This window comes from Hyaena hyaena, unplaced genomic scaffold, assembly GCF_003009895.1.
Source record: "Hyaena hyaena isolate Hyena2069 unplaced genomic scaffold, ASM300989v1 scaffold_275, whole genome shotgun sequence".
Taxonomy (NCBI): Eukaryota; Metazoa; Chordata; class Mammalia; order Carnivora; family Hyaenidae; genus Hyaena; species Hyaena hyaena.
In genome coordinates, this window is record NW_024080908.1 from 403,071 (window position 1) to 473,181 (window position 70,111).

At 54.7% G+C, this 70,111-nt stretch overlaps 1 protein-coding gene across 2 annotated transcripts; it reads right to left on the reverse strand.

Moving 5' to 3' along the window:
* Positions 1-3,589: 3,589 nt before the first annotated feature.
* Positions 3,590-39,160, reverse strand: OLFML2B (olfactomedin like 2B). Of its 2 annotated transcripts, none has more exons than XM_039245990.1 (8): positions 38,740-39,160; positions 36,156-36,419; positions 34,032-34,139; positions 22,499-22,672; positions 16,244-16,469; positions 14,033-14,542; positions 5,085-5,261; positions 3,590-4,617 (listed from the first exon to the last, which is right to left on the reverse strand). In XM_039245990.1, exons 1-8 carry the CDS (start codon positions 38,914-38,916, stop codon positions 4,016-4,018), a joined length of 2,238 nt encoding a protein of 745 aa, XP_039101921.1. In that variant the 5' UTR covers positions 38,917-39,160; the 3' UTR covers positions 3,590-4,015. The 2 variants fall into 2 exon arrangements, with proteins under 2 accessions (XP_039101921.1, XP_039101920.1); XM_039245989.1 differs by having other exon boundaries at positions 14,033-14,545; positions 38,740-39,159.
* Positions 39,161-70,111: the final 30,951 nt, after the last annotated feature.

Genomic DNA, 70,111 nt, shown 5'->3' on the forward strand with positions numbered 1-70,111 from the left:
CAGCATGGAGATGCTTTCCTCCGGTCAAGGGCAAAAAAAAAAAAAAAAAAAAAGTTGCTTAATGATTATAGCCCCCTGAGGCATTCCTGATCAGCCTGACGGTCACAGGGACATCATCAACGCAAGATCCATCTGTCAGCAGTGGGCTCGACAGACTTGTGGGAGGGGACCCAGGAGGCAGGTGGGCTGATATAGGGTGTGAAACTCCATCGAAGGGTGGGGAGGCTGGAGAAGGTCAACAGCAATCGTAGGGCAAATACAGAAAATACCAAGTACCCACTGCACGGCATCACCATTGAAGGCCTTTTTGCCAAAAATACTGAACCTGGAGGTCAAACTCACAGCTCTAACTTCTTGTTTAAAGGAAAAACAGGAGAGAGAGGAACAAAGGAAATAGTTGAAGGAAGCAATCAGGTGATGTCAGCAAGGGATATTCTGCCAAAAAACCAGCATTGTTTCTTCAGCAAATCAATGGCATGAATGAAAAGGGGCAGAGCAGCAGGGAACTATTCTAGACTCAAAGAGATTTAACAATAGTTCACAGCGGGGCAGCTCAGGTCATGATCTCAGGGTTTGTGAGTTCAAGCCCCCGTGTTGGGCTCTGTGCAGACAGCTCAGAGCCTGCTGGGGATTCTTTCTCTCCACCTCTCCCCTGCTCCTGCTCACTCTCGATCTAAAAATAAACATTTTTTTTTTAAAAAAAGGGTCCTCAAGGTATGTCCCAGGGGGCCAGGGGACCATCAAGGGAAGCCCAAAGGAAGAGCAGACTTGAGGAATCAAGGATGTTAGCTTTGGGGGGTGATAATGGCCAGTATTTTTCATGTATGCTCCTTGCACTGCCTTACCTGAATCTTCCGTGAACGTACTCCCCATGTGCGCAGAATGTGCTCCTTTTGACAGATGCCAGCCAGGCTCCGAGAGCCTGACTCCAGGTCACACGAGTGCCAAACCCGGGAGTCAGGACTCACGCCAGGCACGGGGCACGGTTCCCTCTGGCCTCACTGCGCGCAGTAGCAGGTGGGAAACAGGCCACCGTCACCCAATTACGCTCAGGGGTGTTGGCGCATGAGGTGGCGGCACAAGGAAGCTCCCACCCGCGGTGCTGGGGAGGCTGCAGGTGCGGTGGCTTCACTGAGTGCCTGGGGACCCTGGGGACCCCGCCCCCTCCCCCGCTCCCCTCCGCCCTCCCCCGCGCTGCCAGCCTCCGGAGGTCTGCAGGCTGGGCACCCCCCATCTCCTGCTTCTGCCCAAACGTCCCCTCATCGCACAGACTTTCTCTGAGCCGCCACGCCCTCCCCTTCTCCCATTTTTCTCTGGATCCTTTCCCTGCTAGAGACTATGGCCATCACCTCCCACAGAAACGCATTTCCTCTCTCTTCTGCTCTAGAACAGAAGCACCCTGAAGTCAGGACTTCGCCCTGGGCCTCGGGACCTCCAACGGAGGCTCCGTGAACATTTGTTGAAGGAAAACATGCACATACATGAATAAGTGAATGTAAAAACAGGGATGGTCATTTCTTTCTCTACTTTAGAAAATTACGCTGTTCGGAAGTACTGTAATAGGGAGAAAAGTACACTTGACCCTCAAACAACACGGGTTTGAACTCAGCGAGTGTATTTTTTTCCGCTACAGTCCAGCACCGTCAGTCTACTTTCCCTACGTTTCCTTAACGTGTTCTCTTCTCTGGCTTCCGTGACTGTAACAACATAATACACACAACACAGCAAATAGGTGTTAATCAACTGCTTGTGTTACTGGTAGGCTATTAATAGCTACGTTTTGAGGGAGTCAATAGTTACGCGTGGACTCTCAACTGTATGGGGGTGGGGGGGTCCGTGCTGTTGGAGGGTCAAGTGTAAATCTGTCTTTGTCACTGTAAGGGGTTGCAGAGCTCAGAGGAGACTAGTCAGCAGGTCTGAAGGCCGAGGGCCCCCCTCTCCTGCAGCTGAGGGCAAGCCCAAGGTCGGAACTTACCAGCCGTTCCTCGGCCTCCTGAACTGTCTGAGAAACTCACCCTCTGATTCTTCGTATTTCCGAAGTTGGATCTTGGGATGAGGAAGTGGCCTGGGGAGTCCTGCCTGCGCTCAGGGAAGCGGCTTCCGACCACCGGCCTCGGAGCTGCGGTCACTCCGCCCACGGCCCACCGCCCCTTCCCCTTCTCCCTCCCTGCGGCCTGTGGGCAGCGGCTCACCTGGCCCGAGTGGGCGGCTGGCCCGAGGGTGATGAGCTCACACACATGAGCTGCAGCTGGTGTCCCAGGGGCCGGTGTCCTGGAAGCTCAGCGGGTGGGGACGCCCCACTGAGGGGTCGGGACGGGGCTCTCAGGAGCCCCGGCTGGGGGGACCCTAGGGTGCGTGGCCAGGTGTTTCCCAGAGTCAGCGAGGGGATGGGGACCGGCCCTTCCCCCCCCTCAGCTGACCACCTCCCCCCGGGGCCCCCAGACCCAGCGTGGCCAGTCAGGGCAGCCACCCCCTGCCCAGGCGGGGCCGCCGCCCACTGCCACCCGGAGGCCTCTTGGGCTGGCCCGGCTTTGCCAGGGCGCGACCTGTGTCCCGAGACCCTGCGCCCACACCTTGTGAGCTGGGCCCCTCAGAGCTACTGCTTCTGCACCACAGCTGGGCCCCGACTGAGCCCCGACCACTTCCGACTGCCCCTGGGTGCTGGTCCCCGCGCTCAGCCCCGGAGGCCACCCTGGCCAGGAAGCGGGGACCAGGGCGGGCCAGCGTTCAGGTTAGCACCGAGGCCCGGGGAGGAGGCCGTCCCGGAAGCCCTGGCGCCTGAGGACGCAGCAAGGAGCCGAGGGCGAGGCACAGCTGGGGGGGGGCAAATGTCCCGCTGTGGCCCGGCCACCAGAGGCGTGGGCGGTGGGAGGAGTGGCCGCCGGGAGGAGTGGGAGGTGGGACAAGTCCTGGTCCAGCAGGCCCGCAGCTGTCACCACATCACTTTACCTGGACGGACGGATAAGAGTTTCCGCCACCCTGAGCCCCCAGGGCCGCCCTGCTGGGGCTTCAGTCTCTGGGGCGGTCTCACCTGTCCCCCTCCCCTGGCCGAGTGGGCGTGGCCAGACACCTGTCCCCTCCCCTGGCCAAATGGGGCTGTGGACACGGGCACCATCCGCCATCTGTTCGAGCCCTGGCCACCCCACCTATCTCTCTCTGACCCTCCTGCTGCCCCCAGACCTGACGATCACTTACACTTGCTGAGGGAACTTGACCCAGACGGCCCAGGACAGAGAGAAGTCACTCTGGAAAGGGTGGAAGTGGAGGGCGCTGAGGGCGGGTGGGGGCGATGGCAGTGCAGGGCTGGGGCCCGGGCCGCATGTGGGTGCGGAGGAGGTGCCGGAGGTCTCTGGGAAGGACCCTCCAGGCCGCTGCTCCCCCAACAGGGGCCTGGCCCCCCCCACTTCCCTGCAGGGGTGCTGCTTTCAGAGCCGGCTGTCTCCCGAGGGGAAGGGTGAACCTTCACCACGAGGATGAGGAGGGGGAGGCGGACTGAGCAGGGGAGGGGGCTCTGTTCCCAGCGACAGGATCCACCCTGCAGGGCACAGCCATGCTGAACAAAAACACGTTGGGGGGCAGGGGGTGGTTTTACGTTTCCTCTTTATTTAAAAAAAAAGCATTTTTCTGGGTTTTTAAAACTTCTCCAATACATAAAAATTTTCCCGCCCCTTAACACTTCTTTCTCGCCTCCTTCACCCCTGCTCCGGGAGGGCCGTCGGCCGGCAAGACCCCGATGGCTACCATCCCGGAGCCGGAGGGGCTGAGGGCTGGAAGGAAGGTGGTTCCTGGTCAGGAGAAGTTCATTTGCGCGAAAATCTAAACGGTGGAGGGTGAGACCAGCACATACACGTGTGGATTGCTCTACAATCCACTTTAAACAAAACAAAACAAAAAAATAGACCCAAACTGTCCTTTTACACCCGCAACATCATACAAAATAATATAGATTTCTTAAACCACACGCAGCCATCCACACACGCGCGCGCACGCACACACTCCGCACGCGGGCCGGGCGTCAGTAGGCAAAGATGACGTGGTAGGTGACCTGGTGGCCGTTGTCCCAGGCGTACAGCTGGCGGTCCTTGGGGTTGTAGTCGATCTGGGTGGTGTACGAGTACTCGTTCTCGAACAGCAGCCGCGGCACGATCTGCGTGTTGGTGTGCGTGTCGAAGGCGTACGAGATGTTGGCGTTGCGCTGGTCGTGGCTGTCCACGGCGTACAGCACCCCGCAGATGACGAAGCAGTTGCCGTACAGGTTCCGCCGCAGCCCCGTGCGCCACGTGGTCTCCTTCTGCGTGCTCAGGTCCACGGCATTGAGCTTGCTCAGGACGATCACCTCCTGGCTGAAGCCCTCCTCATCCAGGGCCGGGTAGATGAGCCACAGGCCGTTCTCGTCCACGGCGAAGTCCACGTCCGAGTGGCCCTGCCACCGCCAGGGCGTGGCCTCCTCGTAGGCCACGTCGTGGAGCATGGCCCAGGCGGCCACGAAGCGCTGCTTCAGGTCGTACTTGATGATGTTGCGGGTGAAGGCGCGGTTGTAGTAGAAGGCGCCGTCGTACACCACGTGGCCCGTGCCAATCCAGCTGTAGGGCAGCTTGTAGGAATTGCTCCAGCGACCTGCAGGGGGGCGGGGGGCGGGCAGTGTGACGGGACCGGCTAGGGGTGCGGACCCTGGGGCTGTGTCTCCGCTCTGCCGCTTTCTGGTTTCGTGGAGCAAACGGCTTCACCTTCCTGAGCCTCCGCCCGCCCGGAGAGGACGCCCACTCCCCTCGCCCGGCGGTGTCCAGACCCAGGGCGCCAACCCACGGGAGCCCAGCCCCCGCACTGTCCCCTGCTCGGGGAGGAGGAGGGCCTGTCACCGCTGGCCTCCTGCCACCGCCCCACCCCCAGTCCACGACCCAGGAGCCGGGGGCAGGGAACGCAGGGCGCACAGAAGTGGACCCTCCCGCGACCAGGAAGGACCTCTCACCATCGCAAGGTGGTGTGGCCCTTCTCGTCTGCCACCCCCCCTTCCCGAGGAGGCGATCTGGCCGCGACGGAAGCCGGGGCGGGGAAGGCACCGCGAGGGGCCCCACGACCCCTACCTTGTTTGAAGTTCTCCAGGTTCCGGAACTCCACCAGGGTGTTGCCGTAGTAATAGTTGGTGACGTAAATCCGCTCGTCTTTGGCCAGCGGGTCCTTCATCCAGGCCCCTTCGTTCCGCCCGTATGTGTTCTGGGTGGTCGGCCCCGTGATGGTGGACAGGGTGTCCTTGCACCTTCCTGACGGGGGACAGAGGGACGAGGGGCAGGGATGAAGGAGGACCTGACGCCGGTGGCCCCTGCCACCCGGGTGTGACCCCGTGCGGGCCTCAGCGGCCTGGCTGCCTGGAGTCTGGACGCCTGGACATCGTCCACACCTCCGCCCGTTGGTCCGGCGCTCTACTCACTCCTCACACGGAGCCACCGGCTGCGGCTGCGTGTCCCCCCCGCCCCCCCCCGGCTGCAGGCGGCAGCCCTACACACCCCTCCCTCAAGGATCCAGGCTCCAGCGCTCCCTTCTGACACCACACCCTCCTGGGGAAACCTCTCTACTTCCACCGCATTCCATCTGTTCCCACCGTGCCGTGAACGAGCCCCTCCCGGGACCCTGGTGCCTCCCCCTCCGCTCTCCAGGTCACCCCCACGTGGAACCCGTGCTCGGAGGGAGGCGGGCTGGGGCGCACTCCTCCTCCGCGGTCCTTGGGGTGCAGCGTCTGGGCGGACACCCGGCGGCCGGGGAAGCCGGACCAGAGCTGAGCCCCTGCCGTCTGTGACAGGAACTCAGGGCCCACCGGCCGCTGCGCTGCCCGAGGGGTTTGGCCCCGGCTGTCTGGGGCCAGGCCGGTCCCCCTGAGGCCCACCCGCTGGGGCCTGGAGAGCTGTCCTCAAGCCCATGCCCCTGTCGCCATGGTGGGCAAGATGTCAGGGTCCCCTTGTGGCGAAGTGGGAGGACAGGGGACCAAGCTCCATGTAAGGAGCTGCTCTGGGCATCGGCGCCCCTTCTAAGCCAAGTCTGCCTTCGTGGGACAGGAGCTCAGCACGTACTCCTGACGGGCTCTTTGGAGCCACCTCGTGCCCAGGAGGGGCCCTAGAAGGTCACCGGAGCCACGCTGTTCTAGACCGAGTAGGGAGCCTGCCATGCTTACTAGGTACATCGTGCGGTGAGTGTGGCCTCCCAGACACCATGACGACGGGCGGCCGCTGAGGACACGTGCCCTTTCTGCCCCGCCCCGGCGGGTTGGGGAGGGGGTGGGAGGGGGAACCCAGCCCTCACACCACCCCCACCCTGCTCCTCCCCGCAGCTGGGACCAGAACACCCCCACCTTCCATCAAGACTGGCGTGCGCGGCGACGGTGATAGGAATAATCGGTCCCTGACGTTCGCCTGCGACCAAAACCAAGTCCTCTCGGTTCCAGGCCGCCCCCATTTCCAAACTGTTCGGGTCCGTCCCACCCGGTGCCTCCCTGAGAGAGGAAGGCGCTCAGGCTGGCAGGCCCCAGCAGGCATGGTGCCCTTGGCTCTGGGCCTGGGGCGGCGGGAGGCAGGCTTCAGGCTGCCCCGTGTGGGGTTCGTTAGGTCCTGATCTGACAGAGCGGGGAGGGACTCGGTCTCCGTCGGCCACGCGTCACCCCCCCCCCCCCGTCTGAGCTCGGTCTGTTCGAGACAATAAACCAGAAAGCTCTGGCCGAGTGTCCGATGGAAAACATCTCCTCCCCTGGCGCTGAGCAGGCTGATAGGTGGGGAGGCCGCCTTCCTCTGTGCGGGGGCACGTCCTCGGGGGCCATCCCCCGGGAGGGGCGTTCCATGTGCCCCCTTCCCCCTGGCAAAGCCCGGCGAGGACTCTGACTCCCTGTCTCAGAGGCAGGGCAGCCCCTCCCCCATCCCAGAACCCACTGATTGGGCTGCAGGGGGCCGGGGGGTCAGGGGTTTCTGTCAAGGGGCTGCCGGGGCTGTGACGCCTCTCTGAAACTGCCCATGAGCCCCCAGGAGCCAGGACTCCTCTGAGTCTTGAAACACTAGGTGCCCTGGGCAGCCCCCTAAATCCCTACAGGCCCTGTCTCAGTCGGGAGGCTCGGCAGCAGCTCCCGGGGCAGGGGTGGGGCTGGGGCTGGGGGTGGGGGGCTTAGAATCTGCCCCAGGTTTGGAGCCAGAGGTCTGGCCTTGGTCTTGGCCCTGCTCCTGACCCCAAAGTCTGTGTTACCTCCAGAATGTCACAGCTTTAATGTCTTCTGCAGAATAGCGAGCATCACACATGCTCTGCCTACTTCACAAAGGTGCTCGGAGAATCCACTCCGATGGTGGCCCCAGAGATGCCCGGGTCCTAGTCCCCGGAACCAGTGAAGGAGACCCAATATGGCAAAAGGGACAGTGCAGGTGTGATTACATCAAAGATCCGGAGATGGCGGATGCCGGGGCGAGCCCTCAATGGGCACAGCAAGTCCCCTTATAACAGGGAGGTGGGAGATTTGCCGAGAGGAAGCAAGAGGGATGCGGCCGCAAGGCGGGGAACTCCAGCAGCTTCCCGGACCCGGAAAGGAGAGATGTGGGTCCTCCCTGAAGCCTCCCAGCGCTCCGTTACCTTGATTTTAGCCCTGGTAAGACTCATGTCAGACTTCTTGCCTCTAGAACGGCCAGAGAGTACACTTTCGTTGTTTAAGCCGCTGGGTTTGTGGTAATTTGTTAGAGGAGACGAGGGACACTGAGGCACATGGAGTTGGCTCTGGAGGCCAGCCTCCCTCGTGGATAGTTAGACGGGGGTTAGACCTCAGAGAGATAGTTAGACCTCAGAGAGAGCGACCCTGGGCAGCAGGAGGGCAGAAACAGCGGGCAGACGTGCGTGGTTTCAGAGTCCTTGAAAACAGGTTCAAGGTCAGTAAAACCACGAGCCCGGACCCATGACCGCGGCCCGAGAGTCGGGGCCGTTCAGACGCGCCTGCCCTTGGCGGCCCCTGTCGGCCTTGGAGATAAGACACTCGTGTTCACTCTCTTCAAGGACGAGGAGAGAAAGCTGGGAGGTAGTTCAGGGGAGCCACAGAGAAGGCGGGCTGTCCGTGACTCACGTCACAAGGGTCCCCCGCGCTCAGGGACAGCGAACGTGTCCGAAGCACTCCGCAGGCGTCAGCCCTTGAACCTCTGCCAGTCCGCTGGCTCTACTGCTCGGGGCCCAGGGTCTGAAAAGGAGGCGCTTCTCCCCCTCAGCACGGAAACCCGCCCGTAACCTCTCCATCCTGAATCTGCAGAGAACCCCCTCCCCCCCGCCAGGCTCTCAGCCCTGGTGCTCACGGGGCAGGGTCCCCACAGGGGCGTGGGGGCATCCCCGACACCCCGGACCCCGGTGGCCAGCGCCCTCCCTGCTGGCTCTCCCCGTGCTCTCTCCTGCCCCCCCCCGTCCTGCTTCCCCGGCTCCCGGGCTGGCCGCCCCCACACCCCTGCCCCGGTCCTGCACCCCCAGCTCCCAGGCTGGCCTCCCCCTGCCCCCCACCCCTACCCCGGTCCAACCTCCCCAGCTCCCAGGCTGGCCTCCCCCTGCCCGCCCTGCACTTTTATCCTCAGTGTGGCACTCTGAGCCCCCCCCTGCACGTCCTGCGGCCCCCGGGCAAACCTCAGCTCCGCCCGGGGACCCGGCCCGGGGCTCGTTTCTGAGCACATCCAAATGCGCACTGGACATCCGCCCCCTGTGCCTCTTCCCAGCTCCACAGGCCTCACCAGACTGACGGGAATCCATCTGCGTCAGGGGACAGCCTGCGGCGCTCGCACTTCGCACCCCACAGGAAGGCACGGACACACCACCAGGTCGCACACCAGGGTCTCTGGTCCCTGCTGTCCCCCCTCCCCCAGCCGCAGGTGGCTGTCTCCCACCTCTCCTGTCCCCGCCTTCCCCTCCCCGCCTCCCCCCCCCACCCCGGCTGAGTTCAGACCTCACTGCCTCTTTCTGGAGTCACTCCAGTTACCCCGCAGGCCTCTCTGCCCCCTTCCACCTCCCCCTGCCCTGTGGTCATGAGCTGTTTTCTGCTTAAACCCAAAACTCCGCCATCACCAGCCACCGTGGGAAGCAGGTCAGCCCCTGTCCTGGCACATGGGTCCTCCTGCGGCCCACCCCACCCCCCACTCGGAGTTCCTAAACTCAGGTGGCTCCAGGGACCAGGCGGGGACGGAAACAGGTGACGCAGGGGCTGTGGGACGACAGGCAGCAACAGAGGCCGTGGCGGCTGACCTGACGCAACTATGAAAACAGCCTGATGAACTCGGCCTGCAGGCCGCCGGTTCGAGGGCTCTGGCCCATACTAGCGGCCTGTGTGCCCGGGTGCCTGCCCGGGGCGCCTTCGGGGCCTGTGACCTCTGTGCCATCACCGAGGGCCCTCACTAGGAAGGGGCTGCCCGGGGTTTAATGCTCTGCCGGCCCCATCCTGACGCTCTCAATGATGTGACCCATGACCCGGTGTTCTAGAAGCGAGGTCTGACAGGACCGGGGAGTGCATGAGTGTGCACAGGAGCACGCGACAAACATGTGTCTGCCTGCCTCGTCACCTGTTTGCATACGGCATTGGCGAGGCCTGACGGACACAGGGTTCTGGGGGGACCCACTGTGCCCGGCAGGGGGGGGAGTTCAGCCAGACTCAGGGGAGCGTGTTGCCTCGCAGCGGAGCAAAGGGGACCCACGGCCCCAGAGGCCACACTTTCTCCCAGAGCCACAACTTATCTGAACGTAGAAGAGAGTGGCGCTTTCAGAAACGTGAAAAACCGAGTGAAGAGCCCTGTATTACTGCTGTGTTACTTCCTGGGATCAGCCAACAACTAACAGCCTGTCTTTTTAGCCTTCCCCTCACTCCGCGGGCGGAAGGTAGTGTTGCCAACGCGTGCGCTTATCGAGAAGTAAGACAAAACAGCCGAGCTGGCTCCGTGGGGCCTCTCGCCGTTCTGCTAAGAACAGACTCCACGTGCACGAAGGAGCTGCGACGGAGGAACTGGGTCATTCTGGAGACTTCCACGAAGCACTTAAAAGATCTTACATTTGCATTTGAAACTGACGTTTCACAATGTAAATGTGAATGGTAAAACTCATGCGAATAATTTGGATTTTTAGTATTTCTTCACTTACACTGGCACGAAATAGCAAAAAAACAGCAAAATGAGAGAAAGAGAGAGAGAGAGAGGGAGAGAGGGAGACTGCGCACAGAAGACAGGGAAAAGCTTCCATTCACTGCCTCTCATGATGTCCCCCCCACGCTCTCGTTCGGGGCGGCCCGGTCCTGCTCGGCCTGGCTGGTTCCTCCTCCTCCAGGACGGCCGCGTCAGCTCTCCTTCCAGAAGAGAGTCCCTTGGACCCAAAGCGCCCCACGCATCCCTCTGCCAGACCTGGAATGACGATTATGGGCCTCAAACACGAGCGGGGACACTGCCTCGCCTGCCTGAGCCGCGAACGCCTCCTGCACCAGCCGCCGGCCCTCCGAGCACCTACCCCCCCCCCCCGGGGAGCCTCAGGTCCCGCCTCAACGCCGCCCTACCTCTTTCGGACTTGAGGCCCTTGTCCCTGGACCCCCCCCCCCCCCAGCATGTGCCCCTGCCTGGGGGTCGCTCTTCCCCACCTCCAGCCCCAGGAGCCCACACAGCCACACCCAGAGAGGGGGGTCCACAGTCAGAACTGCCGTTGGCCTTGGCTGGGCGGAGGACATCCGGCCTGCACGGCTCCCTCAGGCCCCGCTAGCCGCCTGTCCCCGCTTAGTCCCCTGGGAAGTGAAAACAGCTCCCTACTTTCTGGCTCCCAACGAGCCCTCTCCTTGCAGAGACGGGAGGGCCTGACCCGAGCCCCTTCCAAGGAAGCCTCCACCTGGCATTCCTGCTTCCAGGCCCAGACCCCCTGCTTATGACTGAAGTTCTTGGTGGCTTCAGGGGGCTGGTTAGGTGACTGGGGACAGAGTAACTCAGTGCAGAGTGCATGTGGGGGCGGGGACACCTGGGACAGCTCCCGCCAGCTCCGCACCTGCTTCATGCAGCTCCCCCTCCCCCAGCACCCTGACACGTGGCAGGCCGGGCTGGCCACCCCCACCCACAACCAGAGGGCCGCCAGGCCTTGGGGACTGGGTGGGGGGGGAGACCAGTCTTCACAGATCGGGTTTCCTGGATTCAACGAGGAGACCGGCTCTGTCCCCCACAGTCCCCGTGTCTGCTCCTCCCCCTCCATCCCTGCCCCAAACCAGCCCCGTGGAAAATCTCGAGAATCAGGAGCTGCAGCTGTTGAAGTCTGGGGCTGAGTGGAGCCTGGCCCACGTGGCGTAGGCTCTTCTTCCTCTGCAGGAGCCTGAGCAGCCTTCCCCGGGCCCCGGGACGGCGGCTGACCCTCCCTGGAAAGCTAGCCCCCCCATCACTGACAGCAACCTTCCTTTCCTGGCCCTACACTGGCTACCCTTTAGCCAAATGCCTGTTTCCATGACCCAAAGTTTAATTCTAATTTACTTGCTTTTGGAGTTTTTCTGAAAGGTTTACAATTCCCCTGAGGCTCACGGTAGACGTTTCAGGACAGCACAAAACCAGATTTGGCACAGATGGCACTGGACGTTCCTTTTAAAAGCAGCCCCGCTTAACGAAACCACATCTCAAACAGCTCAGGGCCCAAACTGCCAGACTCGTTAAACAGCCAACAGCCTCCGCGAGCAGCGAACCGGAGGCCTGTGTCGGTTTCAGCCCAATGCTGTGTATTTCCCTCCGCGTAGGACGCGCGGCGCAACCCTGTCTAACCCGGCCAGGCACAGATAATCAGGGGGCTGCAGAGAAGCTTCCGGAAAGGAAATCCCAACCACACTGACAGGAGCCACTTGAGAGCGCTAATCGATTAAAAATGGTTCCCCCAAACGAAGCCAGCCAAGGCCACGCCACCCGAGACACCGAGCACTCCTCTCTCTCTGCCACCCTCTCTCTTCACCCCTCGGAGTTTGAGGAAAACCCCGCATCCCTGGGTTTTCTCTGCAGCAGACCCCAGAGGCAAGGGGTTTCTTCTGAGAAACCCTCCGGGCTGGTCTTCAAGCAGAACCTTATTTCCTCTGATGGACGTAATCCGAGGTCACTTCGGTTACATAGCGCGCCCAACAGCGGGAGAAAATGGCTGCCCCCACCAGGTGAATGGCCACCAGTTTCTCCCGTCTGGGCCTCAGCCTCTCAGACAGGCTACTGGGGGCGGGGCAGAGTCCTAAGAGCCCCCGAAAGGCACATGTTGGCAGTCACACTGGGGCACAGCAGAGGGCCCCACTCCTGGCTAGGAAGGCACGGGTGGGGGGGGCACACACAGCATCGCTGAGGGCGTGCGGGTGTGAGGCCCACCTGCGGCCTGTCTTCACCTCCACTGTTTGAGCCACCTGTGGCGGGGCGACTCTACGTTTCCAGACGAACTGTCCGTCCCACCCCAGGGGGACGCGGTGGGGGCTCGGGGGCACCAGGGAGCTCACTCCCGTGGCGAGACAGCGCTGATCTCCCCCGAGCATGGTCAAGGCTGCCCCGAGCCAGTGTGGAAGCAAGAGAGTGGAGCTCACACCCCAGGACGATCCACAAAAATCGAGCAGGGCCTGCGGCTTGAGGAGGGAATTGCCGGGCAGGAAGGGGCCGCCGCCCACACTGTGGCCAGCTTGCTTCCACCATGGAAGGGAAAGGAAGTGAAAAAGCATTCTCTCCTCTCCCACCCAGCCTCTGTGGCCCAAGAACTGCCGCCCTCTCAAGGTTCACGAGATTTTGTCCTGGCGTCTGTTTCTCCTTTATTTCCCGGCTCCCACTCTACCATTATTCTGGGACTTTCCCCCAGTAAGAACCTCTCACCTATCATGGCCTGATAAACCTGCCACACAAACAAAAACAAAAAACCCACAGGATTTCATGGAGGAAACGGTCTTTAGCAAATTTCTAATTTCACTTGAGGCCTATAGCAAGGCAGGGATTTGGCCAAGGTCACACAGCGGTCAGCGGCCAAGCCGGCTGTGACCCAGGTGTCTGCTCCCAGCAGGTGCGCCGTCCACCTGGACTGAGGGTAGCCACGGGCACCTTGTTGTGAGGAGGAAGCCGGAAGAAGGAAGACACGGGCAGAAGGCAACCCACGTCTTCTGCAAAGCTCGTGCGGTTTTCAACAAGCATTTTGACGAAACTATGATTCAACAGTCCTTTCACTCACTACCAGTGGTGACTTAACTAGCGTCGGGTGTAGTTCTCTTTGGGAGAAACACCCGGAGCTCCCAGCTCCTTCTGTTGGTGACTTGCCCCCACCCCACGTTCCGTGGTTCCCGGAGTCCCCGTGTGGCCGCCGAGCCCCCAGAACGGGGCACAGAATAGAGCTGCCCTCTCCGTGCTTCTGGAACATCCTCTGCTCCTTCAGGCCCAACAGTCAGAACGCTTCCCTTCTCTGTCTAGGAAACTCCTGTTCATCCATCAAAACCCAGCTCAATGACACCTCCTCAGGGAAGCTTCCCCGGCCTTCCTGGCATCGGGCCACGCTGGTGCTCCCCTCTCCGTCCGCCTCTGTGAGAGCTTTTACCACATGGGGCGGCGACGTCCCTCTGTGTCCAGGGCCGCCGTTCATGAGACTGGGCCCTGGGGCCCGTGGTACTAGTTATTCCCCTGCCCCCTCGTTTCCGTTACTCTGGGGTCCCCCCCCCGGCCCCACAAATAAGAACCCCTTGATATTTCGTGGCCTGGTAAAGCTTCTGCAGAAAACTTCACTTGGTCCTTGCCAAGCACCCGGTCCCCACGCCAGGAGAGCACACCGCAGGGGTTCATGGGGCCGCCCGACGCCGTAGGGCCCCGGCTCCGCGGATCTCTATTTGCTTTGGAAACGAGCTTCCCACTCGGCTCGCCGGCTCACTTTGGGCCCACAAACCCGAGATGTTAACATTCATCACTGGCTGGAAGCCTAGCTCCACTCGCTTTCCTTTCCAGAGAGGTCTGACCACCTGGCTCCTCCCTCTCCGTTCAGCCCCCCAGGCTCGCTGCCACGGCGCCGGGCAGGACGCGGGGAGCCAGCAGAAGGCACTCACCTATGACATTCCGGATGTCATACTCCTCTTCCGGGCTCAGCGTGGGGCTGGCGGAGGCCCCGTTCCGCCCCGTGCTGGCATCTCTCCCCGGCGAGTCTGTGTGGACCGTGGTGGGAGGCACCAGGACTGCGTGTGGCGCCTCGGTGGATGCGTCCCCGGAGGCCCCTGGCACGGAGGCGGAGGTCGGGGGCTGCTGGGTGGCTGTGTGGGCCACGGTGGTGGCCGGTACCTGAGTGGAAGGTTCCAGACCTGCCTCCGCCGTGGCACCGGGGGGCACAGAGGAGGTCTGGAGTGGTTGTGGGAGCTGCCCCGCTGAGGGGGACAGGGTGGGCTCGGGGGTGCCGGGGTCTGAGGACAAGGCCGGGGCTGAGGTCTGCGTGTCGCTCATCCCAGTGGGGCCCCCGTGGGTGGCCAGCGGCCTCCGGGTGGCGCTGGTGGGCTGGTCGGTGTGTCTCAGAAGCTGATCTTCAATCAGCAGGTCCACTCCGTTTTCACCGCTGAAAAACTCATCTTCTGGGAAATAAGCACAGGGTCATCTGTGACTTGGGGACAAGAGCACCAAGGGCGGGTGGCATCCGGCGGGACTGGTACCCGGTTTCTTTCCTCAACACGACAGCCTGACTCAGGGACGGAGCGGCTGGGGTTTCAGAAGAGGAAGGTGGGGAGCAGCAAAGGCGGGGCCGGGGGGGGGGATCCGCGTCTCCCGCAGTCTCAGAACAGGCTGCCTCCAAGGTCCGCCCCGTCCCCAGGGCACTGGAAGGACATGCAGCCTCGACCGCGTGGGAGGAAGCCCCCCCTCCCGTCCCTTCCCCCTGCAGACACGTATGGGGCATATGCAACAAAGTGAGCAGCACAGACATCCTTCCCCTTCACGGGCTTCTGTCCAGCGGTGCAGGCACTCGGCAGACAGCACGCTCCACCAGCTTGGGGGAGAAAGGGGAGTGGGGCGTGGCACCTCCAGGCAGAGGGGAGGGGAGAGGAGACTGGCAGTAGTGGACAAGTGGTCGGATCAGACATGAGCAGAGTCCCAAAGGAGGTGACAGACTTGGCCAAGCAGCCAGCAGAGGAAGAGTATTCTGGGGAGAACAGCGGCAGTGCAAAGGCCCTGAGGCCAGAACCTGCCTGCGGAGGCTGGGGAGCAACAGAGGCCAGCGTGGGAGGGGTGGGGGTGTGTGGGGAGGGTAACAAGCGACCTCAGAGAGGACACAGGAGCCACGTCACATGGGGTTTGGGTGCCGTTTGGACTGGAGTTTTTGTGCATGACGGGACTGTGCGGGGTTCTGAGCAGACAACGAATATGAGGCAGCAAAGCTCTCTTAGGACACGGAGTCTAACCACAGATGAAATAAAGAGTGAACCGCATTCCATCTGTTTGTTAAAACCACCATTAAGGAACTGAAGCCACGGGCAGGGCAAAAACGCTTGCAGTGCGTACAATTAACAAACGACTTATTCCAGAGTATGTAAAACAAAAAAAATCCCATAAGTCACTAATTTAAAAAGACAACAAACATGGTTAAAAATGGGCAAGGGGCGCCTGGGTGGCTCAGTCAGTTGAGCGTCTGACTTCGGCTCCGGTCATGATCTCATGGTTCGTGGGTTCAAGCCCGACGTCGGGCTCTGTGCTGACAATTCAGAGCCTGGAGCCTCTTTGGGGTTCTCTGTTTCCCTGTCTCTCCTCTATTGTGCTCTGTCTCTCTCTCTCTCAGAAATAAACATTAAAAAAATTTTTTTTTAATGGGGAAAGTGACTACACCAACAGCTAGGTGGTCTTAAACTATGAGAAGGGACAAGGGAGAGGCCCAGGGGAGGCAGGGACAGGTAGAAGCCCCAGCACTGCAGGGGTGGGGGGTGCTGGTCTGAGTACATCATTCCACCTCCAAACCTCAGTGTCCTCATCTGCAAACTGGGAGAGCAGGCCTGGGGGGCACAGAAGTCCCTTACAGCTCTGCTGTGTGATCCTCTGCAAGCCCAGAGAGGTCAAGTGACTTGCCCAAAGCTGCTCAGCAAACCGTGAGACGGTGCGGCAGGAGCTCTGGGTGATTAGCAACTGCAGGCAATTGTCCCACCGCCCAGCTGGCCCCGAGAGGCCACCGTGGTACTCGGGCCCCAAAAGGGGCGTGCGGCTCAGAGTTCAGGCAGCTCCACGGGGTCCAACGGTGATGCCCTCCCCAGCCCGCCTCTGGGGTGGCCCTGCTGACCCCAACTCACGCTGCTCTTCGATGTCGTTCTCCTCCTCGGGGACCTTGGCCTTGTAGTAGGTGACGCCCCGGATGACGGTGGGCCGGGAGGCGGGCCGGCCCCGCACGTGGACCTGCCGGCGCAGGGGCTGCTGGGGCCTCCCCACCTCGGGCGGGGCCAGGGGCCGCGCGTGCAGCAGCTCGATGGAGTTGATCTGCCGGGACACGGTCTCCTCCTGCAGAAAGCGCTCCTCGTACTGCTCAGAGGGGACACAGGGGGAGGCCAGGTCACCGGTGAGCCGGGCGGCGGAGGCAACGCTGCGGCCCCGCACTGCCCTGCGCGCTCTGCCTACGCCAGGGGACCTTCCCCTGAGTCTCTTTATCACTCACAGATGAGGAATCTGAGGCACAGAGAGGTTATGGAAATTGCCCAAGGTCCCACAGCAGGTAAGTGGTACCAGCAAGATGTGAACCCTGACCGTGTGGCTCCAGAACGCGTCTCTGTAACCTCCACGCCTGTGTGTCCCTTGTGCACGACTAAGGTCCCGTCTCAGTTGTTTCCGGGGAGGTCCGTGCGGGGGCAACGTGCCCAGGCTGGACATGAGCCCCGAGAACCGAGATGCACCCCTCGGGGTGAAGCCTCACCTTCCTCCATCAGAAGGAACTGCCCCACGCCCTCCCTGGTGGCCCCAGAATAAAGTCCTAAGTGCCCGGCCGGGTTCACTCCTCCAACTCTCGGCTCTCCTGAGCTGCTGGGCCTGTGCTTCGGCCATTTTCTCCGTCTGGAAGGCCCCTCACTTCCCCCTCCAGCTACTTGTCATAATTTACCCATTTCTCAAGGCCTGGCTAACATCTCACATCCTCAGGAAAACAGTCCCAGCCCTTCTGTTCATAATTCACCTTTCTTTCCCAATTCTCACCCTGCACCTGGTGGCAGAGGCTTCTAGCTGACCCCGTAAATCCCGCCTCCTCGTTCCTTTCTGAGCGGAAGCTGGCTCTGTGGGAGCGGCCACGGGACGAAGCTCCGGCCGGTGGGGCGTAAGTGGAAGTCGACGGAAAGAGCTTTTGGAAAAAAGCTCCTTGAAAGGGAGGCTGGGCCGGCTGGAAGGCATCTTTCTGCTCCTCCTAACTGGTCTGGCTTGAAACCACCTTGTACCACGAGGGTTGTGGGGACAGGCATCACCGAGGGCCTCATGTCGTCAGCCGCCCGGCCAAGCTCTGCCTGCCTCCGGGACCCTCCTACGTGAACCAACAGCAGACGCAGGCCTTCTAATGGGCCCAAGTCTATACTTCGATCACAGCCCCTCTCCCAGCCTGCCTTCCGTGGGCATTAAGAATTTGTCTCTGTGGGGGCACCTGGGGGGCTCAGTCTGTTAAGCGTCCGACTTCGGCTCAGGTCATGGTCTCAAGGTTCATGAGTTTGAGCCCCGCATCGGGGTCTGTGCTGACAGCTCAGAGCCTGGAGCCTGCTTCAGAGTCTGTCTCCCTCTCTCTCTCTCTCTCTCTCTCTCTGCCCCTCCCTCTCACTCTCAAAAATGAATAACCATTAGGGGCGCCTGGGTGGCTCAGTCGGTTAAGCATCCGACTGCAGCTTAGGTCATGATCTCACGGTTCGGGATTCGAGCCCTGCGTCGGGGTCTGTGCTGACAGCTCAGAGCCTGGAGCTTGTCTTCGGATTCTGTGTCTCCCTCTCTCTTTGACCCTCCCCTGCTCACGCTGTCTCTCTCTCTCTCTCTCTCTCTCTCTCTCTCTCAGAAATAAACAAAACATTAAAAAAATATTTTAAAAAAAGAAGAAAAATGAATAACCATTAAAAATTAAAAAATAATAATTTGTCTCTGTAGACTATAAGGAACTAGAAAGATAGCAATCACCTCTTGCTCATTTTGGATTCTCCTGAGCGGGTGTTCCGTAATGTTTACTTTGAATTTCTTTTTTTTTTAAATGTTTTTTATTTATTTCTGAGAGAGAGAGAGCGAGCGAGCGAGCGAGCAGGGGAGGGTCAGAGAGAGAGGGAGACACAGAATCCGAAGCAGGCTCCAGGCTCTGAGATGTCAGCACAAAGCCCGACGCAGGGCTCGAACCCATGAACCATGAGATCATGACCTGAGCTGAAGTTGGACGCTTAATTGACTGAGCCATTCAGGCGCCCCAACTTTGAATTTCTTTTAAGTAATCTCTGTGCCCAACATGGGGCTCGAACCCACGACCCCCAAATCGAGAGTCGCTTGCTCTACTGATGGAACCACCCAGGCATCTGTTACGCTGGATTTTTTAATCAGAACAAATCTAAAGGAACGGCCTACATATGTGACTGGCACTGGGATGCTTTAAAGTAGTCAGCCCATGCCCCGGGCATCTTTTTTTTTTAAGTTCCATTTATTTAAGTAATCTCCACACCTAACGTGGGGCTTGGACTCATGACCCTGAGATCCCGAGTCGCACACTCCTCCGACTGAGCCAGCCGGGCACCCGGACCTGGGCATCCTGAGGGCATCACAAGGACACCGCCGTGACGGTTCTGGTCACACAGAAGAACCACCCTGTCCTCCACGGAGCCGCCCAGGGAATGCCCTCTGGTGTCCCCGGCGTGGCATGCTCTCTGGGTCCTGCCTTGGCCCATCTAGTCACGTGCCCGCCCCCAACCCAGGCTCACAATCACCCACCACTGAAAACAACGGACTTTGGGCACAGGTTCCTGGGAACTGAGTTCGAAGCCAGGACCACCCACAGTTCCCGAGGGCTGTGGCTCTGACCTGCCCCCGGGAGGACTCCAGGGGCTGAATACCGGAGGGGGGGCTTCCTGTCGCCCCCTAAGCCATGGGCAAGCTCCCCTAAACCTGCTCCTTTGTCCCCAGGGAACTCTACCCAGAGCAGCAGAGCCCACGGAGAAACAGAACCTCCATCCCCAGAGCCCCAGGGTCCCGAGAGGCCGGGCAGGGCCTTCAGGGTCACAGAACCGGAGCTGGAGGGAACCCAGGCGGAATGGCCAACTTTCTCACTCTGCGTAAGAAGCAGCAAACCAGGCGCTTGTTCTGACCTTAAAAATCTCGCCTGGAGAAAACCTGGAGTCCTTCCCGACCACGCCCCCCAGGGCCGCACTGGCTTTCCCGGGACAAAAGAGCCGAACCAGGTGACGGGCAGACACGGCAGCTCCGTGCTCCGGGCATCCTGTGGGGACCGACTTCCGCAAGGCACCTCTCTGCCAGCCGCCCCGGGCCGGGGCCAGGGAGCTCTCTAGAAAAGGGGCAGGCATGTGGCGGGGGGAGCCCCCACTCCTGCCACGTGGCCCCTCCCCCATTCCCGTTTCTTGCTGGTGAGCTGAGCTTGACAAGAGATGGAGGGATACGTGGCCCGTGGTGACGAATTTTAGCAGGCTCCCACTGTGACCAAACGCGTCCCTTTATGTTATTTTTTAGCCCTTACAACAATGAGGCAAGGGGGACAGCATGACCCACAGTCTACAAATAAGGAAACAGGAGCCCAGGGCCATCTAGCAATTCTGCTGACGGTCCATCCTGAAGCGGCTGAGGGGGGCGCTTCCGAACTAGGCCCAGGGCCGCTGTCTAGAGCCAACGCGCTTCCCGACACTGAGCCGCGCTGCCCACGGCACTGACCGTGGGACTGACTTCCCTGCGCTCCAAAAACTCGTCTACATCCCCGAACCCACAGGGCCGTGGTCTGGCTGGTGCCCAGCAGACTTGGGGATCCCTCACTTCCCACTGGGGAGGGAGGCTGGGGGGCTGAGAAGAGGCCCCAGGCGCTTGACTCAGCCGCTGTGGGCCGGCTAATTGCTGGCCCCTGGCCTCCCTCTGCATTGCAGAAGCAGGTTGTCATTTCTTCATGGTAAACCCCAGGAACTGCCTTTAATTCCAGGCTGTCCGGGACAGGCAGGAGCTGCAGAGCCCTCTCCCAGCCAAGGAGATGGAGCAAGGCCCCGGCAGCCGCTGCCAGAGAACATATAATTTCCTTGGATTCGCTGGCGACAGGCTGCGCTGGGTGGCAGCTGCCCCCACCATGCTTTGATTTCCTCTCTGTGAATCCAAGAGCCTGTCGGTATGACTTCAACTCCTGGCGTCCCTGTGTCCTCACTCCCAACCCGGCCCCCAGAGCCCCTTGCCAAGCCTCCAGGCAAGGACCTTCTTGGAGAGAGGCCTCCAACAAATGGCCCTTCAGCACTCGGAGAAACCCCAACCTCACCTACAAGAACCCTGAAAATAACAACCAAACCCGGCACCCCACTGGCCCCCTTTGGCAGCACGGGGCTCGCTACAGAGACAAAGATGAAGGGGGGGGCCGGAAGATCCTAGCCTTGGGCTCCCCCCTTCCTGCCCCTCCCTGGCCCCGGCTCTACCCCCACCTCCCTGGTATGGGCGGATTGTGCTCACTTCAGCAGCGTGCTGAATGGGGATTTCAGGAGGGGAAAGGGCTTTGCTGAGCAAGGAGAAAACGGGTTTGGTGTGTTTGATTTGGTTTAGTGTTTGCCCTCAGGAAATATGAGCCGAGTGGCTGAACATCCCACGTAATGTATCATCAAGACAACAGACGAGTTCTCAGGCTCAGCCGGCTGGGAGTCTGGGAGCCAGAGAGGGCAGGGGGTGCCCGACTCCGCCGGGCGCCAGGCTAGCGGGAGATGCCAGACGGGCCGAGACAGGGGCTGCAGGGTCCCAGGTGTGGGGAAAGGGCACCTCCATGTTCCCCTCCAGCCTACAAGTCCTCAGCTTTTTGGTTTATAATCAAAGATTTGGCGGCTCAGTCGGTTAAGCGTCCAACTTCAGATCAGTTCAAGCCCCGCGTCGGGCTCTGTGCTGACAGCTCAGAGCCTGGAGCCTGCCTCGGATTCTGTGTCTCCCTCTCTCTCTGCCCCTCCCCCACTTGTGCTTTGTCTCTCTCTTTCTCTCTCTCTCTCTCAAAAATAAACATTAAAAAAGTTTTATAAGCTCGGACTTGTTCAAGGATGACCCACGACGCTGACTAAATATATGCTCAGCAATTCGCGCGTTGGGGACAACTAAAAATGAGAATATAAATGATTGCTTAAGAAATATGGTATTTCCAAAAAAATCATCAAAGTAGTCATCATGGGCAAAGCCAGAAAATTCTTGGCCTTCCTGATACTCATTGTCTGCTTTGGAACTGGCTTTACTTTCAGCCACATCTCAGGCAGGGTGCAAGCACCATTCGGTCTTCGGGGTTTCTGCCCCCCACGGTCCTAATCGGCCCGCTGCCCTGCCTTCCGAGCACACGGGCCTGGGACTCCCCTGGCCCACAGTGGCGGCCCGCCTGGCGTCTCTTTCACGGGTTTCCGGCGTCCCGAGCACCGGCAGACGTCCCCCACTTGGTCAGGTCCTAGTGGCCCGGACCACGGGGTCCTATGTGGGAATGCCCGGCCCTTCTCCACGTTGCAGGGGAGAGCAGCTCGGGGCTCTGAGCGTCCAAGGCCCTGCCCCCTCCCTCACACCCGGCCCGCCGCCCGGGCCCTGGGGACACCACAGCGGCACCCCTGGAATGCAGGCTCTGCCGTCCGCCCTGGCTGCCAGGGACCCTCTTACCAGACCTGCTCATTCACTGCATCCCACGCCCTTCAAATCCTGCCACTGAAATGTACCCGTTTCCTCTTCTGCTCTCCTGGGGTGGCTCCCAAACGGATACTGCTTCTTGGGCCTCCACCTCGGGGACCGCCAGCACGTGAAGTGCTAACACACGCAGCCACGGGACGGCGCGGGGCCACGTGCAGCACAAGTTACTAGCTCAAGCCGAAAGAAACCAGCACCGAGGGGGGGCGTTTTTTTTAAAATGGGGGCCTTTTTAAGCAAGCAGGTCCTCTGGCGTCACTGCAGACAGTGTGAGACGGCCCTGCGTTTCGTGCCTCGGTGACTTCGCGCCGGGATGCGACTAGGTGGGAGCAGACAGGGGCCCGAGCCCCCCGCCACCACCTCCTGTTGGAGCAGGGCCTGCCTCGAGCATGCCTCGGTGTGTTCCGCACGCGTGGAGGCCGCACGGCGGAGGGAACCACCTGCATAGCCCTCCTTCCTTAGTGCCAGGGAGGCTCACTGAGGCTGACGGGGTACAATGAAAAGAGCAGGGCTGGGGATTCAAGAGTCCTGGGGCTTCAACCCTTACTCACGGGGCCCCGTGGGCTTCACGTACCGTGGGGTCAGCCCGGCCCCATCAACCCTGCAGAGCCGCCACTGAGATAAAACGAGGCCGTGACCGTGAGAGAGTCACACCCTGCAAAGCTCTGCGCTCACGTGAGCACCTGGCGCGTGCTTCCAGGGAGCCGTACCTCGGGGTGCGTGTAGGCGGCCGCCGCGTCCCTCTGCAAGGCCGAGCGGACGTCGGGCACGCTTCCCAGGAGGCTCGTGGAGCAGTTCTTCCCCCTCTTGTTCATCTCCGTCCGGATTTCTTCCACGTCTTCCTTGATCTGCTCATTTTCCTTGGTGAGGTTTTTGGAAACTTCCTGAGAAAGGAAAAAGCTTTAAAAGAAAATCCATCATGGGGCGCCTGGGTGGATCAGTCGGTTACGCCTCTGACTTTGGCTCAGGTCGTGATCTCGAGGTTCGTGAGATCGAGCCCCATGTCGGTTCTAGGCTGACGGCTCAGAGCCTGGAGCCTGCTTCAGATTCTGTGTCTCCCTCACTCTCTGCCCCTCCCCCGCTCAGTCTCTCCTTCAAAAATCCATAAATGCCAAAAACAGTTAAAAAAAAAAAAAAAAAAGAAGAAGATCCAGGAAAGTGCTCTGAGGCTGAGCGGAAGGCAGCTGGTAACCATCTTCATTCAGCTCAGAGCCAGAGACGCAGAAGCAGGCTGAGAAATCGGCCAGGAAGGGACAGGGGCTCCAGAGAGGTCCAGCCCCGTGCTCAGGGCCAGATCCCAGGCAGGATTTCCGGGGCAGCGTGGCTCGGGGTGTCCCACTGCCGGAAATGCTACGCCAACCACCCGTAGCTTTCCTAATAATGACATTCCCAGGACACCTGGCCCCGTTGCTGTCATCTGCGCACAGCGCGTCCTTACCCGTGGGCCACTAACATTACAAAGAATTCCGCTCACTTGCGCCCCATCCATGTGAGCCAGCAGCTCAATGAACGAAAGAAGGGTTTTTAAAGCAATTTTAGAGGAGGTGGCCAAAGAGTCTACTTAATCTGCATTTCTAATGAACGCAAACCATCCCCCAGCACTTTGAAAGCATCATTTACGGGAAAACCCACAGGCTGATTTTAAACGTTCCTGTTTACCCATGAAAACACTTTCCCTAAATGACTCCCACCTGGCAAATGAACCACGTTCCCGACCTGGTTCACACGGGAAGGGCCCGAAGGTACATCTCAGTCACCACCCCTGGGAAGTACCTCCTGGACCTCCTGCGTAAGGAGCAAAGGCTCGCAACGCCCTGGGGTTCTTGCTCTGGGGGTGCCAGGGAGATGCCAACTGTAACTGCGAGAAAGGTCTGCATGGCAGGAGGAAGGCGACCAGGCACCACTGGGCGCCGCAGGTGGCAAGTGTGAGGTTCGAGGAGGTCAGAGGAGGGAGGGACTGGGCGAGAAGCAGTGCCCCAGAGGCGGTGACGCTGCACGGGATTTGAACCAGGGACGGTTATCGACAGCCTCAGAGGTGCCCTTTCTCCCCCGGTCATTCTGCGGGGGGCTTACGGCACTGAGATCCAACGCTGTCCCGCTCTGGCCTGCGTCCTCGCCTGCATGAGCATCTGAGTTTTTGTTTTTAATTATTTTTTAATGTTTTTTCATATTTGAGAGACAGAGACAGGCTGGGAGCAGGGGAGGGGCAGAGAGAGAGGGAGACACAGAATCCGAAGCAGCTCCAGGCTCCGAGCTGTCAGCACACAGCTGGATGCGGGGCTCAAATTCACAAGCTGTGAGATCATGACCCTGAGCCCAAATCGGACGCTTAGCCGACTGCGCCGCCCAGGCGCCCCTAAAGACTCCATTTTTAAGTCATCTCTGTACCCAGCATGGGGCCTGAGCTCACAACCCCGAGATGAAGGGTCTCATGCTCTACCAACAGAGCCAGCCAGGCAACCCCAGGATTCACGCCTTCCCTACACCCAGGAGTGCGGCTGAGAGCAGGGTTCAGGCACCTCCCCTACTAACTCACAATGTCCTGAGGCCACACCGCCCAGCGGCCTCAACGGCTCGGGGTGTTACTGCTTCACTAATGCAGGCTTGGCGCTGGGCCCACCCAGGATCCTGCTCTGACGACCACCCTTCGCTGAGCGGAAGAAAGCAATGAACAAGCAAGCACAAACTAGTGACAGGCGAAAGTCAGGGCAAGGTGACGGATGTACCTCCTGACCCCTCATCGAGGCCAAGGACACCGTCTCCAAGGTGGGGGCCGAGGCCCTCGGACTCCACTCTGGGTGGACCCACGGCGGGGTCCGCAGAGCCTCACTAGTGAAACGAGGTCCCGCCTGATTCCTGAGTGTCTGGCAGGACTTAGCATTGGCCTGCGTGCTCATGGGGAGGCAGGGGGCGGCCCCCGGGCTCATCTGCTCCCTAGATCCCGGGGTCTGTAGGTCCCCGGAGGGGCTTTCTTCTCACCTACGTGTGAGGCCCTGGTACCCTTTCTGATTATAGCGAGGAAGCATTATTTGGGGTCTCCGCACAGAAGGGTGGATGCGGCACGGCCTTGAGCACCCACGGGAGCCACAGAGTTTGCACCTCACGGGAAAGGCACCGCCTGAATCGACACCGGCCAACATCGCCCCGCGGGCCTGAGCCGGTGTCCCCCAGGACCGCACAGCAGCTCTACCTCCTCAGCCACCCACTGCCCGGCCCCCTCCCCCTCCCCAGGGGTGCTGGCCCTGCAGGCCCCCCCCCAGCCCCCGGGGGGTCTTGCTGCCCTGTGGGGGCCTTCTCAGGAAGTACAGGGGAGGCCACCCACACAGGGCCCTCAGACTCTGCCCTGGCAGAAGAGTGAACCCCATGACCTCACCCCTCAGGCTCGTCCCTCTGGGACAGCAGGAGCCGTGATGCCCGCGGGCTCACCGGCACCGCTGGCGATGGGGTGAAGGGGCAGGCAGGGTGCCTACCTGGCAGGGGCCAGCACACCGCACGGCCGCCCCCAAGGATCCCGATGCTATGAGGAGGAGGAGGGCGGGGAGGAGGGAGGAAGAGCCACTGGCTCGTGCTGAAGGGGCACACAGTCGGGCACTGGGCGTGGGGGGGGTTGCGAGCCAGCCCACGGCGCGAAGGGGCCGAGCGTCCCGTGCTGACCACAGCCAGGTGCGCACGTACCAGAGGGAGGAAGGTGTGCAAACCCAGCGAGGGCCCGGGCAAGGGGCTGGGTGTAGGCGGAGCTGGGGGTGCAGCTGGCCAGGGCCATGGAGGGTCTGGTGCAGGGGGGAGGGACGGGGTCAGGGGCCGAGGGGAGGCTGTTCCCCGGGTACCGACTGTGTCCTGACCCCATCCAGCTGTTGGACGAGTGGGGGCGTGCCTGGGGGAGACCGTGCAAGAGCGTGAGACAAAGCGCTGGGACTTGAGGGAGAGACCATCCCCCCCCCTCCCCAGTGCCAGGGACGGGGCTACCAGGAGGGAAGGTGCTGGCTCAGGGGACCAGCTCCCTCAGCACGGCCCCTGGAAGGTGGGTCTCCTCTCCGGGAAGGACAACGCCGCCGCCCCCCCCAGCAGGCCCAGCGCGGAGAAAGAACGGGGGCGGGGGGGGGTGTTGCCTGCCCCGGGCCGGGTGCGGGCTGGGACCTGGTGCGCCCGGAGGAGCTGGAGTGGGAGCCCCGCGACCCCAGCGGGAGACAGGCAGGTGGGAGAGGGCGAGTGGGCCGAGGGTTGGCGGGTCAGGCAGGAGGAAGGTGACGACCCCGAGGCTGCTGTGTTGTGCAAAGACGCACCAGACGCCTGCGGGAGGAGAGTGAGCTGGCCTGCGGCCGGGCCAGGCCTGGACCGAGGTGATGCAGCAGGCACGTGTCCCCACATTGGAAGGGGCCACCTGACGCCATCGCCCGACGGCTGGGAGTGCACAGGGCCCCATACAGACGGCCACAGATACGGCCTTTCCTGAGGGGGTGAAGTAAGTGTGGGGGTGACTGGATCCCATTGGGGAGGGCCCAGTTCCCGGCAACTTGCCTGCCCATCCCCCGCTGAGCTGTCCAGGACATGAGGACAGCCATCCCAGCCGACAGCTGTCTCCAGCCCCTGGTGAGAGAGCTGGGAGGAGGGGTGCGGGGGGAGAGCAGCTAGAAACAGCCGGTGCTCCAGCTGCCAGGACACGGCGCGATCCCGGACCATGGCGGACGCAGCTGGGCAGGCTGGCCTGGGCGCGGGGCCACCTGCTGCCGCCTTCAATCACCACCCCCCCAGACAGCTGCTGCGCATCTAGCCCGCGTCGGGGGTGGCCCAGGACCCGGAAACATTAGTGGCTCTGGCCCAGGGTGCCCTCAAAAGTCCAGAGCCTGGAAGGCGGGTCAGCCCAGCAAGACAGGAGTCCCAGGCCTCTGCCAGCAACTTCGCGCCTTCAAAACAGCCCTGGGCTCGCTCAGGTGCTGGCAGCCACGAGCCGCTCCCGGGCCAGCAGAGGGAGGGCGGACGCGCACCCCTCCCGTCTGGTTAGCCGGAAAGAAAACCTTTCTTTCCACTGCGACAAATGCGATCTGAAGTACACACAAGCCTGGGAGATGGAGCACATTCGCCTGAAGCCATACTCAGATTAACTGGATTAAATGACATTAAAGCCAAAATGTATCTCAGAAACACAACCTCCAACCCTTTTTCCCGATGACAACACGGTGGTCGGACAGGGTGGGGACACTTCTGTCTGTACTTGAGTACCAGAGGCAGAGCGTCACCAGCCGCACAAGCAGACTTGCTCGGGAAGGACAGTGAATCCTGGGGGCGTCCAGAAGGGCGTGGAGGGCGGGCAGAGAGGGGAGGCCTGGAAAGGGGCAGTTCCCCTGACTCACAGCCAGGCCTGCACAGATGAAAAGTACATTCTCCTATCCGTTGGTGAAAAGATCGACCCCCTCGAGTCAGGCAGGCCCCTCTGATCTTGCCTTTCAGACCAGAAGCACAAAGGCCACCAAATCCTTGGGTCTGAGGAAGCAGCCGCAGCAAAGCTTCCTGGGCTGGCACGTTCTGGGGTGCCGGCCGGTTCTGAGTCTGGTAACCACATCATGGATTTTTAAACTTTTTTTTAATGTTTATTTATTTTTGAGAGACAGAGAGAGACAGAGTGTGAGTAAGGGAGGGGCAGAAAGAAAGGGAGACACAGCATCCGAAGCAGGCTCCAGGCTCTGAGCTGCCAGCACAGAGCCCAACGTGGGGCTTGAACCCACAAACTGCGAGATCATGACCTGAGCCAAAGTCAGATGCTCAACCGACGGAGCCACCCAGGTGTCCCTTTTTTTTTTTTTTTTTTGCATCATAGATTTTAAATTGTACTTGGACACAAAACTATCAGGGGAAGCGGCTTCAGATGACACACATGGTTCTGCGGTGACCATCTGCACTCACAGACAAGGTCAAAGCCCGGCAGACAGGTGTGAGAAAAAGGGAAGGGTCACCCTCGCCGGAAGGTGCACGGCCTCGGCAACGGAAGGCACGCTCCAGGAAGCCTGCAGGCATGCAGCTCAGTTAAGAGCCATGCAGGCACACGCGTACACAGTCCCATGCACGTCCAAGTACTTGTGCTCTGACGGGTGTCCCGCTGCCCAGTGGGGGTGGGGCACTTCTCACAAAGATTTGCAATCTCTTTAGGAATGACTGAATCCTACTAAAACCTTGATGCTAGAAGACATTATTTTAATGACCTGTCCCTCTGTCCTCTCCACTTTGATAATCAATCTGCTCCGGGCAGCAGTACTCAGTGCTGGGCGGAGGCCCCCATGACTCTGTCCCGCCGCCTTCAGAATCCACCCCCGGGCTTGGGATCTCCCGGGCCACTCACAGCTGGGGGTAAAAGTCTTCTCTGCAGGATCCGAACCACCGCCAGGCCTCCATGCGGTGAACAAGGTTTGCCTTTGGAAGCCACAGATTTTCCTTCTAGACTTCTGATTCCTGTCCCTGCTGGCACCCACCCCCGACTCTAATGTAACTCGCACTCCCTGGATGTCCTTCCCCTTCCTGGCCACTCCCAGGAGAGGGTCAGCCTTGCTTGGCCACAGCAAAGGCCCCTGGGCCACTGACCACTCTGGATGTTACTTCTCCTTGGACCAGTTCCCGAGGAACGTCCGTGGGGCTTCAGGCCTCCACAGGGTGGACAGAAAAGATGTTTGGGGGTGAGGTTTCTGGGTTATGGAGAAATGGCCCTGCTCTCTCCAAACTGACGAAAGCTAGAGTCTGACCGCACCAGGTGTTGGTGAGGATGGGCGTGGCACCTTCATTCCCTGCCGGAGGGAACGTAAACTTGAACTACCGCTTGGGAAAACAGCGTGGCGATGCCCCCGACCAATGGCGAGAAGCGTAACCACCGTCCCTGTAGCTTCCTTCCTGCTCACACGCCACGGAGAAGCGCCCACGCGGGTGGGCCAGGGACACAGCCGGGGACGCGCAGGGCCAGGGAAACTCCTGGGCTACCGTGAGTTACAAAACTGAAAGCGCACCGGCATCCATCACCAGGAGAGCAGATCGGTACACTGGGGTACGGTCACACAGTGGTGCAGGCACACCATAGACTACTGCATGGCAATAAAAGCAAATGAACTACTGGACACAGAACAACGTAGGTAACTATTAAAAACAAGGGGGTGTCTGGCCGGCTCAGTTGGTAGAGTGTGTAACTCTTGATATGTGGGTTGTGAGTTCGAGCCCCACGTGTGGCGTGGAGTTTACTTAAAAACTATTAAAGGGGCGCCTGGGTGGCTTAGTCGGTTAAGCGTCCGACTTTCGCTTAGGTCATGATCTCGCGGTTCGTGGGTTCGAGCCCCGCGTCGGGCTCTGTGCTGACGGCCAGCTCAGAGCCTGGAGCCTGTTTCAGTCCGTGCCCCCCTCTCTCTCTGACCTGCTCACGCTGTCTCTCTCTCTGTCCTAGAAATAAATTAAAAAAAAAAAAAAAAACTATTAAAAACAGGGGCGCCTGGGTGGCTTAGTCGGTTAAGTGTCTGACTTTCGCTTGGGTCATGATCTCGCGGTTCGTGGGTTCGAGCCCCGCATCGGGCTCTGTGCTGACTGCCAGCTCAGAGCCTGGAGGCTGTTTCAGAGTCTGTGACTCCCTCTCTCTCTGACCCGCCCCTGCTCACGCTGTCTCTCTCTCTCTCTCCTAGAAATAAATAAAACATTAAAAAAAAAAAAAACTATTAAAAAAAATTGAGGGATGCCTGGCTGGCTTGGTCGCTTAGGTGCCTGACTTTGGATCAGGTCATGATCTCATTGTTTGTCAGTTGGAGCTCGGTGTCAGGCTCTCTGCTGTCAGCGTAGAACCTGCTTCAGATCCTCTGTCCCCCACCTCGCTCAGTGCCCCTCCCCCGCTCACATTCTCCCTCTCTCTCTCAAAAACATTAAAAAAATAAGAAAAAGAAACGTTAAAAAAATAATAAAATCTTAAAAAAACACACAAATGAGTGAAAGAAACCCAACACACACACACTGACACACACCATCCTGTAGGACTCTTAATTGAGTTGGAAAACAGACATAACTAGTATATTTAGAGATGCATCCTTAGGTAATGAAAATGTTTTTTAAAAAAAATAAGCAAGGAAGATGACTGATGTAAAAGTCAGGACAGAGGTTCTCTGGGGGGGGGGGGTGGTGAGGAGAGGGCACGTGGGGGCGCTGAGCTTTCCTAAGCCAGGTGGCCGTTACATGGGCATTTACTTTGTAGTATCTTTTAAAGTTTACTTATTTTGACAGAGAGACAGAGAGACAGAATGGAAGCTGAGGAGGGGCAGAGAGAGAAAGAGAGAGGATCCCAAGCAGGTTCCACAGTGCGGGCCTCAAACTCACAAACGGTGAGATCATGACCTGAGCTGAAATCAAGTCGGACACTTAACCGACTGAACGCCCCAGGCGCCCCTGCTTTGTAATAATTTAAGCTGCACTTTCACGGTGTATGTACTTTTCTACACATGCGTTGTTTTTCACCATTTAGAACAAAAGCTTCATGAAAATTGCTCCGCGAAGCAGAGCTCTCAGAGTTGATTTTGAGACCCTAACAGTTTATGGGGCACCTGGGTGGCTCAGTCGGTTAAGCGTCTGACTTGAGCTTAGGTCATGATCTCATGGTTTGTAGGTTCGAGCCCTGCATTGGGTTCTGTGCTGACAGCTCAGAGCCTGGAGCCTGCTTCAGATTCTGTGTCTCCCTCTCTCTCTGCCCCTCCCCCATTCATGCTCTGTTTCTGTCTCAGTTATAAACATCAAAAAAAAAAGTTTAGATTCTATTTCTCTCTCCTTCCTCAGTCATCTGCAAATGCAGTTTCCATTTCCGCGCCTTCCTACACACCTGTGCCCACCCCTACCGCCAAGCTCTGATCCTCCTCTGGGCCACATGCCCTTCCAATCTGACCCCTCCGTCTGGTCTGACCTCCAGAGCACTCCCCTTGGGATTCCAGAATATCCACAGACCAAGAGCAGAACTGCTCCTCCGTTCCGCCTGCAGAGCCCGGCTGCAGGAGTGTTTTTTCCATTTACCCAACACCGTGCCTCTTTGCTGCGTGCAGACAGACAGACAGACAGACAGAAAGAAGCAGCCAGCACGGGCCAGGAGACCAGAGGCTGGGTGTCACTCCGGGAGACCGGGGCCCGGGCCCATCTGTGACAAGTGCCATGCCGCGGCACCCTGGAGTCTTGGGCTGCTGCTGTGGGGAACCTCTGACGTCTGCTAATCCTATTTAACAGGATTTCTGGGATACAGCCACAGTTCTGCCTAGAAATTCCCTTGGAAGAGCTATTGTTTTAAGCTCGGGTTAGGAAAAAGTGATGCTTCCTGGGCAGATAGCAATGACTCAAAGCCACTTACAGGGCTGATTAGAAAGAGCCCTGGCCCAGGGGCCAGAAGCCCTGAGCTCCCGCCTGCATTTCCCTGCCCTTTCCACAGGCCCCATGTCCTGCCCAGCTCATAGGAATAAATGTACGGAATGTATACGGGGTGGTTTAAAAACCATAATTGCTATATAAATAGAGGGGATTATTAATATAAAGAGCCAGTTTTTGCTACTAAAAGTACCATGGGTTTTAAAAGAGATCACTGTCAAAACAAAGAAAAGAAAAAGGAAAAAAAAAGATCACTCTCATTGATAGAACTAAGATCGATGTTGGCAAAAATCTAGTTATTGGGCGACTGCATCAAATTCCCCCACTGAATCCATTCCTCTCCTCTGCCGGCAGTAAGGGCTCAACTGCTAACGGGCTGGAAACAGACTACAGCCCTTGAACGAAGCCCTCAGAGGCTCGGCGCCTGACCCTGGCCTCCCGAGCACTGTGCTCCAGCCCCCGAGCTGCCTTTCCCAGGCTCTTCCGAAGACAGAATGAAACCCAGGTGAAGGCGGAAGTGGCTGTCTGCCCTGTTCCTATTTAAAAAAAAAAAAAAAAAGCAATCTTTTTTTAGGAGGGGCATTGCACATTTGGATGGTGCTGAATGCCAAGGGGAAAAAAAGAACTTTCCCATTTCCAAGGACGACCCGGGTCCTGGTTTAACTCCTTCTGAACCCATTTGAAAGAATCAGAAAGTCGTTTTCAGAGAGAGAAAGGATCCCAAGCCCCCATGAGGCCCGTCGGTAGGAGGGGGGTGGTGAGGGTTCCCAGTCTCCCCACTCCAGCCGCCCACGCTGGGGACAGAGAGAGTGAACATCAGGCCTGCTTCTCCCGGGAAGCGTCCTCAGCGAGAGTGGGCTGATGTGGTCCTGCTGACCACCTCGAACTGTCTGTGAAGGTCACGTTCCAGGGCCCCGGCCCTTCTCATCAGGCCTGGTAACTGAGTGGCTGGGGACCCACCAACCCTCCGAGAGCCGGCAGCCATTGTCAGAAGACGCCCATCACTGCATGGGGTGAGTCAAGCCTAAAGACAGGGGGACAAGGAAGTGTTCGCTTTCCGGGAACACCGTCTGGAGCGAAAGGAAGCGTCCAAAAGCAATTTTGGCGAGGGTGACACTTCATCACCCGCGTCCCAGCGACCCCGACAGAGCAGCAGGCAGACACTGCCCCCACTCAATCCTTGGCCATACCCTGAGCGCCTTGTTTTATCTAACCATTTCAAAGTGTTTCCAGAATGATCAGCTCACTTTTTATGCCCTCAGCAACCATACACGGTATGTGGGGCAGCTTTCCCACTTTACAGATGGAGAAGGTGAGATACAGCTGCTTGGGGGCAGAGAACAGAGAAGGGTCCACTCCGGCCACATCCCAGCCCAGGGAGCGCTCTTTCAGCCAAACTGAAGAGCCTTCCCTCTCTCACATCCTAAGGCTACTAATTAGCCATCACAGAACCCCAGCTCCATCATGACAGCCCCCCCGCCAAAGCCCACTTTTTCATGAGGACAACAGGTCCAATTAATCATTCCATTATTAAACTTGCCATTTACGGCAACATTCTAAAGATTAAATAGACCTAATTTTTTGAGTCACTGTTTCATGTATCAGTTCAAGACCTGGGTGCCGGTCAACAGCACATCCGTAAGCTCCTGACCAAGAAGGCTGAGTGGCAAACATCCCTTTCTGGCGGTGAAATGACTTATCTATGTGTTAAAGCATCGTAGCAACGGAACAGTGTCAAGGTTATGACGGTGGGGAAGGATGTCTATTATCTCACACCCCCACCCCCCACAACACCCCCTGAAAAGCACGGTGCCAGGCACACACCTCCCTGGAGCCTGGTCATAACCATGTGATGTGTGTGATAATTACACCATCAGTCTGTTCTTCCAGGGGGTGAGGACCCGGACCGTTTTCCGGCAGGGAACAGTATGTATCGGTAATCATTTCCACGTCTTCTTTCTTGAACGTGAACCTGAAATGGGTCACCACACAAACGCGTACACATGTATAGAGACAGAGAGCAGGACAGTTCAAACCAAACCAGAAGAAGAAATGAACAACCATACACCCAGAAGGGAGACGCCGCCATCTTAAAACTGGAAGTGAGATGCTAATTGTACTTTCACTTTTCATGTAGCTCTGAGTTCCCTGGAAGCCAAGGTAAAAACAGAAATACATTGGGGACCCCTGGGGGGCTCAGTGGGTTAAGCATCTGGCTCTTGATTTGCGCTCAGGTCATGAGCTCATGAACTCATGGTTTGTGAGTTCAAGCCGCGTGTGGGGCTCTGTGCTCACGGCTCAGGGGCCTCCTTGGGATTCTCTCTCTCTCTGTCCCTCTCTCTCTGCCCCTCCCCCTCTTGAGCACGTGCAGGCACACATACACACTTTCTCTCTCAAAATAAATAAACTTTAAAAAAATAGAAATACCTCAGTTATGTGGGTCTGTGTACAAAAAAAGGAGATATTTACATTTTTTTAAAATATTTTTTATTTACTTCTAGGAGAGAGAGAGAGAGAGAGAGAGAGACAGCGTGAGCAGGGAAGGGTCAGAGAGAGAGGGAGACACAGACTGAAACAGGCTCCAGGCTCTGAGCAGGCAGTCAGCACAGAGCCCGACGCGGGGCTCGAACCCACAAACCGCGAGATCATGACCTAAGCGAAAGTCGGACGCTTAACCGACTAAGCTACCCAGGCGCCCCAGGAGATATTTACATTTATATTTCATTGATTCTCTGTCAGCCCCCATTCGGCTGTTTTCTTCCCAAAGCACAGGATGGGTGAAGTCTAGTCAGGACACGTGCTTTCAGAAAAAACAGACTGTGGGAAGCTGGACACACTTTCGGGCCGGACCAGGAGAAAGATACGGAGCCCCAGGCTCTTCCTTACCTCTTCCAGTTTGTCCACCCGTCCAATCAGTTTGGTAGTGACGGAGTGTAGCTTCAGCAGGTCCAGGCCGTAGAAAGCTCCTTCCAGCATGTCCACAATGGTAGAGAGCTGCGGGACAGGAGCGGCGCGTTAGTCGAGGGCTGGGGTGTGACGCGCCCAGGAGGAGACGGCTCCCGTCAGGCCCCAGTGCTGGAGGCTCGACAGGGCGGCCACTGGTCAGCCGCGGAGAGGGGGCCCTTGGAAACCGGTGCTCGCAGAGGGGGGCGCATAAACACAACGGTGGAAGTGCCACGCCTCCTGGAATGCTCAGATAAGAAAATGGCAGAGTCCTAGAAAAACAAGTGAAACTGAAGTCCACACGTCTTCACCCAATCGCTTGTACCCCGTTTCTCCTGCTAGCGGTATGTGTGCCTGTCTTTCCTATTAGGCTGTCAGCTCCTTGCAAGTGGTGCCCCATCTGTGTTTCCCCAAGATCTCTCGCACAGCACCTGGCCCGCAAGGGGTGATCTATAAGTACTCAACAAAGCGGCTCATAAACTTTGATGCCTTCGATGCTTCTGAAACACCCAACTTCACTGTGCACCCTGGAGGATACTAACGGTGTTCCCTTAGCGCTAAAAGCTAAACTAACTATGGGGTAAAGGAGACCCCAGGACCCCTGTCTGAGATGGCATGCCGTCTTAGGGCACGGGCCTTCTCAGTGCTTTGAATGCTGTCCTTCCCGCCAGCACTCTGGGAGGACGGTGGCTGAGGCTCCGGGGGTATCCAGGTCACCCAGAGCGCAGGCAAAGGGGCAGGCGAGAGACGCTTACACCGAGCCTCCCTGCCGAGGACCAGCCCCTGAAAGGTCTGCTGGACACGCCTGGGCCGTCTCTGCTCCCCACCCGTCTCCCAGCCTTGCTGGTAGGTGACGAATTCCACCGAAGAAGAGACACCCATGTTCAGAAGCCCCCCCCCCTTCCTCCCCACCAGAGGAAAGCAGCCAAATCGTGGGCGAGAGCCACAGAAAGACGGGTTGTTGGCATGTGCTGTGATGATTTTCTCATCAGCTCCCAATAGAGAATTCTGCCTGCTGTTGTTCCAGAAGCCCCCGATGTCCAATCCTGCAGCCGGGTGGTTCAGAAAGCCGTGCGATGGTGGGGCCGCAGCTCCAAGACACGTCGGACCCCAGGACAAGGTGCTAGAGCCTCGCGCGGCTACCCACCTCCGCGCAGGGCATCAACGACCGCCCGCTACCGGGTGTGTGCCAGGTGCCGGGCACGGCGGCAGCTCTTCACGCTGGTCATTCACCAACAGGACAGTGCCTACGGACCCTGACTGTGCATCAGGCACTGTGCTGAGTCCTCGGCACGGCCACCCATTGGTTCCCCAAACACCGCCCGAGGGGGACGCGGTTATCCCCACTGGCTACTCAAGAAGACTAAGGTCGGCCAAGGTAGGTAGGCACCTCGGGTAGGATTTCACAGCAAAGAAAGGCGGAGCCATGGTTCGAACCTCTGTCTGACTGCAAAACCAGGCCTGTGCCACTACTCCTCCCCCGCCCACCCCCGCCCCCCTCCCTGCAAATGAAACAGGGAGGGCAGAGATCAGAGGAAGCCCTTAGGCAACCCAGGCAGCAGCCTCAGGCAGGCCCGAGCTCCCCCACCCCGTGGGCCAGGACCACAGTCTGATGCCCACCTACATGGGCCCCGGGCCCCAGGCCCCTCCGACCCTGGGTCACCCCGGCCCCTGGGCTGAGGACCCACAGGCTCGCTCCTCTGTGTCCCTCGCCTCCTTAGGGCGCGTGCTGGGCCCACAGCACATCGTGGCAACAGCTCTCCGGGAGAAGAACAGAGTTCTTCCGGCCCCTGGGCCTGGCAGCGGCTCCCAGGCCCAGCCTCCCGGGCTCTGCAGGGAGAGGCAGGTGCACTCCGGTCCCCGCGTCTCCCCTAGACATCGGGACTGCAGACAACGGCTCTGTCAGATCATCAGCCTTGGACACATGCAGCACTCAGGATGCCAGGGCCCGACCTTCACAGGCTAAGACAGGTCTCTAAGGCCTCCCCACCCCGCAGCAGCTTCTGCCGGAGCCCTGGGTCCCGAGGTGGCCTCCCGCCCGTGGCCTCGCCCCACACCGGGTCCTACCTTCAAGTCCCGGCTGTCCGCCGCCCGCAGCTTCTGGAGCCGGAAGTCTCCCTCACAGGGGTTGAGGGCCGACGGGGGTGCGACACAGGCACATTTGCAGGATGAGCCCGTCGTGATGGTCTCCACGGTGTAGAAGTCTTCCTTCCTGGAGGTCCCCTCGTTGACCCTCTGGCAGGCGTCTCGGCCCAGCGGTCTCACCACGCACTTGCACTGACAGTCCGAGCCCTCAGACACGGCCTTGACCTTGTCATAGTCTCCCAGCAGCTAGAGGCAGAGAGAAAGCAAGAGAGCGCTGGGCGTGCAAACACAGGCTCCCAGCAGCCCGGCCCCCAGGGTGGCTCTCCCTCCACCCGGTCGAACGTCCCGCGCTGGCCCGAGACCTCAGACAGCTCTGAACTGCGGAGAGAAGTGGTCATCGGAACACCATCTGCTGACTCTGAAATTTCCTTGAAGGCGCTAGGAGTCCAGCTCATTCGTCTGGGAAAGCTGTGCGCTTCTCAGGGGGCCTTCGCCTTTCATCGTTTCAAGGAAAAAACCCAAATGAGCCCCATCATTCATTCTTCCAACAGCCCTTGCCTTAGCGAGCATCCAGGTTGAGATTTTTAAAAAAAGGGAGAAAGTGGGGGCCGAAGGGAGGATCGGAAAGCTGATATTCCAACCTGAAGGCTACTGGCTTCGATCCTTGTTCAGTCAGTGAGCACGTACTGAGTGCCCATCCGGGGCTCTGGCATGTGGGCTGACGGGCCAGAGAGCCCATCGCAGGCGCTCTCCGTGCAGGAGACACACAGAGCACAGTCATGCCAGGTAAAAGGTGGTAAGTGCCCTGACATGGGGCATTGCGGCGCGGGTGGGGGGGGGCGCGGAGGGGGTCTCAACCTGGCAAGAGCAGCTCCGGCGTATAATCAGAGGAGACTTCCTGGAGGAAGCGGTATCGGATCCGGCCCTCGAAGGACGGCTTCGATTTGGAAAAAGAGAGGCTGAGTAAACCTTACTCAGAGATTCATTTGGCTCCTAGAACGGCTTCTGAACCCAAACCTTAGGCCAAAGCCAGGAGAGCAAATGGGCAGAGCCTGCTGTTTCTACAATGCCAAACATTTCCTCCTGCGCAGCGGCCCCTGCCAGCCTCCCGGGGCTGGAAAACACGCTGTCTAGAGCCACCATCCTTGGGCACTTGCTGGCGGGGGGGGGGGAGCCTCCTTCCTCCCCTGCTCCTCTGCAGACCCTGCGTCCCCAAAGCCACGGAGCTCCCTCTTTCTAGGCACAGAGAAGGGCTCCCTTCACTTGACTAATGAAGCTCGGCAGGCAGGCACCGACCTAGCTGCAGTGGAAATGTTCCCGGGATGCTGTCGGGGGTGGGAGAGGGTGGGGAGAAGGCTCGTAATGTTTTTCTTGCAAAGCTTGGGTTTCTTCTAGCACTAATATTTGCTTTAGAGCTGTTGTCAAATACAGAAGGGCCCCGCGGACGAGGCAGCGGCAGCACAGGGTGGCTGAGGCGGCCGGTCCGCAGGGGCTGACAGTAAATCGTGGCTGAAACTAGGCCGAGGCTCCCCCCCGGAGCCCTGGGTGGACCCCTTCCTTCCCGAGAGTCCGGCTGCAGGGCCACTTGTGCCCGGTCCTCCAGGGCCCCGACACGAAGGACTTTAATGGGCTTTCGGTTCAGGGGACAGTGCAAGGTGGCTCTAGGACAGACAGCAGCATAACTTCCCGAGGAAGGGGAGCTGACCTTCCTCCGGGAAGGAGACAGGGCGCAGTGCAGAGGCTTTGAGGGATGCAGTCAAGGCACCCTCCCTCAGCCGTCCCTCATCTTTAGGATGATGGCAACAGCCACCGCACGTCGCAGTGCTGGCCCTCTCTGGAGAGCACGAACGGAACGCTCCAGAGACCCGTCCCTTCCAGTCGCCTGGGCTGCAGACTGTGAGAGGACCCGGCTCTACCCACCTGGACTACAGAAGGGACACCTGGATGTGTGACCATCGAGTCAGATAGAACAAGCCAAGTATTTGGTAAAGGGGCACTTGAGGAAGCCGGTCTCCATCAGCTGGCACTCACCACCCCCCCACCCCCGCGGACCGCCGGCCAGAAGTGAGTGGGTCTGCATTTCCAGCCTGCGACCACAATACACCGCGTCTTGTCGGCCGCCCCTCTGTGCGGGGCCACCTGCCACGCGCCGCACCTGGGGCCGCTGCCCTGTCTTCACCCGCTTCTCCCTGGGGTGTGTCTCACCCCCGCCGGCGTGTCAAGCGCCTGGGGCAGCCTCCCGCCCAGCGTGCCCGCCTGTTGTCACGTTCCAATTCCCACGAACAGCCACACAGGCACGACACGACCACACTTGCGCAACCTTCGAGCTATAAAGGTCTGGATTATTATTTGCTAAATCCCTCTTTTCAGATCGCTGCGTGGAGTCGTCCCCTCCTCTCCTTTCTCCCGATTCCGTAACCTTGAAGTTACCCCCGCGGACGCCGGAAGGACCCCGTCCCTTCCCCGAGGAGGGCACCGCGCACGCCCCTCCCGCGCGTTAACGGGGCGCAGGGGTCCCCCCAGCGCCCGGGCCCGGGGTGGGGGGTGGCCAGGGCCCGCCGCCTACCTGCGACAGAACGTTCTCCTGGTTGTCCGCCTCGTTCTGCAGGGTCGCGTCCTCCGTGGGCGCCACCGTCGGCGCGTCCGGGGTCCCGCCCGTGCCGGCGGGGGTCACGCTGGCCCCCCACCGGGCCCTGGCCACAACCAAAGCGCCGCAGACGAGCAGCAGCAGGGGCTTGGCCATGAGGGACGCGGGCAGAGGGGCTGCGCCCGTGGGAGAGCGGCGGGCTCGGGCTGCGGGCTGGCACTGAGGCCCGGGAGTGGCCGCTCAGAGCGCCTGCTGACGCTGGGCGCGGCCGAGCGCGGCGGGAGGGTGCGCCCCCGAGCCCCGGCTCATGTCCTCCCCGGCGCGAGCGGCCGCGACTGTGCGGCCCGGGCCGCGAGCGGGGCGCGGGGCGGGGGCACCGGGGGGGCGGGGCGGGGGGCGGCGGCACCCGGAGCGAGCGCGGCGTCCGCGCGAGGGCTCAGGTGGCAGGCGGGGCGCCGGGCGCGCGGGGCGCGCGGGGGCGGGGGCGGGGCGGCGCGGGCGGAGGGAGGGAGGCGGGGCGGGGCCTCCATTGTGCGCGCGGCCCGCCCCTCCCGGCCCCGCTCGGCGCCCCCGCGGCCGCCGCCGCCACCCCCATCACGCGCGCCCACCCCCGCCTCCCACGAAGTCTGGGGTCCCCCGTGCGGTTCCGGCCGGCGGCCGCGCGCCCCTTGACTCGGAGGCGGGCCGCGGGCGCTCGCTCGAGCCCGAGCCCCTCTGCTCCGCGCGCCCCTTTCCGTGCACCCGGGGGAGAAGGAGCCTGGCGCTCGGCACCTCTCTTCCCGGACCGGGCTCGCGGCGCGAGCTCCGGCAGCTTTGAACTTAGCGCCACTGGTAGCCCGCCCGCCGGCCGCGGCGTCGCAGCCTGGCAATACCTCCACCCAGAGGATGGCCGCTGAACTCCCTGCCGGATCTGTGTGTCCGATTGCCAAGGCCGTGGCTGTCAGTCGCGGACACTGCGCCGGTCCCCGTGCGGGCAGCTGCTGCCCGAGAATCCAGTGATTGTCCGAGGGAACCGCCCTTGCTGTCTACCTGCTTCGGGACAGGTGTCAGAGTCTCGCCACGGCATCTCCAAGACGGCGTCCACTTTCAACAGCGTGCGATTGTGTTACAGCGTCCCATAATTAGTGTCTCTTTTCGGGGGGTCCGGGGGGCCCAGTCCGTTGAGTGTGGGGCTTCAGCTCAGGTCGTGATCTCACCGTGAGTTCGAGACCCGCATGGAGCCCCTCATCGGCTTGCTGCTGTCCGCGCAGGGCCCGTTTTGGATCCTCTGTTGCGCCCCGCCACTCACCACCACTTTGGATTCCCTGTCCCCCACTCTCTATGTCCCTCCCCTGCTCATTCTCTCTCTCGCTCAAAAATAAACATTAAAAAATTTTAGTGTCCCTTTTTGTGAACCTACTATAAAGATTAAAGATTAAATAATGTGTGAATTCAAGGAAAGGCACTCTGCCTTCCAGGACCACTGTCATCCTGAAAGTACTGAACAGAGCCAGACCCCTTCACAGAATTTTTTTTTTAATGTTTTATTTATTCCTAGGAGAGAGAGAGACAGCGTGAGCAGGGGAGGATCAGAGAGAGAGGGAGGGAGTCACAGACTGAAGCAGGCTCCAGGCTCTGAGCTGGCAGTCAGCACAGAGCCCGACATGGGGCTCGAACCCACGAACCGCAAGATCATGACCTAAGCGAAAGTCGGACGCTTAACCGACTAAGCCACCCAGGCGCCCTGAACCTTGCTGGTACATTTTAAAGAACAATGCCTAAGAAGACCATAATCCCTTAGAATCAAATGAATCATAAGACTTGTCTACATTTCTACTCATCTGTTTGCATACTTACCTATTGGCAAGCATAGCTCCATCAATTTCTGAGAAAGTTTTGGCCATTAAAACCCAAGCAAATTCCCCATCATATTTATATTGACCTAAAAAATATTGAAATAAAATTTCAACTGCTTTTTTCTCTGTGAGCCCTTAATCCTTTTATATCTTTGGTGACTGATCGATTCCTGGGTTTCCTCTACTTTGTTGGTGATTAGTTTGTTACTCTCAATATATTTTACCATGCTTTTTCTTTTGATAGTTCTTACTGCTTATGGATGATGATTGTAGCAGATTATATTATAGCCACAGGGTTTTAAAAATACCTTTAAATACACACATCCCTCCACCCCCAAGAAAAAACTCTGAAACTTGGTCTCCGATTAGGGCAGCCTTTGTTCTTAACTTCCTGAACCCATGTCCATAGGTGGTGTATATGAACAGGTGACTATCATGTCAGATGGCCAGTGTTCCTTACATATTTTAAGGCTCCAGGGCCTAGAATTGGAATATTAGCTGAGCTGGNAAAAAAAAAAAAAAAAAAAAAAAAAAAAAAAAAAAAAAAAAAGAAGTGCCGAATGTTGGCTAAGCACAAGACAACAAACGAGGTTACTAGATATTGAATGGGAAGATAAGAATGTCCATGTTTTCCAGAAGGAGTGGGGTGAAAGTGACGCGCTAAGCAGCATAAGTGCTCGAATGTAAGGCAGGGTGAGAGCATTTGCCAAGGAGATTCAAGGAGGTATAGGCCACTTGTAGCTGAAAGGTCAGGGCTTCACGGAAGAGGGTCTCTGGGCATGTCTGGGTTTACGGAAAGGCTTCAACAAGGGACAAGATAAGTCATCAAGACGTAGGCAAGAAAGAGAGAGCACTGTGGGCAGAGACCCAAGCCTGAAGTGGATATTCAGACCTCAGACTGCTCCCTTCTCAGGGAAGACCTTCCGGACTCCAGTATCAGGGCAATTCCTCCCGTAGCATTCGTACCTCTGCCTCACAGAATTATGCGAATTACTTAATCATAAGTAGTTGAAGCCAGACCTTGCTACGCTTTGCCCATTCTCTTTTGCCAGATATTCAATTCACCAATCTTTCTTGTAGCTGGGGGCAGCCACATGATTCGGTTCTGGTCAGTAGAATAAAATATACCTATGGAGTCTAGAAAAGATATTTTGCCTCCTGGTCAAAGAAACAAATTAGAGAGAGGAACTTTCTGGTGCCCCAGGAAAGCTTATTTCCTGTGTTTGATTGTAGTCATGATGCCGGGAGCTGTGGCAGCCATCTCACGACCGTGAGGCCTTTCTCCTATTGAACTGAAACAGATCTCCTTTGAAAGTTTCTTTTTAAAGTTCAGTCCTGGGGTGCCTGGGTGGCTCAGTCGGTTGAGCGTCCGACTTTGGCTCACGTCATGGTCTTGCGGTTTGTGGATTCGAGCCCCGTGTTGGGCTCTGTGCCAACAACCAGCTCAGAGCCTGGAGCCTGTTTCAGATTCTGTAGCTCCCTCTCTCTCGGACTCTCCCCTGCTCACGCTCTCTCTCTCTCAGAAATAAATAAAACATTAAAAAAGATAAATAAAGTTCAGCCCTGGGGTGGCTCCATTGGATGAGTATCAGATCTTGATTTCTGCTCAGTTCATGATCCCAAGGTCAAGGGATTGAGCCCTGGGTCAGGCTGTGTTCTGAGTGTGGAGTCTGTTTGAGATTCTCTCTGTGCCTCTGCCCCTCTCTCCATCACCTCCTCTCCCCCTCTCCTTCTCTCCCTCCTCCCACTAGCTGTAAAAAAAATTTTTTTTTAATTTTTAATTAAAATGAAGTTCAGTCCCATGGTCGTACGCAGAACACATCTAAGACCTTTCCCACAAGAGAGTTTTTCTTTCACTTAAATATAGAAACTGAGTACCTTCTGAATCTCCTTCTTTTTCAAGCTAACTAACTAACCAGATAACTAACTCTCCTTGTATCTCCATTTTATTCACCTGTTTCTCAGACCACCTGGTCTTTCGTACCTTCCATCATTCCAGTTATATTTTCTCTAGAGAGGTTTGAGTAGGTGTTACGGCATATTGAAACTACTTTTGCTCTTTTCCTGAGCACTGCTGTCTTATTACTATAGCCCGAGATTGCTTTGCCCTTTTGGCATTATGTTGCACCAATGATTCACAGTAATTTATTTTTTAAATACAGCTTTTCTTTTTCTTTTTGTTTTAACATGAATTCTATACTGGTTTCCTCCATCCTGTGCTTTCCAGCTATTTTTTTTTTTTTAATCCAAGTACAGGCCTTTATATTTTTTCCCACTGATTATTATCATGTTTTTGGCCTATCTTTTCATTCTGTTGAAATCTTGCTGTTTTTCCACTTGAGTTTTCCAAATTAAACGAGCATGGTTTCTGTCTTAATTCAAATAATTAATTTTAATAAGTCATATTCATTCGAATACAGCTAGATTCTAGAGCCCTGTCCCCATAATAGGAAAAGTATTTCCTTATTGATAGTAACTCCTCTGGTATGTGGGAGTCTGGGCACTCAGAGGTGCTCGTGCCGAGCCCCCGAGTCTTCCTCAGGTCTACAAGCGTTTCTCGGGAGACTTTGATCGCCTACCTTTCAGAAATCAAGATACACTGCCCATGGCGTTCCTTCCACCTGCCAGTCTGATAACCTGATTTGAAGATCCTGAGGTGAGCTTGGTTTGGCTTTCGAACATCCAAGCTGATGTGCTGTAAATTCCTTAGCATCCTTTGCTAAACATATGCAGATTCTACTTCACTTGATCTTCAGCAGATTAGTGTCAAATAGGTATCGCTCTCCCTGTTTAACAGATGAAAACTCTGAGGTATTAAGATAATGAGATGGGGGTGCCTGGGTGGTGCAGTTGGTTGAGTGTCCGGCTCTTGATTTAGGCTCAGGTCATGATCCTGTGGTTTGTGGGACTGAGCCCACGTCAGGCTCTGTGCTGGTAGCGCAGAGCCGGCGTGGGATTCTCTCCATCTCTCGATGCCCCACTCCCCCCTCAAAAATAAATAAATAAGCTTTAGGGGCGCTTGGGTGGCTCAGTCAGTTAATCGTCTGACTCTTGGTTTTGGCTCCGGTCATGATTTCACTGCTTCTTTGTAGATTCAAGCCCTGCATTGGGCTCTGTGCTCTCGGTGAGGAACCTGCTTGGGATTCTCTCTCTCTGTCTCTTCCCCCCTTGAACTGTCTCTGTCTCTCTCAAAAATAAATAAACTTAAAAAATAAATAACCTTTAGGGGTACCTGGGTGGCTCAGTTGGTTAAGTGTCTGTCTTCGGCTCAAGTCATGATCTTGTGGTTTGTGGGTTTGAGCCCCCACATTGGGCTCTGTTCTGACAGCTCGGAACTTGAAGCCTGTTCGAATTCTAGGTTTCCTTCCATCTCTGCTCCTTCCCTACTTGCATTCTCTCTCTCTCTCTCAAATATAAATAAAAATCAAAAAATTATTTTTTTATATTAAAATTTTTTAAATATTTATTTTGAGAGAAAGAGGGAGACAGATCATGAGTGGGGGAGGGGCAGAGAGAAAGAGAGAGAGAGACAGAATCGGAAGCAGGCTCCTGGCTCTGAGCTGCCAGCACAGAGCCCGTTACAGGGCTCAGATCCACAGACTGTGAGTTTGTGACCTGAGCCCTAGTTGGATGCTTAACCAACTGAGCCACCCAGGCGCCCCTAAAATTAAAAAAAAATTAACATTTTTATTTATTATTGAGAGACAGAGAGAGACAGAGCATGAGCAGGGGAGGGTCAGAGAGAAGGGAAGACACAGAATCTAAGCAGGCTCCAGGCTCTGAGCTGCCAGCACAGAACCCAACGCGAGGCTCACACTCACAAACGGCGAGATCATGACCTGAGCCGAAGTCGGACGCTTAACCAATTGAGCCACCCAGGCGCCCCCCAACCCCAGGTTGTTTTAAATAAATAAACAACCTTTAAAAAAGGCAATGAGATGAGAGTGCTTCCCATGTGCTGACGTTATTCAAAATACTCCTGAGGCAGGGGTATCGTCCCCTCTTGCAAATGAGAAAGCAGGCTCAGAGATGGAAACGTTCCCAGAATGGGGTCTTACAAAGGCCTGAACGTGCCACCTCAGCCAGCTGGGACCCAGGACCTTTACCCCGCAGGTGGCCGGGCGCCGGGGATCCCCGGTCAGCGGCTGCCCACCAGGCCTCCCCGGCCAAGTCTGCTTCTGGCCAGAGCACCTGTTTTCCAGTTTATCGGGGAGCCTCTTGGCTTCGCTCTGAAATGTCTGCCCGTAGAAACCCAAGGCTCTGTTTGCCAGGTGGGGCTGGGGTGGCTATAAATGGCCTGCCACCTAAGTGGGTAATTTAGCATATGCACCTGCCCCATGGCCGCAGAATCAAAGAGCCGGACAGAGTCCCCCGGGCACCATCATTCCGCCATCCCCCCCTCCCTGGCCCGCTGCCGCGTGGGAGCCCTGCCAGGGAACGGCTATAAACGCTGGAAAGGGGTGATGGAATGCTGGGCTGAAAATGAGTTCTTTTTCTCCTTCCCCCCCTTCACCTCACTTTGCTGCTTTCTCGGCTTCTTAGGTCGTCTTTGATCTTCTCTCTTCTTTAATGCAGTTGAATGCACTTATTGAACATATGTTACGAGCCAGGTGCTCTGAACACACAGAGATGAAGAGGAGGCCCCCGGCTTCGGGAGCTCATATTCTAGACGGTGTCGATGCGTAACTCTGAGGAAGCACACAAAAGAGCTTTCACTCCCCTCGAGATATTTCAGTAAAGCAGAGTGTTTTTCCTAACTGTGGGAGGGAGGGGAGGGAGCCTGTCTTGTAGGCAGGCAGGAGCCGTGAAAGGGTTTGGGCCAGGAGGTGGAGGAGGAGGGAGGGTGCCGGGCGTCAGGATGCGTAGACGGGATGAATTGCTTGGACGGTGGAGAGTAGACCGCGGAGAGAAAGGCAGTAAGGCAAATGCGCGGCGTCCCAGGGTTGTCCAGCCCGGCCCGTGCTGGATGGGTCACTCTGCTGACCCAGAGAGGAGCGCCCTTGCCTTGCGGTGACCCTGGAGGGCGCGGTGGGCAGAGGCCCTATGCCCTTCCGAGGGGTTTCCTGGCTCTGCTCCGTGGCACCGCTCCAGGAGATACAAGTCACATCACAGTCCACGTGACTGGACCCCCCTCCCCAAGGGTCATTCAGTCACAGCCCCCCACTGGGACAGGTCAGGAGCACTGTAGACAGCCTCTTGCTTCCGGCCGCCATGATACCCCCTACCCCCTCCTCCCTCCCTCCCTCCCTCCCTCTTCTGGTTCGCAGTCCTCCATGCTCACAAAGAGAACAGCTCTGAGCAGATAATGTGCTGTGGGGCAGTGTGCATTCACGAGCCCCTCGCCTCCCGCCTTCTCACAGATGCCTAATGTCTCCTTAATAATTCTGCCTCAGGGGCGCCCGGGTGGCTCAGTCGGTTAAGCGTCTGACTTCGGCTCAGGTCACGATCTCATGGTCCGTGGGTTCGAGCCCCGCGTCAGGCTCTGTGCTGACAGCTGGGAGCCTGGAGCCTGCTTCAGATTCTGTGTCTCCCTCTCTCTCTGCCCCTCCCCTGCTCGCTCTCTGTCTCTGTCTCTCAAAATAAAATAAAGACATAAAAAAATTAAAAAAAATAATTCTGCCTCAGTGGGGAGGCTTTACAGGCATATACTCCCAACAGAGGCAACTCATTGCCTTAATCCTACACCAGGAAATAAATAACTGGTAACTGGTTTTGCTAGGGAAGTAACAGAGGGAAGACACTGGGAAGTTAAAAAGACTCATGATGGGAGGGCACCTGGGTGGCCCAGTTGGTTAAGCCTCCGACACTTAATTTCAGCTCAGGTCTTGATCTCTCAGTCTCCAAGTTCAAGCCCCACGTCAGGCTCTGCACCCACAATCGGAGTCTTCTTGGGATTCCCCTCTCTCTGCCCTCCGTCCTCCCCAACACTTGCCTGTGCTCTCTCTTTCTCTCTCTCTCTCAAAATAAATAAAAATTTTAAAAATCTTTTTAAAAAAAGACTCATTGTGGGACAATCCCAGGTCTTAGACCTTGAAATGAGGTCTCTAGACTCACATTTGTTCCCCATCATTAGGAACGGATAGAAGCTGGGGAGAGGAGTGTGCCAGGTCAGGAAATGCAGGCACCGGGGTTACAGGGAAGGAAGAGAAGGGGAAACAGAGAGGTGAGACTAGAGGCCAGACCACATGAGGCCTTTACACTTCGCTGGGAGTTTGGATTTGAAGTCAAGGGCTAACGGGGAGAGAAGGAGATGGCAAAACCGTTATAAGGAAGGGAGGGGGGTAGTTGCCCTTGAGTTCCAGTAGACAGTCTCAGCTTGCAGTGTTGAGAACAGATGGGGGGGGAGTGGGGAGGGGTCTGCCTGAAGTAGGAAGGCCCGTTGGGAGGCTGTTCTAGAAATCCAGCACGATGGGGCACCTGGGTGGCTCAGCAGGTGAAGTATCTACCTCTTGATCTCGGCTCCGGTCGTGACCTTGACAACAGTGAGATGGAGCCCCAAGTTGGGCTCTGTGCTGACAGCGTAAAGCCTGCTTGGGAATCTCTCTCTCTTTCTCTTTCTCTCTCTGCCCCTCCCCTGCACATGTGCCTGCTCTCTCTCTTTCAGAAATAAATAAATAAACTTTAAAAAAGGTTTCATTTATTTTGAGAAGAGAGAGTGTGCGCGGGCACAGGGCGGGTTGACAGATGAGTGGGGGTATTAGTAACAACCCTTGGTCGTCAGTACAAAGAAGGAGACTTATTGTGAGGGTACAGGGGCATCTCATTCAACCCGAGGTCTCTAAGGTCAGTAAGGTCCACACAGTAGACAGCAGGTGTCCAGCCCACAGTTACTTGAAGAGAAGAGTAAGGCTTTCTGCTTCTCGGGGCCAATTCCAGATGCCCAAGGAAAGGAGTCCCATGTCACGTGGTCAGATACGTAATCCTGAACTAATCACACAAGGTGGGTGCGGAGGGGGTCAGGTTACTTTGTAGAAAGAAAGTGGGGAGAGGGGCAGGTCCCAGGGAGGACCAGACAAGTCAAAGGGGCTCACTGCACTCTTGCCCAGGGCTGGCTGGCTCTCTCTGTGTCCCCTCAAGCTCCAAAGATGCACTTAACATAAAGTAATAACATAAAGTAATCACCTTATAGGAAAGCAGAGATATCTCTCTATAAGAGACAATCCAGGGGGGCCTGGGTGGCTCAGTCAGTTGGGCGTCTGACTTCAGCTCAGGTCATAATCTTGAGGTTCATGGGTTCAAGTCCCACACTGGGTTCTGTGCTGACAGCTCAGAGCTTGGAGCCTGTTTCATATCCTGTGTGTGTGTGTCTCTCTCTACCCCTCCCCTGCTCATGATCTGTCTCTCTCTGTCTCAAAAATAAATTAAATTAATAAAAATAAAATAAAATAAATACAATTAAAAAAAAGAGAGACAATCCAACCCATCCTGCATAAAGAGAGAGAGACACACATACACACAGTCCAAATTAGTATCTAGGAATATCACAGGCAACTCTTCGGTGCGTCCACATCTCTGGGACAGATCTGTTCAGCGTGGCATGAAACGTCCAGATGTGACTTCTCACTAGGTTAAACACTAGCCTACCCCTCTCAGCCCGATGTAGACACTTCACTTGGTAGAATAGCCCCTGAAGATATTTAATCCAAACATGCTCTCTTCACGATGCCCCCTTTCCTTCTCTGGGGCACTGGAACAGCATTCAATCCTAGCCTCATCAGGCAGAGCCTGGACTCTGGGCTCAGACAGAGGGGCCGTGGAATCTGGCCTTTCCAAACGTATTAGTGACCTAGGGCAAGTCACTTTCCCTCTGTGAGCCCTGGTCTCTTCCCTCCAACATGGGGATCTTACAAACCCCATCCTGTGCTTCCTCTGTGCTCAGCAATATTGCCTTCTCTACCTTTTCTGGAACGAACCCCATCCCATAATTCCAATGCTAAAAACAATGAGAAACATAAACATCACAGGTGGATCAATAAAGATCTTGTGTTTAGCATCGAGAGGAAACGCAGACACTGATACGAAGGTGAAGGTTGACTTGGGGCAGGAGAGCGGCTCTGGCCTGAGCTCTGGAGGGGCGTCAGGGGCACAGACCTGGGCCGATGGCAATCTTGCCACCTTTCAGTGGGTGATCCTGGGCGAGTTTTTCTCTTATAAACCTTACTTTTCTAAGGTTGTTGTGGAGATCAGAGATACATAAAGAGGCCTGACCCATAGCTGGCCACATGCACAAATATTTACTGAATAGTGAATGACTGATAACATGGGAATAGTCAATTAAATGCTGGGATATGATCATGCCTGTTTCTGATTCACATGTGAACTTAGGAACTCTGTGCGTCAGTTTCTTTATCTGAAAAAGGAAGCAATCATTTTTTTCAAATACCTATTGTTGAGAGAGAGAGAGAGACAGACGGAGTGTGAGCAGGGGAGGGGGGGAGAGAGCGAGACCCAGAATCCGAAGCAGGCTCCAGGCTCTGAGCTGTCCGCACAGAGCCCAACGCAGGGCTTGAACCCACAAACCGTGAGATCATGACCTGAGCCGAAGTCGGATGCTTCACCGACTGAGCCACCCAGCAGGAGCCCCAGGAAACTATCATTTTTGGTCCTCTGTTCCTTCCACCTGACGATAATGGTTTAGACAAATTAAAGTTTTTCCCTTTTGGAAGTTTGCTTTGTTCCAGGGACTAGGGTTCAACCAGGTCACTTTCTGAAACTTGAGCGATTCCTGAAGTGACTTCAGAAACCGGGCTCTGGACGCAGCTGCCAGCCCCTTGCTTTTGTTGGCAGGACAGCCCAGGCACATCTGGAGGCTGCAGTGGCCCAGGTGGGGGTGAGGGTGATGGTGAGGATGGAGATGGGGGGGCGTTTCTCAGGGAGGACCAGCGGTGCAGCCCAGGGCTAGGCAGTGAGCAGAGCGAGGCAGCCCTGGCCTGGTGCAGAGTCCCGAGTGAAAACCCAAGGGACCCCTCACTCCAGACAGGAGGAAACCCAGCTACGTGCTCTGAGAGCCAGCCCTCCCATCCAAGAAGACACCTAAAATAGCAGCAGCGCGCTTGGATAGAGCAGCACCGCCACAGATTTCCATCTCCTGTGTCTGTCTTCTCCTTCCTCTTAAAAATTACTTTCTTCCATGGGGCGCCCGGGGTGGCTCAATAAGTTAAGCAGCCAACTTCAGCTCAGGTCATGATCTCACAGTCTGTGAGTTTGAGCCCCGCATCGGGCTCTGTGCTGACAGCTCAGAGCCTGGAGCCTGCTTCGGATTCTGTATCTCCCTCTCTCTGCCCCTACTCCACTCATGCTTGCTTTCTCTCTCTCTCAAAAACAAATAAATATTTTTTAAAAAATGACTTTCTTCCATTTGAAAACTCCATTCAAGCTCGTTCTGATAACTGTGGAGCTCACCGGTCCCCTCCTCCACCCATCATTCCTGACCGTCCTTCATCCCACCGACAATGCCCTGCTTTCCTCTCGTTTTTCTTCCTTTCCATTCTTCTCGCAAGGAAAACGCCACTCAGATCCGTTATCTCAGGGACAGGTGTGGTTCCTGTCTAACTGCACACCGTTCAAGTTTTTCCTTCCTTCACTGGAGATTTTCAGCGTCTGAGGGTCGTTTCTTTTTCATCTAGAATCGTGTTTGGTGACTTGCTGCCTTTGCATGACTCCAGGGGACCAGAGAGTAACGCCTGTCCCCTGGGGTCAGGATGGCCTGTGCACGATCTCATGTCCCCCTCACGACCATCCTGCGCTGTGCGTGTAGGAAACAGACGTAGGGAAATTGACTAACCTGCCCAGACACAAACAGGGACAAGCAGTGAGGGGTCTGCCTGCCTCCAAGCTCATGCTGTGACTCACACCCTCCAACATTTAACTTTCAAAACTCAACTTCAGCTTCTCATCCACATGCAGCTTCTCCTCCTAGAATTCCACATTAAATTCCGGCCGCTTGCGTGCAAAGGGACACGCCTCTGGGGAAACAGCCGGCTGCCGCAGCAAGAGGGCCGTGAGATGCCCCATTGGGAGACTCTGCTCCCAGTGGCGGCGCTGCCACTCCAGCTGTGGATGTGAACCCGGAAAGTCACTGGCCTCTCTGGGAAGTCACGGACCTCAGTTTTGCCTATTTGCCAAGAGAATTGGTTGGACTGAGTAATTTCCAGGGCGGTCCCTTTGAGCCCAAATGTTCTGGAGTCCTCGGTCCAAGCAACTTGATTTATTGATCCTTCTGCCGTGTGTTCTGAAACACAGTTGGCTCGAAAGTCGCACCCCAGAGGAAACAGCTGTATGTCTCTGCAAGGCCATGGGTCACTCTAGGAAGGGTTGACTCTTTAAGAGGCGAGAAAGGTAGACATTCGGGGAGTTTCATGACATACTCCTCAATACCTGTGCATCCTGGGTTTCCCCAGGTTATAACATGGTGGCTGTAGAGCCCTCACACAGTCTACACCTCGAAGGTAGGTGGGACAGGAGGGTTGAGCCTCAGGACTGCCCCAGGGCTTGCTGGCGGGAGGGGTCAGCTGGTCTGGGCAGAGCAGCGGGTCACTCCCTGTGAGCATGCGTCCTGGCCCAGACAGCGGGACGAAACGGTCCTGGCTCTGGACGTCCCGCCGGCTCGCTCTGGGATGGAGACAAGATAAGCAGTGAGGGCAGCGTTCACAAGAGCACTGCTTCCTGGACGATTTAGACGTACTGCCACCAATCCTCAAAGCAGGTGCAGTTTTCTCCATTGCATGGATGAGGCAAACCGAAACTCAGAAAGCACAAGTGATGAAAGCGGGGTCACAGTGTCTGGATTGGAAACCGGGCCGATTTGTTCGAAGCCGGCACTCTGAAACACCAACCTACATTCAGGCTTTCTTAGGAAACATCTAAAGGAAGAGTCTAAATTTAAAAAGCAAATTAATTTAAGATCTATTTAAGGAAAAGGGTTATGTCGGGCTCAGTGATATGAGAAAAATTGCGACGGGGGGGGGGACTTTTACAGATGCCTGAGGGTTGGGGACCGCTGAATCCGATAATAAATTCTGATGCTCATTAGCTCCATGAAGACAGAGCAGGACCATGGCCTTTCCGAGCGTCTGGTACTGTGTCTCCAGCTCTTGGGTATTTGGAGTCCTTTGAATGGGAGAAAGAAACAGATTGTGCTACAGAAGACTTACTTTGTCTAGATACCCTAACATCTACTCCCCCAGCCCCAGCCCCACGTCTCCTATGCATCAAGACTTTGCTGTCCACACAGCTCTTAGGGAAGGGCCTGCGTCATAGGCTGCAAGGTGGTGGCCGAAGATGTATCTACCCAGGCCAACACGGTGGTTCTATGTTGTTAATTTCTGAATTTGAATGTCTTTAGGGATGACATCCAATCTAGTTTGCACAGACCTCACCTCCACGTGAGGTAGGTGACTCCAGGCTCCTGAAGGCATGTGAGCCTGTGGCCCCTGGGTTAAGGCCTTACCTTCCCCGAGATCAGAATCCTCGGCGGGGAGACCTCAGAGCCCAGAGCTCCCGGGAGCCGCCAGCAGCGTGGATGTCAGTAACACGGTGTGAGCCTCTAACGCCTGCAGAGCCCTGTACCAGTCCTGCCGGGGTCAAAGGGCGGGAGGCCGGACCTGGAGGTGGCGATAAAAGGGCACAGCTTTTTATGATCCTTCCGTAGCTCAGAGGCTGCTTTTGAGATTTTCAGACTGGGAGTAGAGTGACACCTGCTGTCTGGCGTCACTCTTCAGACCCAGCAAGTCCCAGTCTCCATCCCCAAACCGGCTGCTCTTCCTCCCCTGTCTCCCCTGTTCGGGTGCCGGCAGCCTGGTACTGGGCCGAACATGTCACAGCCGCTGGCATTGGTTTCTTCTCTCTCTTCTCTCACGACCCATCTGCTGCCGCCGTCTATCAGTTTGACTTGCGCTGAGTTTACGTATCTTGCCTCTTCTTGTCACTGCCTCTTTGGGACTCACAAGTTCATCTCTGTCTTCCTAGATTGGAGGTCCTCTGATGGTACAGGGGATGTCATACTTGTTTTCTTTCCCTTAACAGCCTAGTACATTCTGCTGCATTAAGATTGTTCATTAAATGCTTCTTAATTTGCTGGTTGACTCTTTTCCTTGAGATGAGGCTATTTTTCCCTTTATTTCCCCTTCTTTATTATTCTTTCCTCTCCTTCAATCTGTCTTGACCAGAATGTCTCTTTTTGCATTTTCTTTTTTTTTTTAATTTTAATGTTTATTTATTTTGAGAGAGCAGGGTGCAAGCGGGGGAGGGGCAGAGAGAGAGAGCAGGAAACACAGAATCCAAAGCAAGTTCCAGGCTCTGAGCTGTCAGTACAGAGCCCGACATGGGGCTTGAACCCACAGACCATGAGATCATGACTTGAGCCGAAGTCAGACGCTCAACCAACTGGGCCACCCAGGGGCCCCTGCATTTTCTTTTTTTTTTTTTAATTTTTAATGTTTATTTATTTTTGAGAGGGAGAGAGACAGAGTGCGAGTGGGAGAGGGGCAAAGAGAGACAGGGAGACACAGAATCCGAAGTAGGTTCCAGACTCCAAACTGTCAGCACAGAGCCCGACACGAGGCTCGAACTCACAAAGAGATCATGAGATCATGAGCTGAGCTGAAGTTGGACCCTTAACCACTGAGCCACTCAGACGCTCCTCTTTTTGCATTTTCTATTTCTTCCTCCCCATATAAACTCTCAGGTGACTAAGGGTGGCTGTGAGCATTGCCTTGGTTCATTGCCTTGGTGATCTGGGTTCTCTTGAGGCTAGGAGACTGTACAGTTCTAGAATAAATGAAGATCGTGTAACAGATAGAGAGTAGTGTTTCCAAAACCTCCTCTGGGATATGTCACCAGACTTCTTATAGACAGGGTGACCTTGGCTAGAGTGAGTCCAAAATGAATGAAAGAAAAATCTTTAGTTGCTGCAGACAGAAAGGGTATTTCATTTAATGATGATCCACAGGGCCCATGCATCATATTCCTACTCAGTTCAGTTTTTCTAGGGTTTTCTTTCTATAGACATTGTCCCAAAGTACCACAACCAGGAGATGATGCTCACAGAATTCAGCAGTAACTGCAGGAACACACAGAGACATGAACTTCCTATACGGGAGGCTGAAAATGCCCCTCCCCCTTTACATCTTAATCCTGGGAACCTGTAAATGTTACCTTATTTGGAAAGAGAGACTTTGAGATATTTTCAAGGATCTTGAGATGAGGAATTTACTTGAATTACCCAGTTGGGCCCTGAACGCCACCTCAAGTGTCCTTATAAGAGAGGCAGAGGGGAGCCTGGGTGGCTCATTCGGTTAAGTGTCCAACTTCGGCTCAGGTCATGATATCATGGTTTGTGGGTTCGAGCCCCGTGTCGGGCTCTGTGCTGACAGCTCAGAGCCTGGAGCCTGCTTCAGATTCTGTGTCTCCCTCTCTCTCTGACCCTCCTCTGCTCACGCTCTCTCTCTCTCTCTCAGAAATAAATTAAAAAAATTTTTAAATTTAAAAAAAAGAGAGAGAGACACAGAGGGTTGATACACCTGGAGAAGAAAGAGATGTGAAGAAGATGCCGAGAGAGATTTAAAAGTTGCTGGCTTTGGAAATTGGTGCAAGGCAACCCCAGGGCAAGAAAAGCCAGCATCCACTCAAAGTTGAAAGAGACAAGGAACAGATTCTCCGTTAGAGCCTGGGGAGCGCATGCAGCCTTCTCCAACCCTGATGCGGGTCCGCTGACGCCGATGTCAGACATCTGTCTCCAGAGCTGTGAGAGAACACACTTCGGTCGTGCCGAGCAACCACACAGGTGAGGATTTGTTACGGCAGCCGTAGGAGACTAATACAAGACACCGGTAGAAACAGACAGGCCTTTCTCTGATGGTAAGTAACCCTGGGGGCGGGGGGAGCATTTCTGCAGAAATGGAGAAAGAAGAACATCATTATTGAAAGAAAGAGAAATATCTTTGCTGTTTTGGTTGTTAAAGACCCTGACGTTGGAGGTAGAAATGAGCAATTTTAGACAGAGACTAAACATCAGTTGTGCCCCTGGCGGGGAAGATGCCGAGAGATGGATGTCCAACCCAGACTGCCATGAAGCAAGAGCAGCATGTGATGCCCAGAAGGAGGTTGGCCAAGCCAGACAATGCTGCTAAAAAAGGGAAAGTTACATTGTTCCAGAACACACAGAAACCTCGTAGGCATAATTGGCTCAAGAGTTTTCCACTTGCTGCATAAGGAAAAATGTGAAGTTATTATACAAAAAAAAAAATCAAATGTTAAGCCATTGTTGACTAATTGCCACACATTGTCCTTTATTCTCATTTGCCATGTGAGTTCAGTTACTTTCAATCAGTCCTCATGCTATTTTCATAACCTCCTGACGGAAAGAAGCCCTCCCGGCATTGTGACAGATAATGCCGGTCCCAGTGGTCCCTGAGAATAGCAACCTCTGTTACTCAGATGAGAGGTGCCATCTCTCCAACTCTCCAGAATGTTGTTTTACAAGACTGATTCTGGAGTGTATGGGCAATCCATCCACCAAAGCGAGAGTGGCAAGCTGATGGTTTCTGGGAAGACAGGATGAAGGCAAGCTCCTTTTCGGTAACAGGAAAATATGAAACCAGAAACGTGGTGTCTCCCTATAGGAAAGGAATCTGCTTTACTTAAGTGGGACCTGGTAGATAACTCCTTCTTCTGCTGCCTTGGAGTAATGGACAGCAGATTTGCACTCCCGTTGGAAACAACTAGAAAACTGGACAAAGTGCGAGAAACACCTGTGATAGACATTGTCTGGTAGACAGCATAGAACTGTGGTTCCGGAGAGAAAGGGAGCAAACACGGTAAGTCTGTCGATGAACACAGTTTCCTGCCTGGAGGCCCTTTCTAGAATGTGGTGCAGAGGTGGGAAACCCAAGAAGGCCACAGCATTTTCACTGAGCTGAGGAGAGAGAGTTCAGGAGGGCGAAGGTGGTGTGGATACGCGAGGCAGAGTACCAGCAAGGAGGGAGGTGAAAAGAGAACGATTCAGCAATCTGGATGGGGTTTCCTCTCGAAGTCTTGGCTGAACGCTGAGCTGTACACGTGGATAAAACCCCATGGAGGCCATACAGGTAAAAATCTGAGAGGTATGTGGTGAGCAAATCTCAGAGTTCACGTAGGATGGGCAGATGCTCAGTTTCCAACCACTCAGAGTGAAGGCCGTCTTCCAACACCCACGCATTCAGCAGAGACCCCAGGATAGTTGTGCTTTAGTTTTAGGGCTAAATGGGCTCCAGGTAGGGGAAGGGGGCTGTTGGAGCTGGGTCACCTCAGATGAGAGCCACTGCTGCACATCTCTTCGCAGCTGCACCTCCCGTGACATTGCGTTGGAAGACGGACATCAGCCATTAAGGAATATTCACACCAAGGAACTCAGCACGCACTACAGATCAGGGCTTTATTTCCCCCTGGAACATCGGACGCTCAACAGTTTCCGACATGCCTTTGGTATCATAGAAAGATACTTGGTCTTTGTCCCTGGTTCTTAGCCCAGAGCTCCCTAAACCACTGGGATTTCCTGACTTATAAGGGTAATACGAGCATCTTTTGTTCTGATGAGGTGACTCTGCAGAGGTTCCTAGACAGCTGCAATATGACAGGTGGCTGCCAGGAAGACCAAGCCTCCACTAGAAGCTTAGAATTCTTGGCGCACCTGGGCGGCTCAGTTGGTTAAGCGTCTGACTCTTGATCTCGGCTCAGGTCATGATCTCGTGGTTGGTGAGTTCGAGCCCCATGTCAGGCATCTGCACTGATGGTGCAGAGCCTGCTTAGGATTCTCTCTGTCCCTCTCTCTCAAAATAAACAAATAAACTTAAGAAAAAGAAGCTTAGAACTCTTAGCCCCCCTGCCCAACCTCTGGGGATGGGAGGTAGACTGGAGATTGAGTGAATCACCAACCACTGATTTAATCACTTGTACCTACGTTAATGAAGCTTCCGTAAAGACCGCCCAAACAATGGGGTTTGACGGGTTTCTTGGTTGGTGAACATATCGATGTGCTGGGAGGGTGGTGTGCTCCCCTGTCCATATTCGCCCCCTATACCTTTCCCTCTACATCGCTACCATTTGGGTGTTCCTGAGCTGTATCTTCATAATAAACCAGTAATAATGAGTAAGGTGCTTTCCTGAGTTTTGTGTCATTCTAACAAATTATGGAATCTGAAGCAGGGAGGAGTTGCAGAACCTCTGACCTTGGAGCCAAGTTGAACGGAAGGGTGGATAATCTCGGGACCCAATAGTTGTAGCTGACATCCCAGGGGAACTGAGCCCTGAAACCCGTGGAGTCTGACACCTTCTCCAGATAGTGGAGAATTGATAGCAACAGGGAATTCTGTGATAGTGACAGAATTGAATAGCATTATAAGACACCCAGTTGATGTCAAAATTGGTTGGTGTCAGAGGAAAAAACTCTCAATCCCGCTGAGTAAAGTCTGTACAAAGTCTACCCTAAAAAAGCCTTTAAAAATTTTCTTAAAAGATTCAAGGTGGTCTAAAAATAGCTGCATCTGAACACAAAATTAAATTTTCATTTCTGGGGGCACCTGGGTGGCTCAGTAAATTGAGAGTCTGACTAGGCTCCGGCCGTGATCTCACAGTTCATGGGTTCGAGCCCTGTGTCAGGCTCACTGCTGTCAGCACAGAGCCCGCTTTGGAAGCTCTGTCCTCCTTTCTCTGCCCCTACCCCTAAAACACAGGGTATGCTCAGGCAAGTATGCGGATGTTTCCAAATTCCAGTAACTGAATCTTCTGATATTGGAGATGACATACATCACTTATATGGCTTCTCATATAATGAGTTTTTGCATCCTTTTCAGCAAAATATCGAAGTCTTTGTTCCATAAACTGTCAGTTATTTGTAAAATCAGTAAGAAGACTTATTTCTCATATATAATCTATTACAGCAATAGGAAAATTTACTGCAGTAACCAAGGGAAGTCTTTTCCACTAGAGAACTGCATGAAGATTTAACAAACCCGTTAAAAGTGTCAATCACATTAGAATAAATTCTTTTTTTTTTTTTTTTTCAAGGTAGTTAGCATACAGTGTCAGGGCGCCTGGGTGGCTCAGTCAGTTAAGTGTCTGACATCAGCTCAGGTCATGATCTCGTGGTTCACAAGTTTGAGCCCTGTGTCGGGCTCTGTGCTGACAGCTCAGAGCCTGGAGCCTCCTTCGGATTCTGTGTCTCCCCTTCTCTCTGCCCCTCCCCTGCTAGTAGTCTGTCTCTCTCTCTTTCAAAATAAATTTAAAAAAATTTTAAAAAATAAAAAACATACATTGTAATCTTGGCTTCAGGAGTAGAACCCAGTGACTCACCTCTTACACATGACACCCAGTGCTCACCCCGAAAAGTGCCCTCCTTAATGCCCACTGCCCATTTAACCCCCCTTACACCCCCCTCAGCAAACCTCAGTTTGTTCTCTGTATTTAGGAGGCTCTTATGGTTTGCCTCCCTCTTTGTTTTTATCTTATTTTTCCTTCCCTTCCCCTATGTTCATCTGCATTAAATAATGCAAAAAATAAATTCTTGACTTTTTTCTCAGATAGGTGGTGATTATAAGCAATATTAATTTTATATAGAACTTAGCAGCTTTCACAAGAGAAGGCCCTCTTTTGTCTTTTCAAGTTGCAAGAAGAACTTCAGGACTTCCAGAAAGGACCCAGAACCCTGCAAGGTTGGAAGCATGATTGGGATGAATGTATCTCACAGATATACTTGATCATTTAACAAATTTAAATTTGGGGGCACCTGGGAGGCTCAGTCGGGTAAGCGTCCAACTCTTGATTTCCGCTCAGATCGTGATCTCATGATTTGTGAGGTCACACCCCATGTTGGGATCTGTGCAGATAGCGCGGAGCCTGCTTGGGAAGTCCCTCTCTCTCTCTCTGCCTCTCCCCTGCTCACATTCTCTTTCTCTCTCAAAATAAACATAAAAAAAAAACCTTAAAATTTCCCTTTCAAGACAACCCTATGAAAGAATACCATGTGCAAGATCAAGTGCACACATTCTCATGAACTAGGGTATGGGATACGTGCCCGGACTGTCTGGTCTTTGGTTCTTTTTATCTACGTCACCTGCTATTGCTTTGATTTCTGAGCTTCTCAGTCACATCGTTTCCTCCTATGTTCCTCCTATACATTCGCTTTGTGTCCTGTGACTGGCCCTACCCGTGTATTACTTCTAGGTAATTCTTGTAAATTCTTTAGGACTTTGTATGTAGACAGTCACATTGTCTGAGAAATAAGGAATTTTTATTTCTTCCTTCCCAACCCATAGACCTTTTCTTTCTTTTTCATGCCTTATTGCTATTGCTAGGGCCTCCAATATGGTATTGAATAGCCACAAGAGTGGACTTGCTGCCAGTGTTGGGGGGTGACGTGACGATGTACGTCAGAAACGTACATTTGGCTTTCATCCGGTTTCTGGTACAGAGCTCCTAAAGCCCTGGGGATTGTCTAAGTAATGAGAACAAGAAAGGTCTTTCTTTGTGAAATGACTACAGACCCCACCCAGGGACGGGGGCTGGTTCCCAGGAGGACCAGCCATGTGACTGGAAGGTTAGAACTCTCAGTTTCACGTCTCTGACCACTGGGGATGAGGAGGAGCTAGAAGTTGAGTCAGTTGCCCAAGGCCGGCTGACCAGTCAAGGCCATGTGTCAGTCATGCCGATGCAGTGAAGCCTCCATAAAAGCTCCACAGGACAGGTTCAGAGAGTTTGCTGGTGTGGAACACACGGAGGTTTGGGGAGTGTGGCCACCCCCGGCAAGGGACATGCGCTATGCATTTTCCCATACCTTGCACCATGCATCTTCCATTTGGCTGCTCTGAAGTTATATCGTTTTATAAAAAACCATCTATGCAAGTAAAATGTTGCTACGAGTTCTATGAGCCATTCTAACAAATTAATCAAATTCAAGGAGGGGGTCTTAGGGACCTCTGATTTATAGCCATTTGGTCAGAAGGGACAGGTGACAACCTGGGCTTGCAATTAGCAGGTGAAGTAGAGTGAGAGTTATCTTACAGGACTGAAAACTTACCCTGCAAAATCTAAGGCTGTCCCCAGATAGATCGTGTCAGCATTGAGCTGGATTAGGGGCGTCTGGGTGGCTCAGTCAGTTAAGCGTCCGACTTCAGCTCAGGTCATGATCTCATGATTCGTGGGTTCAAGCCCCGTGTCGGACTCTGTGCTGACAAATAGCTCAGAGCCTGAGCCTGCTTCAGATTCTGTGTCTCCCTCCCTCTCTGACCCTCCTTTGCTCACGCTATCTCTCTCTCTCTCTCTCAGAAATAAATAAAACATTTAAGAAGTTAAAAAAAAAAAAAGAATTGAGTTGCATTATAGGACACTAAACTGGTGTCTGAGAATTGCTTGGTATGGGGAGAAATCCCCACACATTGGAATTCGTGATCAGAACCCATTGGGGGAAAAGAAATCAGACTTTCACCATAAGAATAAAGTGAGCTGAAATTTTCCTAGGTTTTCTTTTTTTGTATCACCTATTTAATTCTCCTGTTAAGCTTAGTGTTTGGGTAGAACTAGTCCCATTTACAGATGAGAATACTGAGATACTGAGGCTCAAAGAAGGTATGGAAATTTCTACAATCATGCAACCAGCAAGAGGAAATCAAGACTCCAATGCCAGTGCTGTTTCAACTGTACCAACGACCCAATTTGTTGAGTGCATGGTGCTTTGTTCAATTTCAATCATGCAATGAGTTCGTACAGTGTGCATTGAAAGTGCAAAGCACTGAACCACAGTTATTTACATGTATTAATAGCTTTACAATTTAGGTGATTACACTTGTTATCTTTTAGGAAAGGTTTGTAAGATGTTCTTATACAGATTACCTAGAAAGATCAAAGGAAGTCACTTTACTGATGGAAATGCTCGTGTCCAGTTAGGATGATGCCTCCCATTGAGCATCAAAGAGATGCTGAATTTTAGTACTTTTTTTAAAAAAAGTTTTTATTCATTTATTTTGAAAAAGACAGAGAACAGTGCAAGTAGGGGAGAATCCCAAACAGGCTCTATGCTGTCAGTATAGAGCCGGACTTGGGGCTCGAACCCATGACCTGCAAGGTCATGACCTGAACCAAAGTCAAGAGTTGGATGCTTAACCGACTGAGCCACCCAGGTGCCCTGAGTTTAAGTTCTTCAAGCATGAATTTGTACCTTTAGAGATCATCTGTGATAACAACTGCCTGTTTGGTGGCCTTATTTATCTGTACTGAGGAACACAGTAAGTCACGTCAGAGATAGCTTATATTCATGGAACGGCATCATTGGTTTGGATGATCGCCATTGTCTACTTGAAGCATTATATCAGAGTGTGCTCTTCCATTCTGATTTTATTGGGAGCTAATTTATTCATATTTCAAGCATTTTAGATGAGGACATTTTAATTTTAGGGACAGGTTCTAAAAAAATCTTTGTGCGTATGTATGTTCTAATCCGTTCATTCTAAATTGAGGGGCAATTTGCAAAGTAGAAATCAGTTCATCTCTCTTCTTCGGATTATGACTACATACAAAGAGGAAGGTGAAGATTGTCACAAGAAAATCATCCCAGAATGTTAGGGCTGAAGGAGACTGTGGCGGTCACATTGTCATTTTGTAGACAGGGAAATTGAAGTCCAGAAAACCCAAGCCACGGGGCTAAGGTTGCATAGTTACTGTCCAAATGGCAAAGCCAGGTGTTAAGCACCGGCCTTGCCTATCCAAGGCCTGTATTGTTCCCCCAGGAGGCTGAGCACCAGATGAGCAGCTGGAAGAGTTTACTTTTAACGACCCTGGGGGGCTCAGCCAGTGAGTATCTGACTTGAGCTCAGGTCATGATCTCGTGGATTGTAAGTTCGAGGCCTGCGTCGGGCTCTATGCTGACAGCTCAGAGCCTGGAGCCTGCTTCGGATTCTGTCTCCCTCTCTCTCTCTGCCCCTGCCCCACTCATGTGCTGTCTACCTCTTTCAAAAATAAACAAACATTAAAAAAAAATTAAGGGGGTGCCTGGGTGGCTCAGTTGGTTAAGCATCTGGCTTTGGCTCAGGTCATGATCTCATAATTCGTGGGTTTGAGCCCCACATCGGGCTCTGTGCTGACAGTGCAGAGCTTGCTTTCATTCTCTGTCTCCTCTCTCGGCCCCTCCCCTGCTCGCGCGCACTCTCTCTCTCAAAATAAACATTTTTTTTTTATTTTAAAAAAGGACCCTTTCAACTCAGAGCCCTTTATAATTTTTCCTATTATATTTGGAATTTTATGTTATTCCTACAAAAACTAACATTTGAAATATTTCATGATAGGGGCGCCTGGGTGGCTTAGTCGGTTAAGCGTCCGACTTTCGCTTAGGTCATGATCTCTCGGTTCGTGGGTTTGAGCCCCGCGTCGGGCTCTATGCTGACTGCCAGCTCAGAGCCTGGAGAATGTTTCAGTCTGTGACTCCCTCTCTCTCTGACCCTCCCCTGCTCACGCTGTCTCTCTCTCTCTCCTAGAAATAAATAAAACATTAAAAAAAATTAAAAAAAAAAGAAATATTTCATGATATTCTCTTTGAATAAAGAAACACTTCAAATTAAAAGCAATAGTTTTGGAGCACCTGGCTGACTCAGTTGGTGGAGCGTGCAACTCTTGATCTCAGGGTCGTGAGTTTGAGCCCTATATTGGGCATAGAGATTACTTTAAAAATAAAATAAAATAAAAATAATAGTTAAAAAAAATCAATTATAGGCCAGGGGCACAAGGGTGGCTCAGTCGGTTAAGCCTCCGACTTCGGCTCAGGTCATGATCTCATGGTCTGTGGGTTCAAGCCCCGCATCGGGCTCTGGGCTGACAGCTCGGAGCCTGGAGCCTGCTTCTGATTCCGTGTCTCCCTCTTTCTGCCCTTCTCCTGCTTGTACGTGTACTCTCTCAAAAATAAATAAATAAACATTAAAAAATGTTTATAAAAAATAACCAATTCTAGACAGTTTAATTAGAATCACTACCGCCTTTGAAGAAAAACGCTCAGAATTCGTATGCATGTTTTAGTTAAACAATACACTTTGTAGAGTTTTTTGTGTTTTATAAGATCCGTGTTGTCCGTCCACCACCTGTTTCTAAAGGACCTGTGACCTGCCTGTCACCCTGCGGACCTTTACCTGCAGTGACTCCATCCATCCGTATAAATGAGCCACTTAACATTTAGCTTGCTCGCTTGCTTTCTTACAATTTTTTAAAACATTTTTATTAATTTTTGAGAAACAGAGAGGGACAGAACACCAGCGGGGTAAGGGCAGAGAGAGAGCGGGAGACACAGAATCGGAAGCAGGTTCCAGGCTCTGAGCTGTCAGCGCAGAGCCCAAGGTGGGGCTGAAGATCGTGACCTGAGTCGAAGTTAATGGATGGAGGGGCTTAACCGGCTGAGCCACCCAGGCGCCCCCTAGAGGACAGTTTAATATTAATTTAAGCACCACTAACCACACAGGACGCTCCTTACTGCATTCTCTGATGATGATCACGTAATGTGTCTGCCGCGCTCTGGCTTCTCAACCCCTTATACTTAGAGTTAACTCAGTCCCTACTTACAGGCAGTCCTCACTCAGGTGCTGGGATCAGTCTTGCACACGTTCAGCGGGAATTTTAGAAGCCACAGGTCCGTAGCCAGAGATCGGCGTTGAGAATGATGATTCCGTGACTTCAGCAACCGTTCTGGCTCCTCTCATTCTCTGGGTCTGGTAGGAAGCTCCGGGAAGGGAGTGGGTGCAAACTATAGGACTCCCCCCCTTACATCTAGGGGGGCCTGTTTCTCACTAGTTAGTTGGTTCATTCTACAGAGCTCACCATATAGCCCTTGTACTGCCCCTCCCCCTCCCTGTCTTTCCCAGGTCCACCCAAAGGGACTGCTTGGACAGGATTTTAGGCTTCAGCAATATTTATATCTATATTTTTATTGAAGAGGGAAGCATTAATTGTTATTTCCCAAACAGAACAGTCTGCTTTGGAAATAACGATTAACACGGAATTGCCCCTCAGTGTAAGATATTTCATTGAGGGCGCCTGGCTGGCTCAGTCGGTTAAGATTCACACTTTGGCTCAGGTCATGATCTCAAGGTTTATGAGTTCGAGCCCTGCATCGGGCTCTGTGCTGACAGCTCAGAGCCTGGAGCCTGCTTCGGATTCTCTCTCTCTCTCTCTCTCTCTCTGTCCCTCCTCTGCTCATGCTCTGTCTCTCTCTCTCAAAAAATAAACATTAAGAAGAAAATTAAAATATATCATCGACATCTCATCATCTCTAGGTCTGGCAAACCAGTATCTCAGACCAGACACCCTTCAAGATTTAGGTCTCATATTTTAAAGGACGAAGGGCAGACACCAGACACCAAGTCCAGTTCTCTCTGAGCCGCTGAAGGCATCTGGGGAAGGCCAGGGCTTCCGTTCCCCCGCAGCTGATTCCTCCACTCGCGTCTTCCTTTAGTGCCAGATAGTGTCTCATGCCTTCCTCGGCTCAGAAGTTCTGGAACAGGGAGCACCCTTTTATCTGTGACCTGTCTTGATGCCCTGTCGTGCCTCGGAGTGGATGAAGGAGCAGAACTTTAACCAGAAAGAAGATAAGCTTCTTTCCAGAGGATGACACGAAAAGTTTGTCTTCCATCAAGCGCTCCTTCAGTCTGCAGAGGGTCAGCCTTGAAGGGCCCCTCGGTCTCCTCTATTTGTGTCCTCCGGTTCCAGCTCCAATGCGGTGATGGCCTAGACCAGCAACCACAGAGATCCTGGAGGGGCCACAGGGGATCCCTGAGGCTCCCATTCGTAATTCTTTGCAAACCTCCCTGGGACCAGTTGTTTTCTAGATTTTGCAGAACAAACTTGAAGTAAAATGATCCTTTTTATTTCTCTGTCTCTCACAGCAAAACTTTTTTTAATATTTATTTATTTTTGAGAGGGGGAGGGTCAGAGGGAGAGGGAGACACAGAATCCGAAGCAGGCTCCAGGCTCTGAGCTGTCAGCGCAGAGCCTGAACCGGGGGGGCTCGAACCCACGAACCGTGAGATCATGACCTGAGCTGAAGTCGGATGCTCAACCGACTGAGCCCCCCAGATGGCCCTGAGGTAACCATTTTAGGAGGCAGCTATGCAGAAGAGCTGCTTGATCAGAAACAACCGCTTCGAGTTTGCGAGATGTACTTTTATTGTGCTGAGTTACTGAGACTTGAGGTTGTTACAGCAGCTGGAATGACTCTGCCTCCTACAACCATCTTCCTGGGGGTGAGTGAGGAAGGAGGCTAAGGACAAAGGGGCGTCAAGGAGAGCACAGCCCATGGGCCCAGTAGATGAGAAGAGCGCGCCTAATTAGAAACCGCAGTACCTCCAACTTCACGCTTTGCACGTGGAATCAGCCTCCCTAATCGTCCTGCCTGAGATCATACCGCTCAAATCTAATACTGACCAAACTGCACGCCTCTGGCAGCGCAGGGCTGTGTAGACACAGACGAGTTAGAGCCCCTTAAGTCTTTCCCATCCAAGCCACCCTTTGCAGGTCCCCCTTCCTCCTCTCAGCCACATCCCTGCAGTATCCTCACAACCCTCCCACTGTATCCTCACAACCTTCCCACTATAGCACCTCAGCTTCTGGCTCCGCTTGGATGTTCTCCTATTTCCCTGCTTGATTATCAGTCCCCACGCACCCCTGCTCTCTGCCCTTGAACATGCTGCTCCGTGGCTCCGGGGACCCAGAGGGAGGAAGCCGGCGTCCCCTTCTCCAGCTCAGTCACCTCACCACTCTCCCCTGCTGCTGATGCTTCTCAAGCTCAGCCTCTAGAGAGGCTTTTCCAAGAGCAGGCACTTGGCACAACCAGGTGACAGTCCTCACAGGGGTTGGGTCTATGGGGTGCCTGGGGGGCTCAGTCGGTTAAGCATCCGACTTCGGCTCAGGTCATGATCTCACGGTTTGTGAGTTCAAGCCCCTCATAGGGCTCTGCGCTTGGAGCCTGGAGCCTGCTTCGGGTTCTGTGTCTCCCTCTCTCTCTGCCCCTCCCTGACTTGTACTCTCTCTCTCAAAAATGAATAAATAGACATTAAAAAACCAAGGATCAGGCCTATGCTTTTTTTTTTTAAACGTGTATTTATTGATTTTGAGATAGAGGCAGAGCGCCCGCAGGTTAGGGAGACGGAGACTCGTAGAGACAGAATCCCAGGCAGGCTCCTCACTGTCAGCACAGAGCCGGATGCGGGGCTCGACCTCACAAACCACGAGAGATGATGACCTGAGTCAAAATCGAGAGTCGGACGCCTAACCGACTGAGCCACCCAGGTGCCCCTCGTCAATGCTTTTTAAAGGCGTTTGGGGCAGTTTGTATTTCAAACCTATTTTGACGCACTTCAACATGTTTCACGGTCTTTAAAACGAATAGGTGATTCCGAAGCATTCTGTAAACGTGGGGTGGAGGCGGATCAGCGGGTTTGATTTCTCAGACTGCTTCCAGATGTGTCCTGGGTGCGTGATTCTCCACTACTCAGCTCTGCCCCTTGAGGGCACCAGAGACTGCTTTACGGTACAGAGACTGGCCCTTGGAAAGCAGAGCCGTTCTGGGGAGCCAGGGGGACCGTCAGGCGCGTGACCTGTGAGCAGTCAGTCAGTGTTTGGGCTACGGGGACAGTTCTGCCACAGGCATAGCCCACAGAGTTCTGCACGGCAGGTAGATAATAGCCACATTACTGGGATCACGGAAAGACCCAGAAGCCTGAGTTCTAGCTCCAGCTATGCAGTCAGCTAGCTGTGTGGCCTTTCAAAAGGCACTTAACTTCTCTGGGCTTTAGTTTCCTCCTGTGTCATCCTTAAATTGCTCTAAATAATAAGGGGAAATGGGAAATGACAGAAGGGTACAGATTCTTATTTCCTAGAACCATTGAAAGTGTCCCTGCCCTGCGATCCCTGACCGGCAGCGTGTATGGAAGGTTGGCTGGGATGGTGACTTTGTCAGAACTGTGAATGACAACACAGGGAAATGAGGCTCGGGACATAAACTAGGGGTGGAGATTTGCAAGGTCTCCCTAATCCCGGGTCCCAGCCACTGATGGGAGCAGGATCTGGAGAAAGATTAACTAACCTTTCTGTAGCCCAGCTGCCTAACTGTGTAGGGAGCAAGAGCTATGAAGGACAATGTGACCCACACCTACCCAGGGGTGTTCAGTACTACTCACCAGCCCCGTGGCAATGTGGGTGGTCGTGGCCATGGCATTCTGAGGTACCGACGAACTTCCCTTGACAATTCATTTCCACTCCTGAGTTCTGCGTGATAGCTTGAATCACACTGACTCATCAGGGCAGGGAGATGACTTGCGTGGTTGTAGCATTTTTCCTGAATAAATGAATGAGTGAATCAACGAATGGAATAAAGAATGAGCGAGGAGAGGGGGTGTTGGCTGTGAGGAGAGAGAAGGCAATTCTGAATGAGGCAGAGCCCTCTCAGGGATGAGTATCCAGCTTCTGAGCAGAGAGAAAATGGTGGCCAGCCAATGGCGTGTAATTAACTGTCCCAAGTAGTGCTTGAAGGTAGGTTAGACTTAGAGTCCAGGGTGTGGCAAAGGAACATTCTATGGGAAATGCAGACGATAGAGAAGACGCTCTAAGTGCTGGGAGGACCACGCCATCCCTCTGCTGGGGCAACATCAGACACTTCACTACTTGTGTTATAGGGATGCCACATGGGATGTGGCTCAATCAAGTAAGACGGAAGTCTGGGGAAGATTGCTCAGACAGAGACGTCAAGGTCATGGCTTCCCTGGAAGACTTTTTGAGGGGGCATCACTCACTCAATGGCACAGAGTTCACCACTCTTCCTGAGGAGCCTGTCTGTGGTCTTGGCTTTGCAAATATGCAAAGTCCCTCTCATCAAGGCAGATGGGTTTACGGTGGAGTGGAGTATGGGAGTCAAGGACTAAATAGAAGGAATGCACAGGAGGTGTGTGGTAGGCGGGAAGGGCTCCTCTAGACCTAGGTCCATGCTTTGCTCATGCTCCATGCTTATATGATCTCGAGGAAGCCCCCTAACCTCCTTTGCCTTTGTTTCCCTACCCGCACCACGGGAGCCATACTCACACCTTCCTCAGCAGGGATTCAATGTATAGTAAGACATTGAAGACATGGTAAGACAATCATCTATTCTTTTTAATGTTCATTTATTTATTCTTGAGTGGGAGAGAAGAGGAGCAGGGGAGGGGCAGAGAGAGAGAGGGAGACACAGAATCTGAAGGAGGCTCCAGGCTCCGAGCTGGCAGCAGAGAGTCCGACGCGAGGCTTGAATCCATGAACCATGAGATCACAACCTGAGCCGAATCCAGACTCTCAACCGACTGAGCCACCCAGATGCCCCCTATTTATTTTAAATGTTTATTCATTTATTTTGAAAGAGACAGAGTGTGTGCATGCACGAAAGTGTGGGAGGGGCAGAGAGAGAATCCAAGCAGGCTTCACGTGGGGCTCGATCTCACGACTGTGAGATCATGACCTGAGCTGAAATCAAGAGTCAGACACTTAACAGACTGAGCCCTCCAGGCGCCCCTTAACCATTTTGAAGTGTACAATTCAATGGCGTTAAGTACATTCACAGCGATGTACCACCATCACCACTACCGAACTCCAGAACTCTTTCATCAAACAGACACCTGTGATTCCCCATTGCCCTCTCCTCCCCGCCCCTACGGTCTCTGTTCAACTTTCCATCTCTATAGATTTGCCAATTTCAGATATTGCTGATAAGTGGAATCATAGAATATTTGTCCTTTTTGTGACTAACTTATTTCACTTAGCATAATTCATGGTTCACCCGTGTTGTGGCTCATGTCAGAATTTCCTTCCTTCATAGGACTGAATAATACTTTATTCACATTTTATCTATCCGTTCATCTGTTGATGCACATCTGGGTTGTTTCCACCTTTTGGCTCTTGTGAATAATACCGCTTAAAGCTTTTTTAAAGGAGGAATTCCAAACATATACAAAAGTAGACAAAAAATATAACGAGCCCTTATGTATTAACAATGACCAACTCAGCAACAGTTATCAGCACATGGCCAATCCTGTCTCATCTGTATCCGCATCTAATTCTCTCGTCCCGTGTCACCCCGAGACATGTCTCAAACATCATATGTGTCATTACTGTGTCCATTTCAAAGATGAGAAAACTAAGGCACAGAGGGTTTCATTATCTTACCAAAGTTAGAGCTCCTGAACAAAGGGCTAGGATTGAAACTCAGGCAGTGTAGGGGGTGCTTGGCTGGCTGAGTCAGCAGTGCCTGCGATTCTTGATCTCGGGGTGGTGAGTTCAAGCCCCATGTTGGGCATGAACTTACTTTAAGAAAAAAAAAAAGGAGAAGAAAAAGAAATATTAAAAAAAAAAACACCCTGACAGTATGACAGATGGGTGGGCCTGTACTCCTAAGCCTTTGTCACAGCCCTGAGTGTGTGTATGTGTGTGTGTGTGTGTGTGTTCTTGTACATATGTATACACCTGCATCAGGTCAACTTTGGGCAAACTTGTTCATTGGGACAAGTTTGCCTCGGGCGCCTCTTCCTACATCTTGTCCCACCGCCAGATGCTGTGTGGAGTTTGGAACAGACAAGCATTGGGTCTGAGGTCTCAAGTTTAGTTCCAAAAGCCAGTGGTCCCCAACCTCCAGGGCTGTGTGAGGATCAGACGAGATAAGGTCAGTGAAAGTGCTGGGCACCTTGCAGCCTGCAACAGGGATCATTCTGTGTACTCTGTCCTTTCTTCCTGGGCCGGGGGTGCCCGCCTTCCCTCTGCAGAAGCAGACGTCAAGAAAATACCACTGTCCAGGGCGCCCGGGTGGCTCAGTCGGTTAAGCGTCTGACTTCAGCTCAGGTCATGATCTCACAGCTTGTGGGTTTGAGCCCCGCGTCGGGCTCTGTGCTGACAGCTGGCTCAGAGCCTGGAGCCTGCTTCGGATTCTGTGTCTCCCTCTTTCTCTGCCCCTCCCCTGCTCATGCTCTGTCTCCCTCTGTTTCTCAATAATAAATAAATGTTAAAAAAAATTAAAAAAAGAAAAAAGCAAATGCCACTGCCAGAGTGTGATTCTCAGAGATCAGCGTGTAATTGCTGCTGGGGGATTTGTCTTGTGAAATAAAAGGGCTCTATCCTTTTACATTGAAGTGCGGGGTGCCGGGGAGTACAAACCAGAATGCCGCAGCCTTCTTTTCTTTTTTTTTTTTTTAATGTTTATTTACTTATTTTGAAAAAGAGAGAATGAGCAGGGGAAGGACAAAGACAGAGGGAGGAAGAGAATCCTAAGCAGGCTCTGCACTGTCAGCACAGAGCTCGATGTGGGGCTCGAACTCATGAACCTGAGATCATGACCTGAGCCAAAATCAAGAGTCAGACGCTTAACCGACTGAGCCCCCCATGCGCCCTGGCACGATCCCTTCTTGCCCCTGCAATCACGGACGTGCGTGGATGCGTGTGCACAAATGTGTAAGACAGGCCTGCGGACGAGCTCAGGCTTCATTCTCGGCTCCAGA

Coding starts and splice junctions, on each gene's coding strand:
- OLFML2B (XM_039245989.1), bottom strand. CDS start 38,916: ATGGCCAAGCCCCTGCTGCTGCTCGTCTGCGGCGCTTTGGTTGTGGCC. Junction 36,420..38,739: donor AGGAGAACGTTCTGTCGCAG/GTAGGCGGCGGG, acceptor CTCTGCCTCTAG/CTGCTGGGAGACTATGACAA. Junction 22,673..34,031: donor GGGTGGACAAACTGGAAGAG/GTAAGGAAGAGC, acceptor TTCCTTTCTCAG/GAAGTTTCCAAAAACCTCAC.